This window comes from Gossypium hirsutum, chromosome D04 (genome assembly GCF_007990345.1).
Source record: "Gossypium hirsutum isolate 1008001.06 chromosome D04, Gossypium_hirsutum_v2.1, whole genome shotgun sequence".
Classification (NCBI taxonomy): domain Eukaryota; kingdom Viridiplantae; phylum Streptophyta; class Magnoliopsida; order Malvales; family Malvaceae; genus Gossypium; species Gossypium hirsutum.
In genome coordinates, this window is record NC_053440.1 from 52277262 (window position 1) to 52349350 (window position 72089).

The window sequence follows — 72089 nt, forward strand, 5'->3', positions numbered from 1 at the left end:
AATGGGTTGGTGGGTGGGTATTGGATTTGGGTTTTGGGGTTTTTATAAAGGTTAGGGATATTGGTTTTTTTATTTGTAGGTAAATAGTTGTCACCATTTAACACATCGTGCCCACGCCACCATCATTATTCGACTTTCGAAAAATTCAAAACCTCCATTATGTTCCTAAAAACATCAAATCAACTAGAGTAAATAAAAATTTATTTATTTATTTACAACCTAAATCTTATTTAAACTCAAAATTAAATAAATGAAAATAAATTTGGGTTGCCTCCCAAAAAGTACTTTTGTTTAACGTTGTTAGCTCAACGACCTGAAAAATTTATTTAATCGGCTTTTCGAGGACTAATTCCTCAACCATATGGACTTGAAAATTTTCATAGAAATGCCTTAATCGCTGTCCGTTGACCTTAAAAATTTTTCTAGATTCTTCGCTTTTAACCTCGACTGCACTATGTGGAAATACATGAGTAATAACAAAAGGTCCTAAACATTTGGTTCAAAGCTTACCTGCAAAGATTCTTAGTGTAGGGTAATAAAGTAATACTTTCTGCGTTACCCCAAATTGTTTATGGGTTATCTTTTGGTCATGGTAAGCTTTGATTTTATCCTTATAAATTTGGGCACTTTCATACGCTTCTTGTCAAATTTCCTCAAGTTCTTGAATATGTAACTTACGATGCTTACCTGTAGCTTCCAACTTTATGTTGCATTGCTTGACTGCCCAAAACGCTTTATGTTCTAGCTCAACAGGAAGATGACACAGTTTACCAAAAATTAGTCGATAAGGAGACATACCTATGGGTCCTTTATAAGTTGTACGGTATGCCCACAGTATATCATTTAGTCACAAACTCCAATCTTTTCTATCTGGCTTAACGGTCTTCTCCAAAATCAACTTGATTTCTTGATTCGACACTTCCACTTGACTGTTTGATTGAGGGTGATAAGCCGTAGTGACTCGTTGCACTATCTCGTATTTTTTCAAAAGTGTGTCGATTACCTTATTACAAAAATGTGTTCCCCGATCGCTGATCAATGCTCGCGATGTGCCAAACCTAGAAAAAATATAACTCTTTAAAAAATTGACTACCGTTTTGGCGTCAGCATGACGAGTGGCTTTTGCTTCTACCCACTTTGACACAATCAATAGCAAGTAAAATATAAACGTTACCGTATGATGAGACAAAAGGTCTCATAAAATCAATGCCCCATATATCAAATATTTCATAGACATGTACAGAGGTTAGAGGCATTTCATTTTTCTGGCTCAAGTTCCCTACTCATTGTCACTTTTCATATGTTTTACAGAACAAATATGCATCTCAAAAAATATGTGGCCAATGTAGTCCACATTCAAGTACTTTATGCGCAATTCGTTTAGGGCCAAAATGTCCATCACATGTGTAAGAATGATAAAAAGATAGAATCAATTTTACCTCAGTTTCTGTAGCACATCGTTAAATTACATGATCGGAACAGTATTTCAAAGGTAGGGGTAGTCCCAAACATAGTATTGCGATTCACGTTTGATTTTATCTTTTTCAGATCGCGATAAGTTAGAAGAGACTATTCTTATAGCAAGGTAATTCACCATGTCTGCGTACAAAGGGAAAACTGTCTGAGTAGCAAGTAGACTTTCATTCGAAAAATCGTCTTTGAGTGGTGTGACATCCTTTGATAGAGGTATTCAGCTCAGATGATTAGCTACCAAATTTTCGCGTCCTTTTTTATCCTTTATTTTGAGATCGAACTCTTGCAAAAGTAATATCCACCTAATAAGTCTTGGTTTTACTTCCTTTTTTCCAATCAGATATTTAAGAGATGCATGATCAGAGAAAGCAATCTTAGTCCCTAATAAATAGGAATGAAATTTTTCCAAAGCAAAGACTATAGCTAGAAACTCTTTTTTAGTAGTTGAGTAATTGCTTTCGGCAGCATCCAAAGTCTTAGACGCATAGGAGATAACGTGTGGTTCTTTCTCAATTCTTTTCCCAATGACTGCTCCTACACTATGGTCAATTGTGTCACACATTATTTTGAAAGGATAATTCCAATTTGGTGGTTGAACGATAGGTGCCGAAATGAGCTTATGTTTGAGCGTGTCAAACGCATCTCTGCATGATTGGTTAAACTCGAACTCCTTGTCCTTCTGTAAGAGATTACAAAGTGGTCGCGCAATTTTTGAAAAGTCTTTAATGAACCGCTTGTAGAAACTTGTATGACCAAAGAAAGAACGAATCTCCCTCACAGTTGTGGGGTATAACAATGAGTTAATGATGTCAATTTTTGCTTTATCGACAGAAATTCCCTCAGTAGAAATGATATGACCTAGGACTAATCCTTTTTCTTCCATAAAATGACATTTCTCATAATTTAGAACAAGATTAAATTCTAAGCATCTTTTCAAAATTTTTACAAGATTTGACAAACACACCTCAAAAGACTCCCTATACACAGGAAAGTCGTCCATGAACACCTTAATTATTTTCTCGACGTAGTCAGAAAATATACTTACCATATACCTCTAAAACGTGGCTGGAGAGTTGCAAAGTCCGAATGACATCTGTCTATAAGCGAACGTGCCAAATGGACACGTAAACATCGTATTCTCTTGATCCTCCGGTGCCACTGGAATTTAAAAAAACCCTGAGCAACTATCAAGACAACAATAATGAAACTTCCCAACTAAACGTTCTAACATCTAGTCAATAAAAGGAAGTGGAAAATGATATTTCTGAGTTAAGGAATTCAACTTCTTGTAATCGATGTAGACTTTCCACCTGTTTTGGACCCGAGTGGGAACCATCTCACCTACTGAATTTTCAATTACGATCACGCTAGTTTTTTTGGTATTACATGGACTAGGCTAACCCAATTACTGTCAGAAATGGGATAGATCATCCCATCATCAAGTAACTTTTGAACCTCTTTCCTTACCACTTCTATCATGGGCGGATTGAGATGCCTTTGAGCCTCTCTTTTGGGAATTGTATTATCTACAACTTGAATTTTGTGCACGCAAGTCGAGGGGCTCAACCCCTTAATGTCATCTATCGTCCATCCAATTACCTCTTTATAATCTCTAAGAACTCGTACCAAGTTTTCCTTTTTTACCTTCAAGAGTTTACTCGAGATTATTACCAGTAAGTTATTTCCTTTGTAGAGAAAAGCATACTTCAAATGGTCTGAAAGTGGTTTGAGTTCCAACTCTGGAGCCTACAAAATAGATGGTACAAGCTTAATCTGTGAAAGAGATAATTCAAAAATTTTACCTGGATTTTTCTGTAATTGCAGTACCTCCGTATGAGCTACTCATTCGCTAACATACTCTTCAAAGGTTATCCACTCTTCTAGTTCCTCTATGGATTCCAGTCTAGACTTCTACAAAGAACAGTTCGTAATTCATCCTCGTCATGATAGTCTAAATGTAATTCAGCTAAAGGATCGATTATATCAATATTAGAAACATTAGAAATCATGATAGGGTGGTCATGGCCTCATAGACATTGAATTTCACCACTTCCCTATTGAACTCCATAGTGAGTATCCCACTTCGTACGTCAATTTTTGTTTGTGCGGTACTCAAGAATGGCCTCCCAAGAAGTATGTCAGACGAATTAGCCGAATTATCATCCTCCATGTCCATAATGTAGAAGTTTGCAGGAAATATTAGCTCGTTTACCTTAACAAGAACGTCCTTCAGTACTCCCTTTGGATGCACTATAGATCTATCTACAAGTTGAATAATTACACCTGTTTCCTTCAAAGGAACCGCGTTAAGTAGTTTATAAATTGACAAAGGCATAACATTAATTGATGCGCCTAAGTCACACATTATTTTTTTTAATATCGATACTACCTATTTTACAAGATATGAAAAAACATACATTGGTCCTTACATTTGGGTGGTTATTTCCTTTGTAGAACGGCAGAGACGTTTTCTCTGACACTTACCTTTTAAAGGCTTAGGAGCTTTTTCTTACTCGTGTACAATTCTTTTAAAAATTTTGCATGTCGTGGAATCTGTTTAATCGCATCGAGAAAAGGTATGTTGATTTTTACCTTTCGAAATGTGTCAAGGATCTCCTTCTCTTCTCGCTCCTTATTGAATTGTACAAGTTTTCCAGGAAACGGAGGTGGTACTGTAAATGATTTTTGTGGTGCTAACTCTACTAGAGCCTCTGTGTCAAGTTTCTCCTTATCTCGACTAGTTTCGTGGGCACAACTCGTTCCAGGCACGAGTTTCAAAACATTCCTGCTCCTTAATGTCATAGCACTTGCATTGTGTCGAAGGTTTGGCTCAGTTTGGGAAGGCAGCTTACCTTAGGACTCTAAACAGCTATCCGTGAGTGCGAGCTTGCTCACTTTCTTATCCAAATCCTGCAAATGCATGTCAGTTTTTTGTTGAAATTTCTCAGTACTATTGGCTAGCCTTTCCACTATGGCTTCCACAGATTACTTTGGGGGTGTTAACTGTTGATTCGGATGCGACCTTTGTTGGTAAAGTTGACTGAACTGAGTATTCGACCCATAACTTAGATTCGGGCGATCTTTCCACACCACATTATACGAGTTCGAGTAGGGGTCATATCGCCTTTAGGGCGGTCCTGAAATGTTCCTAACAATATTTGTTTATTCTGTCGAATCCTCATGTAAAATTGGACATGAGTCAGTCAAATGATCTGGCTTAGAGTAAATTCTGCACAACCGTGCTGGGCCCGTTTTATCTGTAAGAAAAGTGTGAACAACGTTAGTCAGCTTATCAATTTTATCTTCTAAAGATAGAGAACTTATCCCATTAACCCGTCTTGTGGGTTCTTTAGCTGGTCGGAATTGTTGAGAATTAGCAGTCATAGTTGAAATCAACTCTCGTACTCTTTGAGGAGTCATATTGACTAGTGCCCCTCTATTTGTAGCATCTATCATTTTCATTTCCATCGGGAGCAATCCCTCATAGAATTATTACAAGAGTGACTGTTCAGTCAGTCCATGTTGCGGACAACTTGCACACAACTTTTTGTACCACTCTCAGTAATCGTAGAGTGATTCAGTGTCCTTTTGACGGATTCCTACGATGTCCCTCCTAAGTTCGGTCGTTCGAGCTGCAGGGAAGAACCTGTTAATAAAAAAAACATGGCATGTCAGACCATGTGTTGATAGATCTTGGAGGTAAATAAAATAGCCACTCTCTAGCAGAGTCGGCTAATGAGAAAGGAAAAGCATGAAGTTTGATTTGGTCTTCGATTACTCTCTAAAGCTTCATGCTTGTGCATACCATATGAAATTCTTTAAGGTAGGTGTGCAGATTTTCGTTCTGTAATCCATAGAAAGTGGGTAGTAAATGAATCAAACAGGACTTTAACTTGAATAGCGTTTCTCCCGCCGAATAGGTTATACATAAGGGTTGTTGTTCATCCGGTGCCGTTGCGAGTTGGCGTATCGTTTGTTCGGTCATCTCGTTTGGTTTGTCGAACAAGAAAATTTCCTCGATATAAGATATGGTTTCAAATCTGGGATTTCATCGTTTACCACGTTGAATGGCTTCTTTCTGTAGTTGTCGGGCGAATTTTTCAATTTCTGGTTCAAACTCTAGAGTTCTTGGTTCTGATCTGGTCATAAGGTAAACAAACAAAAATTAGAAAAATATCTTCACTCCCCGACAACGACGCCAAAATTTGATGGGCGTCGAAACCACCAAAATTAATTCCTACAAAAATAACTCTAAATAGTAGTAAAGAGTGGTAGCAGGGTCAAGTCCACAGGGATTGGATGTTATAATCAACTTCCGCGTTTAAATTATGATCAGAATTTTTGTCATGTCGAAAGTAGTAGCAAAAGTCATGCCTAAGACTCCAAATGGACCTATAAAGAAAATAAACGAATAAATCAGGGGAGTTTGGAATGTTTAGAAACTAATTAATTGAAACAACAAAAATAAATAATTAAATAGATTGGAAATTAAATTCGGATTTCGTAATCAAAGATAATAAGCCTTAGCCCTAAACTTGATGGATTCTAGATTTTTTTGAATCGATCCTTGAAAATTAATTTTATCCTCTAATCAATAAGCTTGTTATTGCATTTAAGAACGTCCTAACCACCAATTCTTCCTCTCGTAGTTGGTCCTGGTACGACTTGCAAACCAACCCTTGCCGATTATCTAACCGAGATACATGTGTTCCCGATTCAAGATTCCGACAGCCTTGCGCTTTGAAGAACCCAACTCGAATTAACGGCCTCAACCGTGTGGGTCATTTAAACTCAATCACTTCTTCCTTGATTTGTTCTCGGAGATCCGAATACAGCACGACCAACTCGTTCCTCCAACTGTCAGCAAACACAACTCCAACCCAACGTGCACTTTTTGACTTGAAATCGAGTTAACTTTAAGGGATGAGTTGTCAATCCCGATACTTAAGAAAAATGTGAATACCAATTGGAAGAATTTTTTATATGGATTTGAACCTCACAATTCTCGACCAAAAAGAACATCGGCCTAAAGTTAAGATAGAATTTAGTGAAGCATGGATTTAATCATGCTTGTAGGTTATGAAAGGTGATTGGATTTGTATGAAAGATGATGAAAATTGGGAAAGAAAAGGACTTGGAAGGCAATTAAACAAATTTTGGAAAAAAAAACAAGAATTGGAAACAAAGCAATAGAATGTTACGCACCAATTCAATTCCAAATTGAAATCAAAGTGTGAAATTCAAGTGTGTCCATCCTAAGAACATTAAAGCCATATTTATACACATGGTATTTACTAATTTTGGCTTTAACCACTTCAAAATATAATTAAAGTAGAAATAAAATAAAATAAAATAATATTTTTTTTCTATTTTTGGCTTTTACAAAGTCAAAAAAATCTGAAGTGTCCTTGGCTTTCTCCACATTTTTTATTCAGCCTCATTTCATTGATTGTGTTTCAGTTTGGTCCTTTTCTGCTCGTTTTTTACTCTTAGCGTCCCAATTGTATCCCTGACAAGATTAAAACATAAAAGCACTAATTCAGCAGAGATCAATTCAGAAAAAAACCGAATTAAACACAAAATGTCATGCAAATTAACATGTTATCACTCACTAATGGTCCGTTTGTTTACATGTAATAGGTTTTACGGAAAATGTTTTCTGCATTTTCCTGTGTTTGTTTCATAGAAAACAGCTTGGTCAACGAAAAATGACTTACAGGTCAACGGAAAATAAACCTTTTTCCTTGTAAAATGACTTACCCTTTTGAAAAGCGTAAGTCATTTTTCGAAAAAGAGAATTAACTTAAATCAAGTTTAATATTATTATATTGATAATAAATTTTATTTTTATTTTTAAAAATATTTAAAATATTAATATAAAATATTATATTTTTTAATATGATTAAACATATGTATTTAATTATTTATATTTAGTCATATAATAAATTATTAATATAATTAATATAATATATTATTTTAATAAATTATTTAATATTTAAATTTTATTTTAATAGTAAATTTTAAAAATAATAATTTTAAATAATATTATTCACATATTATTGAAAATATAAATATTAATATTTTAATACTAAATATTTATTACAATTATAAATATATTAATAATAAATATTTTGTAGTATAAATGTTAAAATATGTCATGTAACTAAAAAATAATCGTTGCAATGAACCTAAATTTAACAAAATGTTTTTAATATATGTAAAAACAATGTAAAATATAAAATTATAGATATAAAATAAACTCAATTAAACAATGAAAAAATAAAAAAATCTCAAATGTATGTTTGTTTAATTGAAAACGACTTTTATGAAATATTTTTAAAGAACCTGCCAAACAAAAGAAAATATTTTACACAGATTCATCCAAACACCAAAAAATATTAGCCTTTCCAGAAAAGTAAGTCATTTTCCAGAAATCATTTTCCGGAAGCCATTTTCAGTGAAACAAACGGAGCCTAAAAGATAAAAAGAAACTTATGAAAGATTTAACAATAAACTCTACGATACTATGTATAAGAGAATGAATAAAATGAAGGAATAAATTTGATTCTCTTGATTTTAATGCTTGGATATCTCTCTTATGTATTGTAGTATTGTTGAAGAGTAGTTATATCAAGGAACTCTTTTGTAACTGTTTCGAGTCGTTGGAGATGAAATTATAGCTGTTGCAAGGTAAAAAGTTAAGTTGAAAAAGTGTCCCTACAACTTTGGTATTGATACCTACAATGAGGGTATGGGTACCTTGGTTAAAAGCTAATTGTTAGTAATTGTTACAAAGGCCATGTGTAATACCCCTTACCCACATCCGTCGCCGGAATAGGGTTTCGAAGCATTACTGATCAAACAAACATAATTTCAAAACATTTCATACATATTGTCCCTTATTTACAATCAATCCACAAAATGACTAATAATTAGACACCTTAGGTACATGCCGACACAAAAAGGATAAACATCATCACGTTTGAGTTTGGGACTGTTGTTGGATGCTGAATCGGCAATCAAAATTAAGTACCTAACCTGCACACAGAAAACAAAACCGTACTCTGAGTAAAAACCTGGTGGTATTTCTATAATCCGAATATCAAAAAAAAATATAAAATCACAAACATACAATCTAAATATTACAACAACCATATCACATTTCATTTGTTTCACAATATCTCAATTATCATATTGCTATATAAATAGCTTTTCACAATACAATACACATATCATTTAGACAATAATTTTGTTCACTCCATATCCAATTCATGAATACACAATTCATGTGTCTCAATCCAAATTTCAATTCATTGTCCCATTTTCATTTCACATACAATATCATCTAACATCAATCATATTACAATTTCAATTAATTACCCCTATTAACACGACTCGGACTTGGACGAATACGCGGATCCAACCAAACACACCAGTTTGGCACCCAGTGCCTCAGTGAATAATTCGAAGTAATAATTTGACACTCAATGTCTCATCGGCTAAACCGAAGTAAATTGGCACCCAGTGCCTCATCAAATATATCCGAAGTAATAATTTGACACCTAGTGTCTCATCGACTCGAAGTCGAAGAAATCCTTGAACTCTTCCAATCCTATGGCATGCCATCTATATCTGACTCAGGCCGATACAATTAATAGGGTTTCAATTCACTTTTCAAATACAACCAATATTCAATTAAATTCAAATAATCAATATATATTCAATATATATATACCTATTCAATCAATATAAATTCAATAAATTCATCACATACTAAATCAATTCATTTCAATTGCAAAACACAATAATTTTCACCTCAACACTTACCATATACATTAAATTGAATTATAACAATTAATAACTAGCTTCGGAATATAGAAATACAAATAAAAAATTTCCTTTTTCCTTTTTATTCGAGGGTTCCGGTACGACATTAGCTACGGAATTTAAACATTTAAAAATATCAATACAACATAATTCAATTTTATACTGAAAATTTTAATTTTTACTCAATATTTGCCTAAATTCCAATTTAGTCCCTAAACCGAGACTAATTTTATTTCTTCACAATTAATCTTATATTTTCATACAAATTCCACTTTAGACTAAATTCAACTACCTATTTTCACATTAATTCCTAAATTTCAAAATTTTCACAATTTAGTCCCTATTACTCAAATTTTACAATTTATTCTACAATTCAATCTTTTTTTATTTCTAACTTAAAAATCTATCAATTTAATCTCTAATTCTAAAATTATTCAACATAGACAACACTTAAAAACCCAATAATTTCTAAATTTTGACATGGGTCGGGTAGTATTTAATACCGGGATTCCAAAAACATAAAAAATACAAGAAAAAGGAACTAAACTAACTAACCAATTGAGCTTGAAATTTTGAAATCCCTAGCTTTGCCCTTTCTCCTTTTCTTTCCTTTTTCTTTCATTTTCCTTTCTGTTTCGTTTCTATCTTGTTAATTTTACTATTTCTTTTTCTTTTATTTTGTTTTATTATATAGTAATTTATTATATAATATAATATATATACTTAATACTTAAAGGAATTTATTTTATAATATATATAATAAATTCACAAATATCTTACTTATGCAGCCTCATTTAATGCTAATGGCATAATTGCTTCTTTAGTTCCTTTAATTTTTCTTTAATCTATAATTCAACTTTTACCTTATATACAATTTAGCCCTTTTACCTAATTACTCTTAATTCATGCAAATTCACCTAACCAAAACCTAATTAACCACACAACTAACTAGATTTCAGAAATATATTTTCCAACACCCATGACTATCGGGTTGTTACACCATGTGTCGATACTAGTAAGGCATATAGCGATACCTAAATAGCAAGTATCTATACAATGCCACTCTAGTTTATTTTATGGCAACTGGCTCCTAATGTATCGATACCTAAACCCCTAGGATCGATACTTAACCACCAAATTACTTTAAAAGCCATTTAAATCACTTTAAAACAACTTGGAATTGAATCAAAACATTTGGTACAAGATGGAACACATTTAGAACATATTTTTTTAGTATTACAAGGCTTTGAAAGAATACACTGAGATTCTATTTGGCATTACTAGGAATTTATGGAAAATATGAATAAATTGTTGATTATTAATGTCGGGTGGGATTTAAATGAACCTTTAAAGAGTGGAGTTAGATGGGTAAAACATGTTGGGACTACAATTGATCTGAACGAACAATAACACACTACACCAAAACAGGCTTTTAGCGGCGTTTTTTTAGACCTTTAGCGGTGCTTTTAAGCGCCACTAAAAGTATTAGCGGCGCTTTCACAAGCGCCGCAAAAAGTGCCAATACAGAAGACGCCGCTAAATTTTATGTGAAAAACGATGCTAAAGACCATGACCTTTAGCGGCGCATTTGTCACAAACGCCGCTAAAGACCTTTAGCGGCGCGTCTGTCACAAACGCCGCTAAAGACCATGAGCTTTAGCTGCGCTTTTGTCACAAACGCCGCTGAAAGACCATAAACTTTAGCGGCGCTTTTGTCACAAATGCCACTAAAGGTCATGACCTTTAGCGTCGCTTTTATTATAAATGCCGCTAAAGAACAAACCTTTAGCGGCGCTTCTAGCAAAAACGCCACTAAAAACATAACATTTAAAAAAATATTTTAATCAAATAATATTTATTTTTATGATAAATATTATATTTTATTTTATTTTTTAAATTTGAACTTTAAATATACTTTTTAGGATAAATAAAAAATATTATTTAAATTAAATTTTCTATGAAAATTTTAAACTTTAAAATTATATATAAAAATTAATGAATTTAGTTTTAGAATTTAAAATAATAAATTAATAACACAATTAATAATACAACCTGAAACAATATCGACAAAAAAAATGTTGAGGCGGGTAGGATGGTTCGCAGCAAAGGAAGGATGAGTCTATGATGAGTGTGCGAATTGGCTAGTTGGATTTTGCTAGTTTGTTGGCACCTGTAGTGTTTACTAGGCTGAACTATGGGCGATATGTAATGGTATCTTGGTTGTATAGGATAAGAGCTACAGGGAAGATGGTTGATTGCAAAATGCTAAATGATTGAATGGGAACAAATAGTCCATTGGTACTTATGAGAAGTATTCATGAGTTGATTTGTAGGACATGGGAAATTCAATTTCAACATGTTTACCAAAAGCTGATCACTTGGTAAATATTGCAATAATAAGAAGACCATATTTGATCATTTTAGATAATCTGCCAACTAGATTGAGGGCATGGTAGTGGAAGATACAATGGGAATTACCTATAGACACTATTACTTAGAAAATTTGAGTCAAAATTAAGATATCCATTGTCGGTAGTAGTAACTATTCCCCTTGCTAGGAGTGCTTAAAATAGTTTGTAGATAAAAACCTTTGAATGAAATAAATTACAATGATATTTTTGAAAAATATATATTTACAATAATTGAAGTTAAAGTTAAAAATTAGTATAGAAATGATATGGAAAAAAAATCCAAAACAACACAATGGTAGGAGTATTAGAGGTGTCCATGGGCCGGGCCGGGCCCAGAAAAATTTTTGACCCAGCCCAAAATATGGCCTGAAATTTTGTCCAGGCCCGGCCTGGAAAAAATTTTCTAAGCCTGAGCCCGGCCCTGCCCATTTTTTAATAAACACCAAAAAATTATTTTAAAAATAAAAAAATTTATTTTAAAAATATTTTAAAATTAAAAAAATAAAAAAATAAATATTTATTATATAGCCCGGGCCAAAAAAGTGGTGCCCGAGGCCCGGCTCATTTTTTAAACGGGCCTCATTTTTTGCCCAAACTCATATTTCGAGCTTATATTTTTACCCGAATTCTCCCATATTTTAGGTGGGCCATCAATCTGGGCCGGACCGCCCAGCCCATGGACACCTCTAACGAGTATGTAGCTTCAAAGGCTTTTCCAAATTCATGGAAACCTTTTGATAAAAAAGAAAAAAAATCATGGAAACCTAAACCACACAAGCAAGAGAGAGAAGGGAACACAAGAAACAAAGGTCCACGTGTCGAATCCTCAAAATTCTCCCTTCCTAAATTCACAAAAAATTCCCCATTTCCCATTTTCTAACACACTGGATAAGCCTCTCTATCCTCCTCTCCCTTTCCCCTTCTTCAATTTCCAATTTCGAAAACCTCAGATTTCCACTATGATTTAACACCCAATTCCAAAAACCCAACCTTTCCCAAAAAATTTCCCCCTTTTTCTGTACATTTATACAGAGTCAACAATACCCGTACTGATAGATTCAAAACCCAATGGCGGCCGTCAGTTCCCTGTCTTTCCCGGCAATCGGCCAAACTTCCGGCGACAGAAAACTTAATGTCCCATCGGCTCGTTACTTGGCTTCCAATTTCGAAGGATTCCGTTTCCGTACAAGCCTTTTATATCAGTCCGTAGGACTTCGAGCTTCCACTACTGCTTCTCCTTCCGTTTTTTACTGCATGTCTACTGCTACTGGTTAGTTAATTTTCAATGCTGGAGCTTGGCTAAAGGGGATTAAATTATTGAAATAATTCGATTTCTTTTTATTGAGTTTGATTTTCAGATACCCCGACTGTTTCTGAAACGAAGTCGAGCTTTTTAAAAGTGTATAAGCGTCCCATTCCCAGTGTGTACAACACGGTTTTGCAAGAGCTGATTGTGCAGCAACATTTGATGAGGTACAAGAAGACGTATCGATACGATGCCGTTTTCGCCCTTGGTTTCGTTACTGTCTATGATCAGTTGATGGAAGGATACCCGAGTGATGAGGATCGAGATGCCATCTTCCAAGCTTATATTAACGCCTTAAAAGAGGACCCTCAACAGTATAGGTTTGTCTATGGAGTTTACTTGCCTTCATTTACGAATCAATGAATTGCATTGAAGAAAGTATGCTGAAATATAGGGAGTAGATTCTGGAATTTCTTAACTTGTTCATGAAGCACGGATTATATTGCTTTTAAAGTCTGCATTTTTTCGAATTATGTGTTGAAGTGAAGGATAAGAAGGTTACTTTGTAATGTTATCTTTTTCCTGTTTCGTGCCTTTACAGAGCTGATGCGCAGAAATTGGAAGAATGGGCGCGAGCTCAGACTTCTAGTTCGCTAGTCGAGTTTTCATCTAGAGATGGAGAGGTTGAAGCGATACTTAAAGACATTGCAGAAAGAGCTGGTAGTAAAGGGAGTTTCAGTTATAGCCGTTTCTTTGCTATTGGGTTGTTTCGTCTTCTTGAGCTTGCCAATGCAACTGAACCTACGGTGTTGGAAAAGGTAGAATCCTCTTTTCTTTACATCTATTGGTTTATTGTTGGACTAAGTTCCGAATTACTCACACCTCAGCACGAGTTATATCATTGAAGTCTTAACCGAATCACCATTAAACAATTCATGAATGAAACTTGCAATGTTAAAGTATATGCAATGAAAGCACCTATGATTTTAACACATGATATCCGTACAACAGCTCTGTGCAGCCTTAAATATCGACAAACGAAGTGTGGATCGTGATCTTGATGTGTATAGGAATTTGCTTTCCAAGCTGGTTCAAGCTAAAGAGTTGCTCAAGGAGTATGTCGATAGGTAAATTCTCTCCTCCATGTTAAAATTTTTCTAGACCATAGTATTACTCTATTCTTTCGCCTGCTCTGTACTATGCGATGCGATTCAACGTATATATCTGAGGTGGACCATTTACACTGTAAAATGTTGCTAAAGCGAACTTCCTTCAACTCTAAATGTGCTTGGCACATTGTATATTTTCCGAATTATGGATGTACTTGAAACAATGTGGTTCATTGCTTAATGTGTTGCTCTATTTGTTGCCTGAAATGTTTTCGGAATGCAGGGAGAAGAAGAAAAGAGAAGAAAGATCGGAATCACCCAAAGCCAATGAAGCCGTTAAGAAATGTTTGGGCGAATACCAATACCTAAGCCAGTAATTCAATCCATCTACTCTCGATGTGCTTATCATATTTTGTGATACTTCGATCCCGTTTTTGTTGTCTGAGGTAGAAACAGTGACATCCATGGCACAATTTGTGAGCTTGTGTAATGTTTCCTAATTTGGTGGTTAAGATACACATCCTATATTTGTATTTTTTACGATACAGTCTTTACTCTTCCAAAATGTATCTTTCCTTTATAGTCCATCAGCTATTTATGGTTCATAAAAACTTGTCTCTCATGTCACTTAATATTCTTTCATATTAGATTTTCATCATGCAAAAAGTTTCACCATTTAAATTATTTCATTTTTTTTCTTCACTTTTTTTCACAATACCAAGGCTTCTTAACTGATTCTTAGCAATATCTTATTTTTATGCAAGAACATGAATGATATAAAAAATTTAAATAATGAATGGAGGATATATAAATTTAAGGCTTTTTAAAAATTGAAGTTAATTGTATTTATTTTAAAAACTTCTTTTAATGATATCTTTAAAGAGGGTGTTTTTTTTACGCGACTAACCTAAAAATAAATAAATATTTATGAAAATGATTCAAGTTGAAAAACTATGACGGAAATGACTTGAAATCTACCGTGCCGGGCAATGCCGGTACCAAAATCTATCATTGTGTAATCATTATTTTGTGATTGAGTTGAGGATAAAAATTTAATTTTTTTGGTGTCGAACATGATGTAATTTTTCGAGTACTTTTCCTGTTCAAAATTTTTTAATAGTTGTCGCGTGTAAGAGGCTTTCTGTCAGTGTTTTTTGGGGGTCGGTATTTTCGTTGCTGGCATTGGTGTGATTTTTGAAAACCAATTTTGCTGGCGTGCTCTAGTTGCTAGATCCGGTGACCATTTTTAAGAAAAAAAAAGCCAAAGACACTTCACAAAATGAAAAGACTTGGGAAGAAGAGAAAAAGAAATAAATTGAGAAAATGAAAAGACTTAAGAGTAAAGGAAAATGTGATTTCTTTTAAAGGGTGAGTTTTATTAATGTGTTCTTTTAAATTGGGATATGTCCATTAGTTGTTGGACCTGCTTTCCCCTTGAAGCCAGGACAAATACTTTGCCTAACAATTTCGACCATTTAAACGTTCTCGAATTTCCCCTTTTATGGGGGGGGGTCAATATTTAATCTTTTCTTTATTGGAATTTGGAACTTGTTGCATAATTTTGGCCATTTAAACCCTCTTTAATTTCCCCTTTTATTGGGGGGTCAATATTCAATCTTGAATTTGAAAATAGGTCATTATAATTTTTTTTTGGTAAAGTAATAACATACAAAAGACTTAACTACATGAAAAATCTATGGGCCATAGGGGAAAGTGCTAGCACCTCCCTTGGTATCTCGTCAAAAAATCTTCAAACCTTGGTTCATATCAAAGGCCATTTTAGTTAAGTAATCAACAACTTTATTACGGTCTCTAGGCAAATTTGAATGGCCAACGAACCTACATTCAGCAGCAGGTGATGAATATGTCTAATGAGGGCAAAATTCGAGCTTGAGAATGAGGAATCCTGAATGGCTTTAAACACATCCAAGCTATTAGTTTGTATCAATATGCTATCATAGCGCCCTTTTTGAATCAGAGCTAATCCATCAAGAACTCCTCATAGGTCAACATTGAAGATTGAGCATTTGCTCAGATTTCTGTTGTATCACATAATTCACTCCCTTTTTTTCCATTTCTTATGACTCCCCCCACTACAGCATCACCCAAGGCATCTAGACCGCCCCATTAGTGCAAAGACTGATCCAACTTTTTGACATCTCGACTGTTGACCTTTGTTCCTTCAATCTAGAAACATCTTCCCTATGAAAAGAAACAAATTGTTTTACCTAAATATATGAAATCTTAATAATCTCACTTGTGCTCCAAGAGACCCCCTGAAAAAGAAAAAGGTTTTGATTTTTCCAAATACACTAGATTAGTAAACCAAATAGACATGACTAATTTACCTCACCAACAACTGGACTTGTAGGACTCTACAAATTATACTTAATCCACTGAAAAGGGTCTCTTGTAAAAAAAACCTCCTAAAAGAGTCATTTGGAATAATTCGCCTCCAAATTTTTCAAAAGGACTCTACAAATTATACTTAAACATAAAGACTGATGTTATACCCTTAATTTTTCATACTCACTAACTCTTAATTTTATCATTATTTAATGATGATGATGAATATATCGAAAATTAAACAAACAATTTTATTTAATGATAATGATAAATATACAACTTTATCCATATCTCAATTTAAAAGAACAAATTAATAAAATTCATCATTTAAAAGAAATGACATTTTACTTTATTGCTAAGTCTTTTCATTTTCCCAATTTAATTTTCTTCTCTCCCTCTCTTCTCCCAAGTCTTTTTATGTTCTCGAGTGTCTTCGGCTTTTTTTTAAAAATAGTCATCGATTCTGGCAACCAGAGCACGTTGACACTAACACTGACAAATTTTTTTTAAAATATGAATTGGTACTGACAACGTGAATGTCAACATCAAAAAACATTGATAAAAAAATGAATTTTTTTCCAGTGCTAGCCATATACACGCCGACACCTATTAAAAAAATATTTTTAAATAAAAAAATATTTGTATTTTTCAAAAAGTATACCAAATATATATTTAGGGGTGGCAACCATTGCAGTGTCGACACCAAAAAGTTTATTTTTTTAAAACCCTAACCCAACCAGTAAGCAATTATTACACGGTGGTTGACTTTGGTGTTGACCATCGGGGTGTCGATACCGCCCAACACTATAAATCTCAAGTCATTTTCATCATAATTTTTCAACCTGAGTCATTTTCATAAATATTTATTTTTTTGAATTAGTTGGATAAAAAACCTTAAATAGGAACATAAAAGAAAATATAAATGAAAAGTCAAGGAAGTAATCAAGGAAGTAACCAACGGGGCTTTGACCTTAGAAAATAATATATGCATCATCATATTATCAAAGCATTTGAAGAAAATACTGCGAGATTAGATAGGGTGAATTACAACCGATGGTTGTCCATTTAGGTTTAAAGGCTTGTTTAAAAAATAAGAGGATTTAGGTAAAAATATAAGTTCGAAAAATAGGTCTGGACAAAAAATAAAGATCGTTTTCTAAACAAGTTAGGCCCCGAGTAAGATTCTTTTACCCGACTTGGCTCAAATTTGTCTAATTTTTTTCTTGTTGTTGTTTTGCTGCCATTTTACTGTTGTTTTACTGTCATTTTGCTATTATATTGCTACTATTTTATTGTTATTATTTGGATATTGTATAACTCTTGTTTTATTGTTAATTTTGCCATTATTTTAGAGGTATTTGATTATTAAGTTACAACTATGTTAGTGTTATTTAATATAAAAAAAATTTTAATATATTTTCAGTTTGTTGGGAAACATTTATTTTAATATTTTTAGTGTATTTGATGTATTATATTTTTGATTTTTTATATAAAAAATAATATAAAAAATTTTAATACAGGCGGGTCGGATTAGGCTTGAGTTTAGCATTTTTTTATTTAGGCTAGACTTGAGTAAAATTTTAAGTTCATTTTTTAAGTCGAACCCAAATCTAAAACACAGACCTAAAATTTGACATCGACCCGGTCCGACCTATAACCAGATCTAGGGTGAATCAAATTATGCACCTCTTTCATTATTGTCAATACCTAATTGTGATGGAGTTAAAAGTTTATGGAATCTCATTTTATATAAATTATAGGTGAATTCTAATTTAATTTAATTTAATTTAAATTTCTTAGGTATAAGTTGTTTTTAAGAAGTAGTATTTTGTTTTTCTTTGGAATACCAATTCTCTAACTTTTAATCTCTTGTATGAATGTTAAAGGAGGTTTATTGTCTCAGCTCGTGTATACTTAAGGAGTTTGTATGTGGAGTCACGAAGTCCAGTAGGTAGTCTAGAGCAATACATGTGTGTTGTATACATAGAGCTTACCAAGAACGTCAATTCTATGAACAATAGTTATGTATATAAATATTTGATTGCATCTAATAAGACGCGATGAAAAATTACTCAACAATAATTAAAATATTTAATTTTATAATTATTTTAATTAAATGAAATTGAAAATCCATTAAGTATTTGAATTGGAATGATGATGTTAGCATCCTAGCAAAACCACAAATTTTAACTTTTTATAGTGACAACAATTGTCGAAATTAAGCAAAGACCACAAGGAGTGAGAGGAAATAAAGTTTGACTTTTGTAGTTTGCATACGTGTTTAAAATATAGTGGTCTGTTACGAATAGGGTCAAGCAAGGAAAGTTAATTGGTAGCGTGGTGCCTGTCAACAACTCATCTTTTACATGGGTGCTGACGTAGGCGCCACCTAAAAATTCAAATAAAATTATCATTGTTTATTAAACCGGATTGTTAATAGAACCGATTAGGTTATAAATTTTTAGTTTAATTGATTTAATTAAAAACATTAGACTTAAACTAAATTTTTATTCGATTCAATTGTTCTGTATCAATCGATTTAAAGTCATTCAAACTTGATTTAATGGTCCAATCAACTATCCGGATCAAATTCAAACAACATTAAAAATTATATGAATATATGAATAATATAAATTTATATAATAAAAAAATATTTAATTTTCCAAGAATCTGATTTGAGCAAATAATTCAATATTACTAACATAACCCCAATCTATAATTATGATCGTAATGGATTTAATTTTGACAATATTACTAATCAATGTTCCTAAATTATACGCTACAACATATATCGACGTTTATGCTTTATTTCATGTGCATATTGTAAACACATGTATTGTAATACTTAGAGAAACAGGCACGCGTATGAAGGCCGGCACCAAATTCCGTTGACCTTAATCTTGTTTTCCAACTATATATGTATGGTGGTCATCGTTGCTTTTTTCATCTACCATTTCCACTTTTCGCCACCTTCACTTCTTCTCCAAGCCATCTCACACCTTCACGTAAACTTCACCATCCTTTTTTTTTTCCAAGGAAAATCAATGGGGAGAACACCTTGCCGCGACAAAAATGGCCTCAAGAAAGGTCCCTGGACTCCCGAGGAAGATCTTAAGCTTATTAATTATATTCAGATTCATGGCGCCGGACACTGGCGTAAACTCCCCAAGAATGCTGGTATGTATATGTATAAACTTGTTTTCTTTTGTATTTTTAAATATTGTGTTCTTCAGGCTGTGATGATGGGTTTTGTTTAAACTGTTTAGGGCTCCAAAGATGTGGAAAGAGCTGCCGTCTCCGGTGGACGAACTACCTGAGACCTGATATAAAGAGAGGAAGGTTTTCATTTGAAGAAGAAGAGACTATAATTCAACTACACAGTGTTTTAGGAAATAAGTAAGGTTTACACTTTACAGTGTTTTATGATATTGTTATGAGTGATGAAGTTGGAGTTTACAAATTCATTTGTCTGTAAATCAGGTGGTCCGCCATTGCTTGTCGGTTGCCGGGGAGGACTGACAATGAGATCAAGAATTACTGGAATACACATATAAGGAAAAGGCTTGCAAGGAATGGAATCGATCCTGTAACACATGCTCAACGTCTTGATTTGGTTGACTTGTCTTCTTCCATTATTAGCTCATTATTAGGTGTCCAAGCTCTCCTAAATCCTCAACTGTTAAGCTTAGCTAACACCCTCTTGTCGTTAAAACAAGAAAACCCAGAATTACTACTACAATATCTTCAACAAAACCAGCTTCTTCAAACTCCCACGTTAGAACCACGAAGCCAACTTCTTCAAGCTCCCATGACAGACTGTAGCAATCAAAATTCCCAGAAAAGCTATGTATTAGTTTCGCAACCAAATTATGAACATTCTAACCCAAATCCAACGGTTCCATCACTTGTATCTGACAATTCACATTTCCATTCAATGGATGGTAGCCAGAATTTTGGGTTGGATTCAGTGAGGTTCACGCCGATATCAAGTCCAACTCCGTTGCATTCATCATCTACATTCATCAACGGCAGCTACACTACCCATTACGAAATAGAAAGATTCAACAGTTTGCTCAAATATGAAATTCCAGAAAGTTTGAATATTAATGACCTTTTGTAAATATATATACATACACACACATTATTTGTAGCTTAGAGTCTCAGAGTTTTGGCTTGTAAAACTGAAGACACCATCATTATTGGTTTTTTTTTAGATATTTTATTTTGTTTTGTTTTTTTTTTCTCAGTTTTTTGTGGGTTACTGGGTTTGTATTATATATATATACACACATATTATAATTATTTGATTGTATTACTTGTATTTTAAATATAATTTGTTAATTTTCAGCAATGCATGCTCATGAAGATAAGCTAATATTTAATAATATTTGGAGTTATATTTATGCATTACGATATGTAAATTAATATATTAATAATAAATTATTTTATATCACCTTTTTTTTTGGTGAATTACAATAACAAGATAAAATTCGAACAACTAACGTGACTAGCACGACCCGAACCCAGGCCTTTGTAAACTGCAAACTCATAAAATGGAAAAACAGTAAATCAGTCTCAAAAGTTAAAATATCATTTTCAATCCTTTAAAAAATCATAAATTAATAAATGATAAAATTATATTTTAATTTTTTATAAAATTATAATTAAATTTTCGCAATATCATTTTCATAAATAGTAAAAGGACTAGCCAAAGGAGCTGTGTGATTTACAAACATTGTGTAATAATAGATGGTTGGATTAGGTGCAACAAAGTTAAACAAAAAATTAACAACAAATTGGAGAAAGGAAAAAGTCAAAGAAAATTATATCACTTTTATTTCTTCGATTCCAAAGGGTATGCATCCCTATACAACTATGTCTGTCAAGGAAACATTATTGAAAATATTTACATTATATTTATTTATGATCACTTAATAATCAAAGTTTATAGTTATCCCTTTTAATAATATCGTTTTTAAATTTTAATTTTATTTGTCTTATTATTATATTCAATGTTAAATACAAACTAAATGCTTACTTTTATTATTATTTTTTAGAAGTATTCATACAGGCATTTTGTAGAAGTATATCATTCAATTGCTTAAGAAAAGAAGAAGAAAAAGAAGTAAATTGAATGAATTTCTCTATCATCATTATTCTATTTTCTTTATCATCAAGCAAAATACAGAAAATTCTACAGCTTCGAAACTAAATAAAAAGTGCAATCTTGTCTTTACATGCCTCTTTTTTTTTTGTTTTCTTCCTCATCATCTAGCTATAGCAATGAGAAAGCAACTTTCAATAGCTTTGAACGTAAACCCTTTTTCTTTCTCCTTTTGAACCTTTTATCGCCAATGGGAAAAGAAGAAATATGGAGGTTGCTGTTTATTTTGGCCTTTGTTTTTGGTATACGTAGTCGACATTGTTGACTTTTTTCAGCTTTTGCTTTGTTTCTGCATTTCGAGTATATTAATCATGTTTGAGCAAATTTTAAAATGTTTTTATTCAGCATTTAAAAAGGGAAAGGATACCAAAATTAAGTGGTGGAGTGGGGCTGAAATTTAGATATATTTGGATAAGTTTTACTTGTAAGATAACATTTTGCACATGATGTTTAATATGTAGTAGCGGAAGAGGACACGTAATGTAAGAAATTGTAGGACTGCACCGCCATGTCGCAGACACCAGACGCTTGTCCATGTCCAATACTGACTCACACAATCGAGTTTTACCCTCAAGAGGATGGTAAAAAGAGAACCATACATTTTGAGTTTTGGTTCTAACTCCAATATGTCACTCAACATGCAGCATATTCATGGCTTCCCACCATTTCCTTTTATAGTTCTTCACTTTTTGCTGAAAGAGTAAGAATCAATGGCAGAAATGGGCTCCTCACCCTTGTTTGAATTGTAAAAAAGGCAAACGAAATCATTTATCATTCACCCGTTTCTATAATTTTTATTGAAATTAATTTTTAGAAAAAAAATAATCATATAATTTTTAGATTAGAAGTGTTGGGTCGGATCAATTTAGGCTTAAACATGGTATTAAAATATTTTATATTTGTTTAAATTCGATTCAGCTCGAAATATAAATTTAAAATTTTGTTCAAGTCCATTATTATTTGTAAATGACTAACTCAAGTTTATTCTAAGCATGGCCATATTGTTTTTTTAAAAAATATTTATAAAATAATATATATTTCATTTTTTGAATATAGACAACTTAGCATTTTAGATTAATATTTAGTTTACTTCCTGAATTTGTCCAAAAGTACGTAGTTGATACCTAAATTTGTATTTCGTCACACACATTGCCCTAATTTATTAACAACATTAATTTTTTAAGGGTTAACATGTAGTTTGCTCATTGAACTTGTCTAAAAGTACCTAAATTATACTTTTTTAAAATTAATTTATTTTTTTTAAAAAAATTAATTTTTTAATGTGTCCACCACATGTCATGCTAAGAGGTTGCCATGTGTCACTATAGGATTGGCTATTAGTGCCACGTAAGCATAAATTAACGATACTAGTGTGGAGGTACCAACCTAGATGACGAAATATACGTTGAGGTATCAAGTAGGTGTAGAAAAAAGTTCATAGGACAAGTAGGTACCTACTAGGTACTTTTGGACAAGTTCATATGACAAGTTTAATATTAACCTAGTATTTTTTAATCATTTTATTCTATTATTATATATTATTATAGATTTAATTTTTATATGTTATAAATTACATAATATAATATAATATAATACAAACTTAGAAAACACATTGGCTTGAGCCAAACTCGAGCCTTGAATGTTTGAGCCTGAGACCCAATTTTTTATTCAAGCCAATTTTTTTAACCTAATTAACTTAAACCTCCTAATATTCGAACACACCTTTAAGTTTGGACAAATACCCAACAATTAAATAGGTCTAATTTTAACATTTCACTTTATTATTTACCATATTAATCATATTAATTTAATATTAATAATTTATCATTCACCCTTTTCTATAATTTTTGTTGAAATTAATAGAAGAGTTTAATATTATTAATATTTGGACTTGTATTTTTAAATATAAAAAAAGAGTAAATTCTTTAAAATAAAATTTGAGGACTAAATTCTAAATACGAAAAGTGGAATAACTTATAGTATATTTTAATCATAGAATAATTAATGTTTTAGCACATTCCATTTTTATATTTTAAGAAATACTAATGACATATATAAACAACACAAACTATACCTACCAAAGCAACCCAAACCCAAAATATTACAGGTCCAAGCCCACTTAAAAATCCTTAAAATCTCAAACCTCGTAATATTAAAATAAAATTTTGATTAAGATGGTAAAATTAAGATTTTATAGCTGTTTAAGTCTCACAATATATGATATTTTATGGATTATATTAAAAATATAAAAAGTCAAAAGTAGTATCATAATGATATAACTTATTTTTACACACAAAAAAGGTATTTGTTGGACAGTGGATTTACTTTCAAAAGATTTCATTAGTCTGATTATAGTCTGATGCTTATGATTTGAGGTTATGGGTGTATTTATTAAATCGCTATACATTGTATTCTATATCAGATGGAGTAAAATTCATCAAATATATTAGACTTCCAATAATGTGTGCATACCCAGATTGAGCATCAAGGTCCCCTATATTTTTTCTTCATTTAAGTATTAGTTTCATAAAAAGTAGTCACAGATTTGACATCAAAATATCCGTACTTATTTAGAAATATCGACAATTATTCACATACTCGTGTAACTAAACGCAACGTACTTCAATTCAAATGAGAGTTACCAAAGCCCAAGACTTGATGCAACTAGCCACAAATGAAGAAGAAACCTTGGGTCTCTTATTCCAGCCGAACAAGCAAAGGAGGGAGGCCTAGAGTAGTTGAGGGAGCAGGCTAAATTTTTGATCTATCCCCGTTCTAAATTTTTTTTCCCTAATATTTAGGAAAATAAGTCGATTTTAAAAAAATAAATAGAAAACGCTCTTGCAAAGCGAGTTTTCTGAAATTTTTAACACATTTAGTAGTTTTGATTTTTAGTCTCAGATTCGATTTCTTTCTTATTTCATATTGTTTCAAGTTTTTTTTAATTCATATTTTTAATTAATAACTCTTTTATTTATAAAATAAAATAATTATTCCAAATATCATTATTTTTAGTAAATATAAATTTTATGTGTAATATTAATTTTCAATCCATATCGTGAGTGTAGTAACTTTTAGTATTATATATTTTTGTATGTGTATTTGAAATATTTGAAATATAAAAATAATGATATTTGAAATAATTAATTGAAATATTTCACATATAAAAATATTTGAAATATCATACCCACAATGTAGATGAAAAAATAACGATATTTGAAATATTTTACATATAAAAATAATAATGGTATTTGAAATAATTATTTCATTTTATAATATTAGAAATCACCATACCCACAATATAGGTGGAGAAAATAAATATTTGACATATAATTATTATATATAAAGAAAAAATATATAAAAAAATAGTTAATATTTTTTAAAATATATATATTTAACATAACGATGAGTATCAAAAGTATATATTTTTATTATATAATTATTAATTTAATTATATAAATAAAGAAGTTATTAATTTTAAATATTTTTAACATAATGATATATATAAAATCATTATTATTTAACTAACCAAAAGAGCTTATGTGCTAAAAACATTAATTAAAAAATAATAAAAAGTTTGAAACAATATGAAATAAAAAATACAAATATGAGTAGGAGAAGAATTAAATTTGAGACTCGAGTACAAAATTACTAACATTTAACCATTTAACTAAAAGAGTTGATGTGTTAAAAAAGTAAAAAAAAAATCCTAGTAGAACGTGCTTTCAACTGAAAATGCGTCTAACAAGATATGTTTTCTATTCTTCTCTCCAAAATCAGTATATTTCCCTAAATATCACAAAAATCGACCCAAAACCCTAATTTTTTTTTAAAAAAATGGCATATTTCTAAAATTTGACCTCCTAAAAATCCTTAAGAATGTTGGAAAATTTTTACATTAGGTAGGTTCATAGGAAAGAAAGGTGGGTTACAATGAATACTCTCAAGTACCAAGTGCTTTTTTTTAACTAGAACTAGAGAAATGCTAAGCTTGAGATGTATTGAACACTGTTGTTAAGGATATTTAAGCCACAATGTATCCCCAGAACTTAACAAGTTGTCCTGTTACAAGAACAGAACCAGGAACAACACTGCCAAAAAAAAATACCCAACAAGGAGGGAGAAAGAAAGAAAATGAAAAACTCACTTGGTGCATTTTTGAAATCAAAGATATTGAACTTTTTATGTAGACTTGAAAATCCCTCATTCATCTCTTCCTTAGTGATGTAAAAGTGGGGTTTCTTTTGAAATATTCTATATTTTTAGAAAGAGAATTCCAATATAAATAAAAGTTTTTTCTTGTATTATTCAATATCAGGTAATTAATACACTAAGAGTGTCAGAGTAACTTTCAAGTTTCCATGCATTATAAAATTTTCAACTTTGAAGATGCTAACTTTAAGTAATTTGAAGTGAATTCTCTGCTTAAGGTTAGCACGATTTGCTCGATTAAAGTTCATGCTCATGACAATAACATACGTCATTAAAACTAGTTTATATATTTCAGTGATAAATTCACGTACTTAACTATTAATTTATAAATCCATACATAAATAATGTATAAAATATAAATCTAAAATTAAATATTACTCTGTGCATATATCATGATATTTCTTGTACCATTTCAATTTTATAATTAAATTGGTATGCATTTAAGTTAAAAAGGAGTCTTGACTCATACAGAGCGGTGATCAAAACTTTTGTTAGACATTTGTCTAACATGGGTTCAAATTGAGTGACTCTATCCCTCACCCTAATTTTATATAAAAAAAATTTAAAAAGATAACTGCACCTTCATGAATTAGATATAAAAGAAAATCTGAATATACCAAGACCATCAGTGTCATGCCAAGATATGATTGATCAAAACTTTTGTTAGACATTTGTCTAACATGGGTTCAAACTGAGTGACTCCATCCCGTACCCTAATTTTATATAAAAAAAATTTAAAAAGATAACTGCACCTTCATGAATTAGATATAAAAGAAAATCTGAATATACCAAGACCATCAGTGTCATGCCAGGATATGATTAAGGCTTCTGACAAGCTGCATTATACAAATGAGTAATTCTATGGTACAACATGATTAGCAATGCTGTAAAAACATACGCAATATAAATATAGAATACCTGAACTGCCATAATGAATATGTTTAAGCCCACCATGGAGCATCACCAGTTTTGAAATCTATTTCGACCCACGGAACAAACACTACCTTCCCGTCTTCCACACCAACATGAGCCAATGCTAATGACTGTTCCAATCATCACACAATCAATTCATTATTTGCAAAGAATGAGATAAAAACTAAACATAAATTTGGATGTGCAAATTTGTGAGACTAAAGGAGTAAATGCAGGTAATTTGTATTAGGCTCACTAGGGGCAGGTCCTCTTACAACTCTTCCTTGATCATTGTATTGAGTACAATGGCATGGACAAATGAACTTGTTCTCAGCTTGATTCCATGCAACAACACATACAAGGTGAGTGCATACAGCGTTGATACCATATGCTGCAAGTGTTCTGTTTTTTTCCACCACTAGGTAGGTGGGGTTTCCCTGAAGTTTCATAAACAATCACAGTTTTATAGACTTTAGCAATAGGTAGAAAAGCTCAATAAGAAACATCCATTGGTTACCTTAAATCCTTGAGTTAGGTTTCGACTCGAGGGCCATGAGTCTTAAGCCATTTAGCAACAATGACATCGTTTCCAATCTAGTTAGCCGAGGATGTTCATTGTGGGAAAAATATTGAGTTGGTACATCAGAGTACTAAGGAGACCTCCTTGGAAATGTTAGAGGTGTAGAAAATCGATATGAAGCATATTGAGTTATTAGTGGGGCTACCACTTATGGGAGTGGTGGGTTGTGCATCAGACTTTGGGGGAAAAGTGGTGATGCAAATTAAGCAATCTAATCGAGTAAATGCTATAAGTGAGGTACATCTCAAACACTTATCTAATGTTTTACATTATGACTTACTATTGGCTTGGTAAAGATATAGGGGCCCTTTCAAAGTTCTGAAGCGGATAAGCCAAGGGCTACAAACTAGAGTTAGTGACAATCCTCAAGGTGAACCCGGTGTTCAATGTGGGTATGCCAAAGCCTATTTGTAAGGATTAAGGGGATCCCAATCAAGACAAGTCACAATGGGAGCAAGTAAGAGCGGTGGGCTCTTATGATCAAGATGTACAAGAGAGGAATACAATTTGAGTTAGGCAACACTAGAGACATAAGCCAAGGCAAATGTTTCGAGGGGAAAAACTATTCGATAGAGAGACTAGTTGGGAATTAGCCGAGGCATCGAGACCATTCCGAGACAAGTTAAACCAGTGCCATTTCGAGGATACGAAAAAGGGCATTGTGAGAATGGGTGAGCGAAAATATCACAGGCCACGAATCAAAGCCTGTGACAAATGTGTGCGGAATATCCTATGGAGGCCAACTGATCGAATGGGGCTCGTTTAATCTACTTGAACTGGCTTGATTTGTGGAACATATAGAGAAGCCCATCTACTTGAAGCCTTGGTGGCCCAGTGAAACACTCCAGTAAAACTAGAGTTACCAGGGTAATTATTGGGGTTTAAATCCTTTAGGATTCTCATATTGTAGATAGGCAATTAATCTTAGCCGTCGATATAATTCAATCTGTACCATTAGATTTTAGGGAACTCAACTGTAAATAAAAGTTTTCCTACTCATTTGTAATCACCCCTTTGTATTCCCTTATTGAGTTAAAGAATATTTTGAGAGCCTGTACTCAAACGCTTGGTGTGCGCTATTTTTCTTTGTCTTTTGTGTTCATTCATGACTTCTTTCTCTTTCGAGTTTGCTTCCACTTTGCTTTGGTGCCTCAAAGAATTTCTCTTGTGAATTCTTGCTTTTCGAGAGTTAGCCTTTCAAAATACTCATATAAGAGCCAAACTTTTATGAAAGTGTTCAAATAAAAGCTTTTCACCAAGGTTTTTAGACTAGATCGGTGGTCAAATCGCTCAAACCACCGGTCCCTAGTCTAACCGCTTTGTCTAGTTCAATTGAACAAATTAATTAAAAAATCATAAAAATTAAAAATAATAAAATCGGTTCAACCGACTCATATTGGTTCGTGAGTCAATTGGTCCAACCCTTTATTTCAAATTGGTGCCCGATCAACTTTCGATCCAAACGGTCGATTGATCGGTCCGGTCTGATTTTGAAAATAATACTTTTCACGCACTTCACCCCAAAATTGTAGTAAAAGTTAGGTGAATGTTGACGTGTGTAGCGACCTAAAAATTTGGCAATAGGCGCTAGTTGAAATGATTATTGAAAAATTAAAAACAAAGTTTCAAATTTTATTTACAAAAGAGGAGTCGCCACCGATCTTTTTTTTTAGGTGTGATCGGACACCTAATAAATTCTCTTTTTAGAAGAAAAATTTAGTTTTAAATTTTCCTAAAAAAGAGGTAATTTTAGGTCTGCGTGAAAATCCAGAGAAAATTAGGGTTCGGGAGTTGGTTACGCGCGAGGAAGGCATTAGCACCCTCGCGACGCCCAAAATTGGTATCTCGTTAAACGCGCGTTGTCTTAATTTTCAAAAATACATGTTCAATTTAATATTTAATTGTGATCCGATTGAAACTTGAGAAAACTTTTTTTTGTTTTTAAACACGAGAACTTTGAAACACAATAATAATTTTTGAAAACACGAAGATTTTTGAAACACGAAAATTTTTTTGAAAACACGGAATTTTTTTGAAAACAAGGAAATTTTCGATACGTGAGAATTTTTTGACACAAAAAATTTTGAAAACACGAAAATTTCGAAAACATGAATTTTTTTTTAAAACATGAATTTTTTTTAAAAAAAAACACGAGAATTTTTTGAAAACACGAAAACATGAAAATTTTGAAAATACGAAAATTTTTGAAACACGAAATTTTTTTTTAAAACACGGGAATTTTTGAAAACACGAAATTTTTTATTCACGAGAATTTTTGAAACACGGATTTTTTTTAAAGAAAGAAACACGAATATATTTTTGGAAACACGGGAAATTTTATTATTATTATTTTGAAACACGTGAAATTTTGAAGACATGAAAATTTTTGAAACACGATTTTTTTCTTTAAAAAAATACCATATTTAACACGAGTCGATGATATTCACCCCGATATGGCGATGAAACCATCAAATTAGTGTTAAATCAATTCAATTTAATCTTTAATTGGGATCCTAATAAAACACGAGAATTTTTATTAAAATACGAGGAATTTTGAATATTTTCGATTTTTAGAAGGGCGTCCCGTATTTAACATAAGCCATCGATATTCACCCAACATAGCAATGAATTCGATGACTTAAAATTAAATCGGTTTGTTGCCTTATGCATTAAATATTTTTTATTTTTAAAATACAAGTAAAATAAATGTAACAATATTTCTAAAAACTATCTAAAAAATGCTAATTTAATTGAAATAATATAATATTTAAATAAATGGACTAAATTTAAAAAAATGAGAAATTACCAAAAGCCCCCTTTTCCTTTTTTCTTTTTCTTTTTTTTCCTTATTTTTTTTTGCTGGGCGTTGGGCCTAGGCCTGCTGGACAGTCTGCTGGGCCGAATCTGCTGCTGGTCTGCTGGGTCAGCTGCTGTTGGGCTGGGCAGTGGCCTGCTGCTCTACTGGGCTGCACAAAGTGGGCTGCTTCTTTCTTCTTCTTTTTTTCTGCTTCTTTCTTCTTCTTTTTTGCTGCTTTTTTTTTGCTTTGTTTTTTTTTTGGGCTGGCCTGCTACTGCTGGGCCTGTTGGGTAGGTTCGCGGGTTGAATCCGGGTCGGGTCGACCCGATATATTATTTTTTATTTTTTTTCTTTCTTTTTTTCTTTCCCCTTTTTTCTTTTTTTTTCTTTCTTCTCTTCTTCTTCCTTCCCTCTTTCGGCTCTAGCCTCTTTCACTGCCGCTGCCACTTGCGTCGATCTCCTCCGCCCTCGGTGGTTGTGGTTGGGCTCTCCTCTTCCCCTCCTCTCTTCCTTCTCTCTTCTCTTTTCCTTCCTTTTTCTTTTTTTCGAAACTTTCTTCTCTCTTCTTTTTTTTTGATTCGTGGGGGTTTGATTTTGGGGTTTTAAACCCATTTTATAGTTGATATTTGCTTCCTTTTTGCAGGTGGTAGGTGAAGAAGGAGCAGCCACCCATGTTTGTGGCCTGAAAATCTGGGAAGTGGGTGCCCCAAATCACGTAACCTGTCTGAAGGACCAAATCACAAATGCAGCAAAACTTCTGGGGCTAAATGTAATTTTTAGAAAATTTAGGGTTAAAATGAAATTTAATGAAAGTTTAGGGGTCTAAGTGAAATTTAAAGAAAGTTTAATGGTCAAAATGAAATTTAGGAAAAGTTTAGGGGTCAAAATGTAATTTTTATTTTTAAAATTTTTTTTTTGAAATTTTGAAAATTAAACACAAATTCTAGTCGGACAAAAATTTAGTGCTTACAACTGCCCCTCTTTGCTCATCATTGTGAAACAAGGATAGTGCAAAGACTTAAAAGCACTAAATTTTGTTCAATTGTCCAATCTTTATTCTTTACTCGGCATGTGATCCTGAGCTCAACTCATTTCTCGCAATATGAATTGACTCTTTAAAACTAGACATTAAAAATAGAAATTGAAAATAGCTCAGGACGTGAGCCAAGGCTCAACTCACTTCTCGCAATATGAGTTGATTTTTGAAAACAGAATTTACAAAAGGCTCAACTCACCTCTCGCAATATGAGTTGATTTTTTTTGAAAAATAGAAAAAGGCTCAACTCACCTCTCGCAATATGAGTTGGTTTTTGACAAATAGAAATTAAAAGGCTCAACTCACCTCTCGCAATATGAGTTGATTTTTGAAAAACAGAAATTGAAAAGTAGAAATTGAAAATACCTCAGCGTGCCCTGAGGCTCAACTCACCTCTTGCAATATGAGTTGATTTTTTTTTTGAAACACAGAAATTAAAAAAACAGAAATTAAAAACAGAATTTGAAAAGACCTCAGCGTGTGGCCTGAGACTCAACTCACCTCTTGCAATATGAGTTGATTTGAAAAGTAGAATTAGTAAAGCAGAAATTGAAAATACCTCAGCGTGCCTTGAGGCTCAACTCACCTCTCGCAATATAAGTTGATTTTTGAAAAGCATAGATTGAAAAAAACATAAATTGAAAATACCTCAGCATGTGAGCCGAGGCTCAACTCACCTCTTGCAATATGAGTTGATTTTTGAAAAACAAAAATTAAAAGGCTTAACTCACCTCTCGCAATATGAGTTAATTTAAAACATAAACTAAAAATACCTCGGCGTGCCCCGAGGCTCAACTCATTTCTCGCAATATGAGTTGATTTTTGAAAAACAAAAATTAAAAGGCTTAACTCACCTCTCGCAATATGAGTCAATTTAAAACATAAACTAAAAATACCTCGGCGTGCCCCGAGGCTCAACTCACTTCTCGCAATATGAGTTAATTTTTTTTTTAAAATTTAAAAATACCTCAACGTGTCTTGAGGCTCAACTCATTTCTCGCAATATGAGTTGATTTTGAAAAACAAAAATTAAAAGGCTTAACTCACCTCTTGCAATATGAGTCAATTTAAAACATAAACTAAAAATACCTCGGCGTGCCCCGAGGCTCAACTCATTTCTCGCAATATGAGTTGATTTTTTTTTTAAAAATTTAAAAATACCTCCACGTGTCTTGAGGTTCAACTCATTTCTCGCAATATGAGTTGATTTTGAAAAACAAAAATTAAAAGGCTTAACTCACCTCTCGCAATATGAGTCAATTTAAAACATAAACTAAAAATACCTCGGCGTGCCCCGAGGCTCAACTCACTTCTTGCAATATGAGTTGATTTTTTTAAAAAAATTTAAAAATACCTCAACGTGTCTTGAGGCTCAACTCATTTCTCGCAATATGAGTTGATTTTGAAAAACAAAAATTAAAAGGCTTAACTCACCTCTCGCAATATGAGTCAATTTAAAACATAAACTAAAAATACCTCGGCGTGCCCCGAGGCTCAACTCACTTCTCGCAATATGAGTTGATTTTTTTTAAAAAAATTTAAAAATACCTCAACGTGTCTTGAGGCTCAACTCATTTCTCGCAATATGAGTTGATTTTGAAAAACAAAAATTAAAAGGCTTAACTCACCTCTCGCAATATGAGTCAATTTAAAACATAAACTAAAAATACCTCGGCGTGCCCCGAGGCTCAACTCACTTCTCGCAATATGAGTTGATTTTTTTAAAAAAATTTAAAAATACCTCAACGTGTCTTGAGGCTCAACTCATTTCTCGCAATATGAGTTGATTTTGAAAAACAAAAATTAAAAGGCTTAACTCACCTCTTGCAATATGAGTCAATTTAAAACATAAACTAAAAATACCTCGGCGTGCCCCGAGGCTCAACTCATTTCTCGCAATATGAGTTGATTTTTTTTTTAAAAATTTAAAAATACCTCCACGTGTCTTGAGGTTCAACTCATTTCTCGCAATATGAGTTGATTTTGAAAAACAAAAATTAAAAGGCTTAACTCACCTCTCGCAATATGAGTCAATTTAAAACATAAACTAAAAATACCTCGGCGTGCCCCGAGGCTCAACTCACTTCTTGCAATATGAGTTGATTTTTTTAAAAAAATTTAAAAATACCTCAACGTGTCTTGAGGCTCAACTCATTTCTCGCAATATGAGTTGATTTTGAAAAACAAAAATTAAAAGGCTTAACCCACCTCTCGCAATATGAGTCAATTTAAAACATAAACTAAAAATACCTCGGCGTGCCCCGAGGCTCAACTCACTTCTCGCAATATGAGTTGATTTTTTTAAAAAAATTTAAAAATACCTCAACGTGTCTTGAGGCTCAACTCATTTCTCGCAATATGAGTTGATTTTGAAAAACAAAAATTAAAAGGCTTAACTCACCTCTCGCAATATGAGTCAATTTAAAACATAAACTAAAAATACCTTGGGGTGCCCCGAGGCTCAACTCACTTCTCGCAATATGAGTTGATTTTTTTTTAAAAAAAATTTAAAAATACCTCAACGTGTCTTGAGGCTCAACTCATTTCTCGCAATATGAGTTGATTTTCCTTGGAAAGCATGAATATTAAACATCAAAATACCAAAACCAGTCCTTTGGTAGAACTCGGGTATCTTTTCCTTTGATTCAGTGCGACTCTCATTCAAGATTTCTTGCTTTACTGGATTACCTGTATATGCCATGCATAATGTCATCATGATATGCACATGTTTGTCTTAAATGCCTTTATGCCTACATGATTATGCAGTGCTCCTTAAGCATATTGGTCGTATGTCATTTTCGCCATGATTGTTGAGGATCTGCGTTCATTGCTTTGATTCTCGACTCTCTTCAGGCCTCATACCTGTCTTCGAGCTTTACGAGTAATCGACGTTTCTCAGATATCACCCTTTTTGCCCTTGGTTAAACTTTGTTCTTGCTTTGAAGATCTTGCACTTATCAAATTCTTATCCGGGTAATGCTTGACATTTCTTTTGTTTAGAGTATGTCATTTCACTATTTATCATTAAATAAACACATAATGAGATGCATGAAAATGGTCAGGTAGGGACACAAAGGATATCTCATATTCCTTTATTTCAAGTGTGGCAAACAAAGAAAGTTAACCAATGAGAGTAAAAATGTCAAAAAGGAAGAAAAGGTCGTATTCAACGGATACAAATGCTCTAGATATTCAACACATGAACTCTTCCACGTTCCTCAATCAATAATCTTTTCGAGCATGGCTTCTTGCGTAGAAAATTTCGAGCTTTCAGAAGTGCTTCAAATACTGTAGTCTCACTACTTGACGTATCGTTTGACCGCCAGGTTTGTTTCATTAGGACGCCCTCTCGGGTTTTCATCCTAATCTTTTTGTACTAATCAAGACGCCTTTTTCGGGTTTTCGCCTTTTTTTTAAGATGCCCTTTTCGGGTTTTCATCTTAAGCATAATATTTCTTCACTGCATCCGAATTCACCGGATTCGGTAACTCCTTCCCATCCATCTCGGTAAGGATTAAAGCTCCTCCTGAGAATGCCTTTTTTACAACGTATGGTCCTTCCCAATTTGGTGCCCATTTTCCTCGCAGGTCTTTTTGTATTGGGAGAATCTTTCTCAGAACGAGTTCTCATTCATGGAACTCTCTTGGTCGTACCTTCTTGTCATGGGCTGCGATCATTCTCTTTTGGTACATTTGCCCATGACAAATTGCCCTTAGACGTTTTTCTTCAATGAGGTTCAACTGATCATATCGAGCTCGAACCCATTCTGCTTCTTCTAACTTTGATTCCATCAATACTCGCAGTGAGGGGATCTCAACCTCGATAGGTAGCACAGCTTCCATTCCATAGACTAGAGAGAAGGAGTTGCTCCCGTAGATGTTCGCACAGATGTGCGATATGCAAACAAAGCAAATGGAAGTTTCTCGTGCCAATCTTTATATGTCTCAGTCATTTTCCCAATAATCCTCTTAATGTTCTTGTTAGCTGCTTCAACAGCCCCGTTCATCTTTGGGCGATAGGGCGAGGAATTATGATGCTTTATTTGGAACTGCTCGCACACTTCTTTCATCATCTTATTGTTTAGATTCGTGGCATTATCTGAAATGATTCTTTCAGGCAAACCATATCGGCAAATGATTTCCTTTTTCAAAAACTTGCACACTGTAGTCTTCGTCACATTGGCAAACGAAGCGGCTTCAATCCATTTTGTGAAGTAATCGATAACCACAAAAATAAATCGATGTCCATTTGAAGCTTTTGGAGAAATTGGCCCTATGACATCCATGCCTCACATAGAAAAAGGCCACGGAGAAGTCATGACATGAAGGGGTGAAGGGGCTACATGATTTTTATCGCCGTAGACTTGACATTTGTGGCATTTTCTGGCAAAATTGATGCAGTCACTTTCCATTGTCAGCCAATAATAACCGAGTCTCATGATCTTTCTGGCCATATTGAAACCATTGGCATGCGTTCCGCAAATTCCCTCATGGACCTCTTCAAGTATTTTTCTGGCTTCAACATCATCCACACATCTCAAAAGCATCTGATCCTTTCCTCTTTTATACAGGATATCCCCATCAAGAACAAATCCCGCTGCCATTCTTCTAATTGTTCTTTTATCGTTCTCATTCGCTTGTTCGGGATACCTTTGATTCTTGATATATTCTAAGATATCATGGAACTAAGGCCTTCCGTCTACTTCTTTCTCAATGTTACAACAGTGTGCAGGGACCTCGTATATGCTCATTTTGAGGGGCATTATTTCTACTTCTCTACTTGCTTTGAACATTGAAGCCAAAGTGGCTAGGGCATCAGCCAGTTGGTTCTCTTCTCGTGGGAAGTAATGAAAAGTTATTTCTTTGAATTCCTTGATCAATCCAGCCACTAAATCACTGTACTTAATCAATTTTGAGTCCCTCACTTCCCATTCTCCACGGATTTGGTAAATCACTAGGGCTGAGTCCCCATACACCTCTAAGATCTCGATGTTTCGTTCGATAGCTGCACGAAGCCCCATGATACAGGCCTCATATTCTGCGATATTATTGGTACAGGAGAAGTTCAGTCTTGCAGTGAACGGATAATGATTCCCGTCTGGTGATACCAGGATTGCTCCAATTCCATGCCCTAAAGCATTTGACGCACCATCAAAGCACATCTTCCATGACTTCTCTTTTGATGACTCGGATTCTATTTCTGTGATGCACATTAAGTCTTCGTCTGGGAAATCGAATCTTAAAGGCTCATATTCCTCTGTCGTTCGAGTTGCTAAGAAGTCAGCTATTGTGCTCCCTTTTATTGACTTCTGACTTACATAGGCAATGTCATATTCCGAAAGGAGGAGCTGCCATCGTGCCATTCTTCCTGATAGTGCCGGCGATTCCATCATGTATTTTATTGGGTCCAGCTTTGAAATTAGCCATGTCGTGTGATACAACATATATTGTCTGAGTCTCTGAGCTACCCAAACCAGAGCGCAACAATATTTCTCAACGGACGAATATTTTGCCTCATATTCAGTGAACTTTTTGCTGAGGTAGTAGATCGCCTTTTCTTTCTTTCCTGACTCGTCATGTTGTCCCAGTACGCAACCCATTGAACTTTCGAACACTGTCAGATACAAAATTAATGGTCTTCCCGGAGTTGGCGGTACAAGCACTGGAGGACTGGACAAATATTATTTTATCTTATCAAAGGTCACTTGGCATTCCTCTATTTCTTTATGCATCATGTCATGGAATAACGTCACCATAGCCCTCTGATATGTTGCCCCAGCATTCTTTAACCCGAATGGCATCACCTTGTAGCAGAACGTTCCCCACATTGTTATGAAGGTAGTTTTCTCCATATCCTCAGAAGCCATCTTGATCTGATTATACCCCGAGAATCCATCCATGAAAGAAAACAATGAATGTTTTGCTGTGTTGTCCACCAACGTGTCAATATGTGGCAAGGGAAAATTATCTTTTGGGCTTGCTCGATTCAGGTCACGATAATCCACGCACATTCGTACTTTTCCATCTTTCTTTGGTACCGGGACTATGTTAGCCACCCATTCTGGATATTTGGAGGCTTGTAGGAAGCCAGCGTCAAATTGCTTCTTGACTTCCTCTTTTATTTTCAACAGCATTTCGGGCCTCATCCGTCTTAATTTTTGCTGGATGGGCTTGCATTCTGGCTTTAATGGGAGCTTATGGACCACTAAATCTTCATCTAGCCCTGGCATGTCCTGGTATGACCACGCGAAAACATCTTTGTATTCGCGGAGTAAAGTGATCAAACTACGCCTGGTACTTTCTGAAATAGAAGTCCCAATCTTCACTTCTTGTTTCCTCTCTTCAGTGCTCAAATTTATTGTTTCTACAGATTCTTCATGAGGCAGAACCTGTTTATCCTCTTGTTCCACCATTCTTAACAATTCAGGAGACGAGACATAATCTTCAGCATTTTCTTCGGCTTCAAATTCTCCTAAGCAAACAGCCTTCTCAACATCAATTTCAAGATTCGTAACGGGCTTATTCATGTCGTCAATATCTGAGCACCTGAAAGTTGAATGGAAAAGGAAGCTATCGGGGGACATCCAAGTATTGGAAACAACAAACAAAATGTTATGTCATGGCAATGAGGCAAATGTAAGGATAGGCTATGAAATGAGAAAATGATTATGAAATTAGTGATAATGCGAAAAATCATGACAAAATACATCTTCATTGAAATTCATTTAAATGATAAAGAGCGAATGCAAACTCTTACAAAAGAACTCTATTATATCTAAGGACACAATAGAAGGTTGATGTTTGGCATTACTCTGAAGGCTTATAAACTACAAGAAGCTCCTCAGCAATCCAATTGTTCAATATGAAACCAGGAGGGCAAGGGCGTATCCTCGAGACATCTTTACTTGCACCAGCTTCTTTGTCAATGACATTTATACTAGCATTCTGAAAATCCTTTTCAATTAATCCCAGCATGTTTCGTAGATCCTCTTGTCCAGGGTACATCATTCCCGCAGATGTAAATGTTTTTGACAAAGGAGGGTACTCTATTGGTTCCCATTCTGGTTCCCGGCCCAAAGTTCTTGCAATTCTTCTCTCTTGATCCTTCTTCCACTGTCTTCTTCTTTGGCGCATGTCAGGCTGGAACCCCAAACCGTATCGGGCCTTGTGGTGCACTGGCTTTAAAGCCCTCACTATTCCTTGCAGATGTCTCCCTAAACCTCTTCTCGCACGAGCTCCCCTTCCTACGGTCAACTTGACACCCATTCTAGTATTTCTCGACAGTTTTGGCATCGGAATTCTATTTCCCTCAGCGACGAAAGTGGCATTAATGAATTCAAGGGATCGAAAGGAACATTCCACTGCATCCTTGCTTACTTCCAGGTATGGCGCATCAGTAGAGATAGATGCGATGATGTCTTTTTCGCCCTCGACTGTGACCAAACAGCCATCCTTGATGAATTTCACTTTTTGATGGAGGGATGATGGGACTGCTCCAGCAGAATGAATCCAAGGTCTTCCCAAAAGGCAGTTATAAGAGGGTGTAATGTCCATGACTTGGAATTCGACCTCATAGATGTAGGGGCCCACTTCTAAAGGGATTTTGATCTTTCCCATGACTTCACGCCTCGTCCCGTCGAATGCCCTTACCGTGGAATGACAGGGCTTTAAGTAGGACAAATCTATCGGTATTCTGGAAAGTGTAGCCAATGGCATAACATTTAATGCTGACCCATTATCGATGAGTACGTTCGGTATTATGTAGCCCTTGCAGCGGGTCGTGATATGCAGCGCTTTCACCGAACCTCTACCATTTAGCGGTATCTCATCATCACTAAAAGAGATGAAGTTGTCCGCATTCAGATTGTTTACCCACCTATCAAGCTTTTCGACAGATATGTTGTTGGCCACGTAAGCTTGATTTAACACCTTCAATAAAGTATTCCGGTATGGCTCTGAATTTAACAGTAGAGATAGAACTGAGATTCGTGCTGGCTGCTTGCTCAGTTGTTCCACCACACTATATTCGCTGTGCTTAATAAATTTCAAGAATTCTTGAGCTTCTTCCTCATTCACAAGCTTTTTAGTTTCTTGCACGGGTGGAATTTCTTGCTCGACTTCGACCTCGTGCATCACTGCTTTCCCTTTTTGTTTCGAGTCGCTACTTTTCTTTACCGGTTCAACTTCTTTAGAATAGCATCGTCTACTTTGAGTAAAATGACCTACCTCCCCAACATATTCAATTATGGCTTTGGACTTTTCAACTTCCGGTGTAACGATATTAACATCATATCTCTACGGTACTGTTTTGTTGTCCTTATACGGGAAAGGAGATGGTACTTCAATTACCATCTGTGGTTTCAATCGCTCTCTCATCGCGTCGTAATAAATTACCAACGGTCAATCAGCACTATAAGGGGGCCCTGATGATTGGCTATCAGAGACGCATACTTCTCTTTCGTTGGCATTTTCACTCTTGTTAAGGACCTTGATCTCCTTATTATTCATCCGGTCTTGAAGTAACATTTTAAAGTCCTCGCACGACTGAATGTTGTGCGCAACAATCCCATGAAAATTGCAAAAACTTTGACCTTCTTCTCCAAAAACTCTATCAGAGTGACAGAGTAATCCTTTCTTAACTAATACCTCCCAGATTTTCTGCAGAGGCGTCCTTATTTCTGCCACACATCTTCTGACCTTCCATTCATCCTCTTTCCCCACTGTGCTCACATTCCCTTCGGTATGGTTAGGGAACGGGTTCCCCGTGGCGTTACTAGCACTATCAAATCGTAGGATACCCGTGTCAATGAGTCCTTGAACTCTCCTTTTGAAAGCGAGACAGTTCTCAGTAGAGTGCCCTTGGTTCCCTGCGTGGTATGCATAACTAGTGTTTGGATCGTACCACTTTGGATATGGAGGTTTAAGGGGTGCCATGTAATGGGGAGAAATTAGTTGTTTTTCTAAAAGTTTTGGGTACAATTCCCCATACGACACAGGGATGAGGGTAAATTGCGGTCTCTCGAGATTATGCCTTGATGGTCTTGGTTCGTTTCTGGGTTGGCTTTGGGCGGGTACCGTGTTTTGTGGGAAAGTGGTGACGGGTCTTTGGTTGTTCGTGGCGTATACGGGGCAGGACGGATGTGGTGCTTGGTAGTAAGGGGTTTGAGGGGGATAATGGAAATTCGAGGGTGGATAATCTCGAGGTCGGGGTTGATTAGGATATGAATTGGGAATATAACGACTCCCAGTTCCCACCATGAGGGCTTCTGGCTCTTTCTTCCTTAAGGGTGCTACTTTTCTTGAGCCTTCTGATCCTTCCATTCTACCGCTCTTGACGGCATTCTCTATGAGTTCACCGGATATTACAATATCCGCGAAATCTTTCGCGGCACTTCCCACTAATTTGTCATAAAATGGTGCCTTTAAAGTATTGATAAAGAGAACGGTTATCTCCGTTTTTGTTAGTGGGGGTTCCACTTGAGTTGAGACGTCTCTCCATCTCTGCGCATACTGTCTAAAGGTCTCTGATGGCTTTTTCTCCATCATTTGCAAGGTCATACGGTCTGGCACCATATCCGATACATGCTTGTACTGCTCGCAAAATACTGACGCCAAGTCCTTCCAGGATCGAATCTTTTCTCTACTAAGTTGATTGTACCACCGAAGAGCTGACCCTGTTAGACTATCTTGAAAGCAATGTATGAGTAGTTTATCCTCGTTCACATAACCGGTCATCTTTCGACAGAACATAATGAGATGTGCTTTTGGGCACCTTGTCCCATCATACTTCTCAAAGTCAGGCACTTTGAACTTCAGAGGCAAAATTAGATCAGGTACCAAACTGAGTTCCTTGGCACCTAGTGCGGAGAAGACTTCAGTGCCTTCTATTGCTTTGAGTCTTTCCTCTAGACTCCTATATTTTGCGTCATGGTTATCCAATTTCAACTTGGCTACCTCTGTTGGGTCATCCAGATCTGGAACTAGTGGATTAGCAGGACTAGCCCCTGGGTTCGACGCTAACATTCCTTGCCCCAAATTAGTGGGTGGAGCAGGTGGCATAGGTCAATGTTCCAAGCCAGTGGGTTCCTCTTGAGTATACCCTCTTTGTATTGTATATGCGGGCGGTGGAGTGAATCCCGGGGGATAGAATGGATTCTGATCATGGTGAATTCTTGACCGAGGTTCCATAACATCGGAGTTCTGCATGGGTCCCTTTCCTTTGACCAAAGTTGTCATCATCTCCATCATTTTAGCCATCTGATCTCTTTGCTCGAGCGGTTCCTCTCGAGATCTCACCATTAGGTCTCTCGTCTCTTGTTGCGATTTGGCCAGTTGCTCTTGTAATTCCTTTTGAGCCCTTTCCATCCTTTCAATTCTCTTATTGAATTTATTCTCCATTACTCTAGCTTGTCGGCGCGTTTTATACGGATGACGTGGTTCCAGTCTTGAAGTCTGGCAACTGCGAATTGTACGCTTTAATCTCAGCGAACGAGTATGGGATATGCAATGAATGAATTGATGCATGAATGAATGCATGAATGTCAAATGAATGTAAGTTATGAATGAAATGCAAGAAATTGGTGTTGATTTCAAGATAGCCCCATATTTAGGCATTTCATTTATCAACATAGTCTATTACACAAAGTTCTCATTTTTCCAACAGTTACACAAATTTCCTAGCCACATTGCCTTGTTTCTTCACTTGCTCTAAAAACTCTGATATGCTCGATCTTTGGCTCGGAGGGAATTGGCAACTGAGAACTTCGGCTTCATCTGATAATTGAACAACTTGCATAGCCACTTTACGAATTTCATTGATCAAGAAGTCAAGTTGCATTTCTTTTTCTTTGAGAGTTCCTTCATACGCGTGAATGTCCCTATCGTACTGCTCACTCTTTTCTTCTAGAGCCTTCAAGAGGTTATCTAATTGTTGTTGACGAGATTGCAGCATATTTTCTAGATCTCGTGTTTTCCTTTTTAATTCTTGATGTTTAGACTAACTATTCGCCAATTTTGCAGTCACTATTTCATACTTGGCGTTCTTCCTTCTTAACTCTATCACAACGCGCGCAGCCTTTTCCTCTTCTTTCTTTGCTTTTCCCTTCCAAAACTCCATTCCTCCCTTGATATTGCTAATTTCTTCCTTCCATTCTGCTGTCGACTTGCCCAACCCGCTATTCTTTATAGTGTTTCTTAATTTCTTGTTTTCCAAATGAAGGTCCCTTAAGTCGTTTCTCACAATCTCGGATTCTCTTTGTACTTTTTCAGTCCTGGACCTTTCAACCTGAACTTCAATCTTCAGTTGATAGTTTTCTTCTTGAAGGGCACTAAGGTCTCGAGACATCTTGGCCTTTTCTCGTTCGAATTCTTGTCTTGCCATTTCTAGCTCAGACGGCGTTTCCTCTGAGAAAGGATTCTGGATGGTGTAGTTTGTTGATGAGATTTGCTGACTATTTACCCGTTGCTTCCTCCATATGTCGTAATCTTGGGTAAGGGTATCAACATACAAAGCTAATTCCATGAAATGAATTTCCTTCCAATACTTTGCAGTGTCTCGAACTCTCTTCATATATCCTTCACCCGCGAAAGCGAACTCGAACTGTGCTAATCCTCCAGTTGCGGGGAGGAATTGTCGCGAAGAAAATTGCCTTTGGACTAATAGCGGAGCATATCCAACTCCTCCCCATAACCCGAGTAGAGGTACCCAATCTTGGCTTCCACATTTGTATAGCAGAACTGAAGGACGGATCCAGGGTGCTCTCCATTTTATATTCTCGGCGCGAAGATTCTGAAAAACTGATACCCAATGTTGCTCGGTGACTTCCTTCGGCCATTCTTTATTGAGGTAAGCTTCTAGCGGGGAGAATGTTTTAGAAAACATATGGAACGGAGTGCGCTCTACCTTCCAGAAGTGACTCAAAATCCAAACATTGAGCAACTGCGCGCATCCGATAAATTGTCCCTCCCCTTTTCTTCGACAACTACTCAGGGACCTGAAGGTCTCGGCTAGGATGGTCGGGACAGGGTTGATTCCTTGTTTTAACCTTTCGAAGAAATTAACTACTGCAACTTCGAGATGTCCGAGAACTTTTGGGAAAATGACCAAACCGTAAATGGCCAAAGCGAATAGATTTACCCTTTTCAGCATGTTGGGATGGTTCAGAGCCAAATCTCGTAGGGAGGACCATGGAATGCAAATAGTTTCATTCTTCTTCTTTATCTGTTTTTCGGCCCATGCATCAGTCATGTCTGTCAGTCTCACTAACTTTTTCTTGAAGGTCATCGGCTTAGGCTCCTTCACATATATTTTGCCGAATTGTACATTGTCGATGCGGAGTAGAGCAGCATACTCTTCTATGGTTGGAGTCATGTCCTCTTGATTAAAGGTGAAACACTGATAAGCTGGGTCCCAGAACCGAACCATGGCTTGAATCAACTGTTCGTCTACACGGATGGTGATCAGGTGAGCTATATCTCCATACCTCTGAGTGAAAATGTCTCTAGTGTCTGAATCCCACTGATTCCAAATTCGAACCAAATCCTCAAAGTTATTTTGGCGAACATTTACAGTTATATGTTCGGGCAAATTAGCAACACACCCTTCCACTAGACTATCCCCCTTTTCTCTCTGAATTTTTAGAGACCAGTCCCGAACCACGACATTCTTCTCGGTTATTTGTGTAATTGACTCTTCCATCAGAAACCCGTTTTTTTGGCAACCAACTTTTAATCAACATCTTCCTAATATGATGCCTATGATGCATGATGAAAATAAAAGTAAAAACAAACAAACTTGGTTAGTAAACACAACAAATATAAATTGAAAAACAAATTAAACTACCCAATCCAATTATTTTGCATAAACAGTGTAAATGAAAGGCAAAAGGCATTTTCCCCGTGTACTTATTTTAATGACTATAAGCGGACAGAGGTTCGGCATGGCTCTAATTGGATAGCTCGTATGGTTCACTATATGCGGTTTTGGTTCTAGGTGGGTACTCGAATCGTCTGCACTGTCATCTACTAAGATTAGTACAGAGCCTCGGTCATGGCCCATCATAGGCTTACGAGATCAATTCGAGGGTTTACATTTACTTATGCCTATGCGGAGGGACAAGTTAACTCACGAAAGCATAAGTCATATGTAACCCGAAAGTATTCACTAGCCTGTGCGGAGGAACGAGTTAACTCACGAAGGCGTAGCGTTTACTTTCTCTTAACAGGGACGAAGCCCGGGTATAGAGCTCATGTTATGCAAAAAATGCAAGTGCACGGTGTGTGGGGAGAAGCTTGTAAACCTTTAAGTTTTATTTAGAAAAAACTAAACCAAAAATAAAACCTCAAAAATTTAAAGCTGAAAAATAACTTGATAAAACAAGTTAGAATATGTACAACACGATGCAAATGCATGGTTTTTTTTGAAAACAAAAAATTTAAGGATCACGACTAAATGTAATTTGAACAAGAAACTTTGAAAATTTTGACAACGCGAGTTTAATTCGACTCGACTCTCAAAAAGGGTTCCCAGTGGAGTCGCCAACTGTAGCGACCTAAAAATTTGGCAATAGGCGCTAGTTGAAATGATTATTGAAAAATTAAAAACAAAGTTTCAAATTTTATTTACAAAAGAGGAGTCGCCACCGATCTTTTTTTTAGGTGTGATCGGACACCTAATAAATTCTCTTTTTAGAAGAAAAATTTATTTTTAAATTTTCCTAAAAAAGAGGTAATTTTAGGTCTGCGTGAAAATCCAGAGAAAATTAGGGTTCGGGAGTCGGTTACGCGCGAGGAAGGCATTAGCACCCTCGCGACGCCCAAAATTGGTATTTCGTTAAACGCGCGTTGTCTTAATTTTCAAAAATACAAGTTCAATTTAATATTTAATTGTGATCCGATTGAAACTTGAGAAAACTTTTTTTTGTTTTTAAACACGAGAACTTTGAAACACAATAATAATTTTTGAAAACACGAAGATTTTTGAAACACGAAAATTTTTTTAAAAACACGGAATTTTTTTGAAAACAAGGAAATTTTCGATACATGAGAATTTTTTGACACAAATTTTTGAAAACACGAAAATTTCGAAAACATGAATTTTTTTTAAAACATGAATTTTTTTAAAAAAAACACGAGAATTTTTTGAAAACACGAAAACATGAAAATTTTGAAAACACGAAAATTTTTGAAACACGAGAATTTTTTTTAAAACACGAAAACACGAAATTTTTTTTAAAACACGGGAATTTTTGAAAACACGAAATTTTTTTATTCACGAGAATTTTTGAAACACGGATTTTTTTTAAAGAAAGAAACACGAATATATTTTTGGAAACACGGGAAATTTTATTATTATTATTTTGAAACACGTGAAATTTTGAAGACATGAAAATTTTTGAAACACGATTTTTTCTTTAAAAAAATACCGTATTTAACACGAGTCGATGATATTCACCCCGATATGGCGATGAAACCATCGAATTAGTGTTAAATCAATTCAATTTAATCTTTAATCGGGATCCTAATAAAACACGAGAATTTTTATTAAAATACGAGGAATTTTGAATATTTTCGATTTTTAGAAGGGCGTCCCGTATTTAACATAAGCCATCGATATTCACCCAACATAGCAATGAATTCGATGACTTAAAATTAAATCGGTTTGTTGCCTTATGCATTAAATATTTTTTATTTTTAAAATACAAGTAAAATAAATGTAACAATATTTCTAAAACTATCTAAAAAAATGCTAATTTAATTGAAATAATATAATATTTAAATAAATGGACTAAATTTAAAAAAATGAGAAATTACCAAAAGCCCCCTTTTCCTTTTTTCTTTTTCTTTTTTTTCCTTTTTTTTTTGCTGGGCTTTGGGCCTAGGCCTGCTGGACAGTCTGCTGGGCCGAATCTGCTGCTGATCTGCTGGGTCAGCTGCTGTTGGGCTGGGCAGTGGCCTGCTGCGCTACTGGGCTGCACAAAGTGGGCTGCTTCTTTCTTCTTCTTTTTTTCTGCTTCTTTCTTCTTCTTTTTTGCTGCTTTTTTTTGCTTTGTTTTTTTTTGGGCTGGCCTGCTACTGCTGGGCCTGTTGGGTCGGTTCGCGGGTTGAATCCGGGTCGGGTCGACCCGATATATTATTTTTTATTTTTTTCTTTCTTTTTTTCTTTCCCCTTTTTTCTTTTTTTTCTTTCTTCTCTTCTTCTTCCTTCCCTCTTTCGGCTCTAGCCTCTTTCACCGCCGCTGCCACTTGCGTCGATCTCCTCCGCCCTCGGTGGTTGTGGTTGGGCTCTCCTCTTCCCCTCCTCTCTTCCTTCTCTCTTCTCTTTTCCTTCTTTTTTCTTTTTTTCGAAACTTTCTTCTCTCTTCTTTTTTTTTGATTCGTGGGGGTTTGATTTTGGGGTTTTAAACCCATTTTATAGTTGATATTTGCTTCCTTTTTGCAGGTGGTAGGTGAAGAAGGAGCAGCCACCCATGTTTGTGGCCTGAAAATCTGGGAAGTGGGTGCCTCAAATCACGTAACCTGTCTGAAGGACCAAATCACAAATGCAGCAAAACTTCTGGGGCTAAATGCAATTTTTAGAAAATTTAGGGTTAAAATAAAATTTAATGAAAGTTTAGGGGTCTAAGTGAAATTTAAAGAAAGTTTAAGGGTCAAAATGAAATTTAGGAAAAGTTTAGGGGTCAAAATGCAATTTTTATTTTTAAATTTTTTTTTTGAAAATTTGAAAATTAAACACAAATTCTAGTCGGACAAAAATTTAGTGCTTACAACGTGTTTAAAATAAAACACATAAAATAGTTGAATCATATATTACTTGAAAAGAAGGAAAAAAAAAGAAAAAACATAACGACATGTTGATAAAATTTAGCATTCAACGTGTACATCTTTTGTCAATTTGGCTTTTATGATTATTTTTAGTTAAATTTAACCATTCCTTTTAAAAAGAGTCAAATCATTTTTTTAACGAAAATGCTTACTAAAATATTAATTTTTTAATAATGTTGTTGCGGTAACCTAAGTGTCAGCCACGTATATTTCATACTAACATGACACTATTGACTTATATGACATGTGAATAAATAATTTAAAGATTATAAAAATATTTTAAAAAAAGCTCAAAATTAATATATATAAAGTTATAAAAGTTCAAAAAAATAAAAATAGCATGGAGTACATATGGATTGCCATGCTACTATGTCTGAAGATTTAACGTTTTAGTCAATATTTCCTTTTAAAAATAGCTATTTGACTTTTTTTTGAAATGTTGATGGTCAAATTCAACTATTTTTAAAAAATTGAGGGTCAAATTTAGCTCAAAAATAAGAATAATGACCAAATTGACAAAAGCTATAAGCGTTAAGGGAAAAATGTATCATTATGTCAAACATAATTTAAAACTTGATATATGACATTTGAAAAGATTTGGCCCGTATTTGATAATTTAGGTAAAAAAGACCTCTTTGATCATTCTCAATTTCAATATTGAGCAAATTGGTCAATCTAAAAAATTAGAGCAATTTAATCCTTGTAAATGTCAAAAGTAAAATTTTTCATCAATCGTACATATTTTTATTGGTATAATAATAAATTTAGCTCACAACGTTGACACATTCTCTGCAATAAATAATAATTAATAAATAGCGAAAGAAATGAAAAAGCAAAAAAGAGCGTTGGTCTTCTAATAGGTGAAAATATATATAGGACCCTTTGGTTTTTCTTTAGACTTTCTCTTCCACCAATGTAAAGAACAAAAAAAAGTTGGAATCTATTTGTTTTTCCATCGTCAAACAAGAAGATAAAAAGTAAAAGATGCATGGAAAGGCCAAAAAAGAAAATATATTTTGAATAAATGAATAGAAATGGAGGAATCCTCGAAAAACAAACATTGGAACGTTCTTCAAAGGCATATTACCAAGTTTGTAAGCCAAAACCCTGCCCGCATTACCATGCACACACACAAATTGGATTATTTTAACATCTCATAGGATTACGATACTCACTCATGTTATTTAAAAAAAGAAAAGAAAAGAAAAGCAGATTCATTTCTTAAAGAAGAACCCTATGCAATGCTTTGTTGAATGTGAATTACAGCGAGAAAGGTTAAACTAAATAAAAAAGGAGAGTATATTAGCTGAAAGATGCGACACAGTAATTATTTCATGTTAGCTGCAGTTTTAAAAGTTGGTATAAGCTTTTAATTTGCGCATCCAATATATTAACAAAAGATAGCTGCTTCGGATACCATTAGGGATCATTCATATTTAAGGATGAGTTTTTTGGTACCATATTTAAATGCACAGACAAATGATTTGATTTGTATCTTATTAAAAATATAACTCGATGTCTAAGCGTTGGTTTGTTATCATACTTTGAATGATTGCAAAGCAATAAGAAAGAAAAAATAAGAACACACAGGACAGAGGAGAAGAAAATTCATTAATATCGAATTCAAATTATACAAAAAGAGTTTAGACTACATCTGTTTATAGGTTAAAACATTTTATTCTAATCAATGTCAAATAGAAGCAGCCTTATTCTAATCTATATGGATTCCACTTGTGCATACAACAAGAATTTATTTAATAGGAATTTGTGTTACATAACTCTAACTCTAACAACAAAAGTAGCTATCAACTCAAAAAACTCAAATTTTTATTTAATATAAAAAAGGTCTGAGTTTCATAAACATGAATTTTATCAACAATTCAAAATAGTTACCTTGATAATGTCATGCTGATAATACCATATGACATATCAAATAGTGTGATCTATCAAAATGATCACGGTATAATATCATATTAGCATGTAATTAGTATCTAAAAACAATTTCATTAATATTCGTGATTAAATCATTACTTTATGATGAAAAAATATAAAAGCCTTGGAGAATTTTAGTAGGTAATCTTGTAGTTGATATTATTAATTCATAATTTAACACAAAAGTAATTACGAAAAAAAGTAGTGGTAAAAAAAAGAATTTAGAGAAATTATTAGCATTTATTTAGTTATAAGGTGATATATTAGTATTCAAGAACTTTGTAGAAAATTCGTGCATCGATAATATATCAAATATTATAAAAATATACGAAAAAAATAGAAAAGTATTTACCGCCCTTTACATAGTAAATTAGAGATTTTAGCATTGTTGTATAGATTTCTCATCTAATAAGTTAGACAAATTTTATCAGAACAACTGAGATATTTCATGTTTGCTCTGGTGTTGCTACTTTTGCAGTTTTGACTAATTTGCAGGCAATATCTCAATAAATCTGCTCAATAGTGTTCCTCTTTAAGAATTAAAAAGAAAGTACATAAAAAGAGAATTGTGCCATGTGGGTTTCAAGCGCTCAAGGCATGGGTCAAACTAGTTAAAGGGATGGGTATATAATTATAAAAAAAGTAGGAGCATTTTGAGTGTCTTGTTGGAGCTCTATCTCACTTTAAATTGCCATACCTTATTTCATTTTTTGGTCTATCTGCTAAGATGTAATTTGGCATAGCTAAACTCAAACTAAATAATGTTAAGTTATGTCATAAAAAATTCAATTATAAGTTAAAGAACCTTTTCAAATAGACTTTGGAGTTCTCCTATCCATAATTTTCTTTTTAATTTTTTGCACTAAATGTTCAACACAAAAGACATGAAATTAACCCAATGTTTTCCACACGTGTCCTGATAATTAAAGGTTGCTCCCATGGTAGATTACCAAAAGGAGTTATTTAGTGGTAATGTATGGAGCTATATTTGTATTAATAATATATAGGAATGATGGGTGGTGAAACATCAATGTGATTAAAAGAAAGAAATGAGATTGTAACGGTTTGATTAAGTCACGTAAAAAATTAGATAATTGTATTAGTAATTTAGAATTTGTTAAATTAGTTACTGAATATGTCCAAAAGGTAAACTCATGTTTCTTAGTCCAAATCCTGCATGACATGATTAGTGGTGAGCGCTCGATCGAATTGAGTCGAGTTGAATTGGGTGAAAAATTTCGAGTTAATCAAGTTGTCGAGTCTCATTTTATTATCCTAATCTAAATTGATTTTTTTTTTAAAATCGAGTTGAGTAAAATGAAATTCAAGTCGAGTCGAATCGAGTAAAATTGTTTGAGTTATATTAAAAATTAAACATGTCAAATTAAAATCTTATTATAATATAATTAATTTCATGTTAAAGTATATAAATTTGAAACCATATATATTTGAAAACTCTTTCAAAGAAAAATAAGATTAAAAAAATAGGATAATTTAGTATGATAAACTTGAATAATTAATTTACTTATTTAGGTCCCAAAATTATTGTTTTATATTTTTTAATATTTTAACTTTTTTATATAATCTTGAGAAATTTTTGGAATTTCAATATATATTTAATTTTTTTTATATTTTTAAAAATATATAAAATTTGAAATTTTTATAAATATTTTGAATTTTTTTGTAATTTTTGTTGAGAGAGAGATCGGTTTGCTCATTTTCAAAATTGGCAGGGACCGAATGTGTATTTATTCTAATATGTTATTTGAGTTATTCAAATTATTCTAGTTATTGGAATTGTAAAATTTAGCTCAACTCAAAATCGAAACTCGAATTACTAATTCAAGTTTACTCGAAAAAAATAAATAACTTGATTCGATTAACTCAAAATAAAAAAAATCTATTTTTTTATCGAATTAAATTTTACTCATCTCTAAACATAATAACGATGAAATGGTATTTCGTTTTCGCTTTTTCATTTCAGCCGTTCCATTATATAGATGCATAGCTGAAAGATATTTTTCCCTTTTCCTTTTCCTTTTTCTTTTCCTTTTCCTTTTTTTTAAACCTTTAGCTAAGTAGTTTACAGAGTTTAATAGAGGTAATTGCAGCAGTTGCAGCAATATCTAATTTTGAGAAGAATATACCTGGACAGGTAGGGTTCTTTCCATGTTGACAATGAAATGAACTGTATGACATGATGGGCAATTAGCCTTGTTTAAAAACATTTGGACATTTACTGCTTTACCTATATGCAGATAAACAAAGCTATACTAAGTAAAACGCCTCCTCTCCCTCTGATTCACCTCCACTGAGACAAGAGATCCGATGTTTAAGGTGGAATCAATTTGTAAATCCAAATTTTAATTTATGTTGAACAATAGATACTTTGAAGACTTTTTTTTGAAGGAGCTGACCTACCCAAAGTAGCATCATATACCCTACCCCATAATTGACATGTATAAAATAGGTGAGGGGTTTAAATCCAACTAAGGTTGAGATGCTCATGTTGCCTCTTGGTGGGTGGTCGTACATCCACATAGGGTCGAAGCGTTCCTCTTTATAAATCATACACGATTTTCGAGAATTGGGAGACAAGACCTTCCTGTAAGACAATACTTTCTATTATTGAGGAATCAAATCACCATTTCCAAAGATGATACTTCGAAGACTCCTCCTGAAAAAGATCCCTCAACAATTTAATTAATATAAATAGATGTAATATTTAACAAAGTTAAAATCTTTATAATATATTATCATGATTTGGTGAAGGTCAAAAGCCTATAAAAGTTAAGAGAATGTGTGAATGTCGAATTTAATGTCGAATTTGGGCATTCACCAAATAATCTTATCTGATCACTTCCCTTTTAAAGTAAGAGAGATAAGTGTGTATCAGCAAAGTTGAGGATTTCCAAAGTATTCAGACACCATCTTTTGAGAAAGGAACAAAAGAAAAAACTGTTAAAACTGTGTGTGTGCCTCTCTCTCCATGCTGCTTGTTTTATCATCACAGCATCTTGTCATTTAAACGATGTGCATAGATATAGCGGGCCACTGAGCTTTTTTCTAAAATCAATTTGATGGAGTTCGATCTTGAAAACCCATTAACAAACTTCGATGACTTCCATGTTTCTAGTTCTGTTCCCACTTTTATCCCTTCCTTCTTCCTTGTTGAATCTGATCATATGCCCACTGAGACTTACATTAAGACCCTCGAAGCTAGTGATCTTGCTACTAGTATTAGACGAGAAGCTATCTGTTCAATCTCGCAGGTATGGTACCAAGGAACTTAAGTTATTAATGGCGTTCATGCTTATGCATATACCTGCTGAATTTGGTTGTGTTTTTTGGTTTCAGTTTTCACGCAAATTCAGTTCTTTTTTGTCGTATCTTGCTGTCAATTATCTCGACCGTTTCTTATCAAGCCAAGGGTTACCGGTAAGGAAACCTTATATCCATTTAGTTACCAACATTTCTGCAATTGATATAGTACTCTAAAACGGGGTAAAAGAACACTATGAGAATATTTTTGGATTGTATTACGTAACTTCTACTCAAAAGTTGAAGTAAATTAATCTTAGATCAAAGAGTAAACTGATATTCTCCTAAAATTTATCTATTTCTATTATTAAAAATCGGTTTTTGTATACCCATTTGAGATGAACACAACACATCATATGTCATTATTTTAGTTATTTTATCAAACATGTCAATTTTTAATAGAAAGAATCTACTAATGCTGTACCTTTATGCTACTTTTACTCCATAACTGACAAAAGATATGATATTGCAGCAACCTGAGACATGGGTTCTAAGACTTGTTGCAATCTCTTGTGTCTCTTTAGCTGCCAAGATGAACAAATTAGAGTTTGAACTTACCCATTTTCAGGTAAAATTCTATATTATATCATGTTTATCAAGATGTATAAATTGTTTTTATGATCAAATTAATCTTTTCTCTTTTTTTTTGTGTGTGTGTGTGTGTGGAATATAATGTGTAGGGCGATGGAGGTTACATGTTTGAGGCACAAACAATAAAGCGAATGGAATACGTAATATTGGGAGCCTTAAAATGGAGAATGCGTTCGATTACTCCTTTCTCGTTCATATCCTTTTTTATTTCATTGTTCAAGCTCAAAGATCCTCCATTAATGGACGTCCTCAAAGCTCGAGCTGTTGAAATAATTTTGGAAGCCCAAAATGGTAGGTCTACTTCAGTGAAATGCATTTACCTCTAGTACTGTACTTCAAATTTCCCATAAATTTTGATTTTATAACAGATATAAAGCTTTTAGAGTTCAAGCCATCAATAATTGCTGCAACTGCACTTGTCTGTGCTTCCCATGAACTTTTTCCCTCGCAATTCCCCAGCTTTAGAAAAGCAATTTCCTACTGTCCATACGTAAATAAGGTAAACCCCATCCCATTATCTTAGTTGGTACAAAATTTAAACCTACCAACAAAGATTTTAAATTAGAAGATTGAACTATAATAAAAAACCTCATAATTTGGGTGCAGGAAAACATGTTAAACTGCTACAATTCGATAATCGATATGGGTTGGAGGTCTAACAAGGCCGAAGATATGGTTTCTCAGCAATTTTCAAGTTCAGAAAGAGACATGTTGAAGAGAAGAAAAACCAATGATTATGGGAAGAAGCACACGGTCCACCTCTCTCAGGTCCAACACTGTTGATGATAGTGGGTGAGAGGTTTGAATCAATGGGCTGTTTTGAGAGTGAGCCTAGCTACCTCTTTACCTTCAAATAAGAAATGAGATGAAAACCAAAGAGAATTTTGTTTGCTTTGATTATTTTCCTTTCCTTTCTATTTGGTACCAAATAAAAACGAGGACAAAATTGACACTTCGAATTATATGGTTGGATTTTTGTTCATCTTTTTAGAGTTTCTAGCAGAAGAATAATGGTGATGGGTCGTAATTACCGGGGCAAAACGAGAAAGCCGAAAAAATAAAACTTGAAATCCATCCATTATCGGGGTTGCTTGAAATTAAATCCAAACTTTTATGTCTAGAGCATACTCTTTTTGTCACTAGGTCAAGAAGTTGTTGACATGATTTTTATTTAAAAATTCTCTGTTTTGAGAGTGCTTTTTTTTTAATTTATCTTTTTTCTTAAGAGGATTGTTGAGAGTGCTTTTTTTTTTAATTTATCTTTTTTCTTAAGAGGATTGTTAGTAGGGAATAATATTTTATTGTCTAAAAAATTTTAATAAATTATAATTATTGATCAAATAGTTGTGTTAAAAAATATATGAAAAGTTATCTTATAGAGATAACTTTGTGTAAAATTGTAAAACAACACAATTCTCCGAAAATATGTATCATTAAAAGATATATTTCTATGATAGGATATTTTATTCTGTAAATGATTTTTCTATTAATCATTTTTATTGTTCTGCTTAGAATATTAAAGGTTTCGTTGTATCTTGAAAGCAAATTAAAGTTCTATACACCTCAAACCATCTTATTTTACTAATGTTATTTTATTTTCTTGCTTCAATCTTTATTATTTATTTTTTTAACAGTATTTGGTAAATTTATTGATAATGACCAAAATACAGCTTGAGTTGTAAAGCTTAAAAACGGCTTTAATGAAGTCCATGGTTATAACTTCCCAACTCTGATGTTGTATAGGTATTGGATTTAGCTTCCCTAGGTAAAAAATAAATGTTCAAATTTATTCCTTTGGCATGTATCACATTGCTAAATAAATTCTTGCACTTGTTTCGACATGTTATGTAACACCCTCATACCCGATCCGATTGCCGAGTCAAGGCATCAGGATGTCACATTCGTTGCCGAAGCAACTACTGAAAATTTCAAATCATGTTACCTTATTATGTAACACCCCAGATTTTGGGGTTAGAAATTTTGAGTTTTGTGGTTAGGGGCAGTGAGAAGGTTGCGCTATTGTGTTTAGTTGCGCGTTTAAGTGGTAGAATGAGCTTGCTGGTTTGGTGGTTGAGTGAGGGCTAATGTACCTATGGGTTTTTGGGTTCGAGTCCATGTGTGTGTGTTTTGCAGAAGTATTTTTATTTTGTGAATTGTAAGTTTGATTTTGGTGGAATGCGACAATCTATGTGCCTTTTGGAAATTGGTTGTCGATGTTCGATAATACTGTTGAATGGCATGGAAATCTATATATTTGGTGTGTTTCTAAATCCCATCAATCGAGGGTCGATTTAGTGACCGAAAAGCTCGACTTCCAAGCTGATTGGGGGTGGTTTTGTGATCATACCGGTGGCCACACGGGCAGTTCACACGATCGTGTACAGTTAGGAATTAGGGTTCCGGGCAAGTTTTGGTGCCACACGGCCTGGCCACATGGTCGTGTGGCTGATTTGGGGAAATTAGACGATTTTCACACGGCCGTGTCTCCCGGCACATGAGCGTGTATGATTGGGAATTTAGGGATTTAGCAATTTGGTGTCACACGGCCTGGCCACACAGTCGTTGGCTAATTTGGCGATTTAGGGATCCCACACAGACGTGTGAGACTCTCATAGGGCCGTGTTTTCCCTGCACTCTATTTCAGCACAAATGGACAGAAAGTTACACGGCCATGTCCCTAGCTCACACGGGCGTTTTGACCCCCCACTCGACCTAGGCATTTTCACATGGCCAGAGCACACGACCGTGTGGCCCTAAGTCACTTATTTTGGTTCTGTGTATGTTTTGATCTGAAATCGTTTCTGTATGTGCTTCAACGCTTGGCTAGGCTTTAGTGAGGTAAATAAGACTTTGTTACGGGCTTTAGCTTATGTGTTTTTTGTGACTATTGTGTGTGAGATGTCTGATTCTGAACCCGGTTAGCTGGGTGTGTGTGCATGTCTGTTCTGTTTAACTGTCTATCGATGTGTTCATTGTTTCTGTGAAATTGTATGCATACATACACTTGCATAAAGTAAATTTTTGGGTTGGTTGTGAAGAGAAGGGGACTGATTCTGATCTGATATGGCAGTTCTACTGTAACTTATTTGTACAGCAATTTACTGCACTGTACCACATGTACGTCAGCTTTGCTATGTACTATTATTTGATCTGGCAGTTTAAACTGGAACATGTTTGTACAGCGGACTACCGCATTACACTGTACTGCATATGCGCTAGCCTTGCTACGTATTATTATCTGAGTGGCTTAGTCCACATTCTTAGTGTGTAGGGTTGGATGATCCTTTCGAGGTTTTATTTGGTGTGATTGGTTGGATGAGCTTTAACAGCTCTTTTGGGGTATGATCGGGGGACGGAGAGGTGTATAGGCTGGATGGGTGGGTTTTAGTACTTAATTGCATTTACGTGCATCAATTTGGGTGTTCTGTTCGACTGAACAGCACTTGTGTTGAGTATTCTATTCTACTTGGTGTGCTCTGACTGTTACGTGTGTTGGGGTGTTGGTGTTGGTTCCGTGTTTGGTTTCTGTTTCTGCATATATTTGTAAATTTGTTTTGCTATTGAATTGCCATCTGAGTTCCTCTTTTGGAATCTGTTGTTAGTCTCTGGAGTTCTCTTCTGGAATCTATTGTTAGTTATTTTGAACTCTCACTGAGCTCGTGTAGCTCACCCCCTTTAGTGTTTCCCCTTGCAGGTACATTTCTGTTTTCTGTAGCTAGACTCAGTATGCAGAGGTCTTGGTTGAAAATAATTTATCAATTATCTTTTCAATTTTCGTTTTGATTCACCGTCTTGATATACAGGGTTTTATAAAAATTATTATAAAGTTTTGTTTGGAATTTTTCGCACGCAAATTTTATTTTTGTATTAAACTCAACTATAATTTTTCTGAATGAATACTAAACGAATAAATGTTTTCGGTTTGTTGTGACAACTTGTTTTGTAAAATTTTCCATCAATCACTTCAGTGATCAATGTGGCCTCCGAAATTCGGTCTAAACTTCTAGGCCGAGTTTTGGGGCGTTACATATTATTTAATTAATGTAGATCATTAACTAATTTTAGTAATAATTGAATTTACGATATAACTAATTATGAGTTAAATGAGCTCATTAAAAAATCTACAATTGATCAAATGCCAAATTGTAAAGTTTATAAAAAATTTTGAACTGTCGTTGCGACTTTGGGGTTTCCACGTCGTGACATGGCGAACTTGTCATCGTGATGTCGTCTCCATTTCCTACAAGTTCCACGCTTTATTTTTATTTATTTATTTTATATCATTACTTGAACTGTATTTAGATGTCATAACCACTACTTCATTTTACATATCATCCACTTAAATCTATTTCTAATCTTAAATCCTCATAAAAACATGATATTCAATTAAATATAACAAAGTTTATAAAATTAACACAAATATTAAAATTTTACAAATAAGACCATTGGAGGACTTGCACTTGCAAAATTAGTTTACCCACTTTATGTATATTTCATATTTATTTCTAAATTGTGCCAATCAATTTAATTCTTCATAAAATTTTAACAAATAATTCACGTCAATTAACAATTATTCACTTATTATGTTATCAATTCGTTTAAACATACTCATATGTATCAATCATTCCATCACCTACAAACATTTCAAAACATTTCAAATTCATCTACTCTATATATATATTCATATATTTTTCCTCCTCCTCTCCATTCCACACCCTTTATGTATATATTTGTTAGAATCTTTAGCTTTTAGTATATAACATGCTTATATGTAACATTATCTATAATTCTACTATTTACTTATGTGTTCATATCAAAGCTGTCCACTTGAGTCATAATCACTAAATTATTTATATCTTGAGCTACAGAATTCTAAATTAAGATCCGCTTGATGTTTTTGAAACTAGACTCAAATATATTTTTACCATAAAAATTTAAAAATTTATAATTTAGCCAATAAGTACAGTAAAATCTTCAAACTTATCATTGTTCTGCTATTTGACAGCTTCAACCTTTCTTTACTAAAAAGTAATTATCTCTTAGTACGGGGTTTGGATGATGTTTGCGTTTGTTTGTATTAAAAATAGAATCATTAAGAATTTAAAAATATAAATTTAAACCCCTAATTATTTTTTTACAAATTTTTATGATTTTCTAAAGTTAGAATAGGGGAGCCCGAAATCAATTTGAAATTGTCTCACAAAAATTCATATATCTCATAATACAAAATTCTTTTGCTTACACCGTTTCTTCTATGTAAAACTAGACTCAATAGGATTTAATTTCATACTTTAATTGACCTCTAATTAAATTTTTACAATTTTTGGTGAATTTTCAAAGTCAGACTACTATTACTGTCCAAAACTGTTTTAGTAGAAAATGTTGATAACCAAGTTTAAAACACTCTCCTTTCCTTTCTCTACAATATTTCCCATCACTTCCTCTTATTTTCCTTCACTAACATATCAAGAACATAAAACCTTATATAAGAAAACTCTACTTTAATATCATTTTCATGCTTTTTCAATAATATCAAACTTAAAAATATATTGAAATCTTGATGTTCTTACCTTGTCCTATTGACTTCAATCTTTAACTTGATTTTCGCTCTCCTCCAACTTCCATTTTCTTGAATCCAAAGTGATTTTCTTGTTCTCCATAGTCTCCTCATCACTTTTCTCTCTTGGTGATTATGAAAATTTCTTGAAATTCTTGGTGAAAATGGTGGATTTTTGGTGGAAGAACCAAATTGTAAAAACAACAAAGTTTTCTTCTTCTCTCCTCCTCACTCACGTTGGAAAGATGGGAGGATCCTCTCCCTCTCTCTCTCTCTCTCTTTTCATCTTCCTCTTCTTTTATACTAGCTATTTATAATAAAATATTAGTAAAATATCTCATTAAAATATTAATAAAGTAATATTTATCTAATTAAATAATTATAAAATATTATCAAAATATCTCCAACATCATCATTGCCTTCTAAAGTTCTCTCTCTTTCTAATTGACCATTTTGCCCTTCATGATCTTTTAAAATTTCATTCTTGAATCATCACTTAATTTGGTAAAATTGTGATTTAGTCTCTCACAATTCTTCACTTATTCAATTTGGTCCCTGCATGCCAATTCCATATCATAGTAAATTGGATTATTTTCACTTTTGATCCTTCAACTTTTTATTTTTACACTTTGATCCCTAAATTTTGAATATTTACACTTGAGCCAAAAACTTTTCACATATTTACAATTTAGTCCTTACTTTAAATCTATATACTAAAACCTACTTCTTAATTATTATTATTATTATTATTATTATTTTAATACTCCTCAATATTCTCTTTTATCATCTTTATATTATTTTCTCATTTTATCGAGAAATTAATTATACATCATGTCATGCTTCTTGATTTTACTCTCTTTTAATATCTTGCAACTTTCATTTTCTTTGATCTTATACCTTATTTCACTAAAATTTTATCTCATATTATTTACGACCAAGGGGGTTTTAAGGATGTTACATGTTAGGCCAGTAAAAGTAGAGCTTAAGTTTACGGTAAGTGGCCTCCTTGAGAAGAGTCATGCAAATCTTGAAGCAGTTGTAGTTTCAAAGGCCCACTATCACCAATGCACACTATCGAAACCAATTTTTAATTTGAAAAACGGGGATCGACTTTGAAAATGAAAATAGGAGTCGTCACCGATCTTTTATTGGGGTGTGATCAGCTCACCTTAAAATGATTTTGGTCTACAAGATTTGAGAAAATAGGTTCGGGAGTTGGCTACGCACGAGGAATGGTGCTTCGTAACGCCCAAAATTGGTACCGATTTGATTGTTCAATGTTTTATTGTCGAATTTTTGAAAAGATTTAAAAATACGATCCTTGATGAGAAAACTTGGATGAACTAGCTTGGATGATATGACGCACTTATTTCGAAGAAATAAATTATCATACCCAGTGAGTTAGGGTGTTACAATTCTATCTTCGAAATTAAATGTGTTCCTTCTTTATGAAAATCATGAGTTTAAAGAAGATTACTTGATTGTTTAAGTCAATCAAGAAATTAGAATCCAGTGAGTTAGGATTCAATTTCTCGAAATTCTTAAATCTCAAATATTGCCTTTATTTTTGAAAATTGAGACAACAAAATGCCACATCCAGTAAGTTAGGATCCAACATTTTGTAATCTTAAGAGCTTTATTTTAACAATTGTATGGTTTTAATAAAATGGATACTTGATGATATAAATTCATTGAGAAGAATTGAAGCCCAGTAAGTTAGGACACAATTCTCTCGAGAACTCATAAACACCAGGCCCTTTTTAGGAATTTGAAATAAAACGATTGTAATGCTTTAAAGAAATGCAATTTTTGCAAACAATATAATCTGAATAGCAATATATAAAGCAGATGATGAATAACAAACCAAGTTTACAATATGCAACAACCAAACATATAATACATCAACATTAATGATTAAGTATCTAATAAATCAATAATCAATCTCATAAAGATATTTTTGAAAAAAGATATTTAGAAACAATTTAATAATAAATAATTAAACTAAAGCAAGCAAAATAAATAACTTCCTTTAAGAAATAAGATACTTATATGTATGAAACGCGTATAAAATTTTATAAGTTGAAATCTATTATACTTTACATTTATTTATATACACCAACAATTCCATATAAATTATAGATATAGATATAATAGTCACGAGATATCATGTTGAAAATACAATTTGGAACTATATTCTAAAATACATTATTGAGAAATATAAAGTAACACATCAAATTCTTAAAATATATCAAGTGTGATAAAATAAATAATAATGTATCAAATTGGAAAAAATAAAAGTATATATAAAAAATTTTAAACAAAAAAAAATTGTAAATTTAAAACATATTGGTAATAATTTTAAAAGAATAGTGTATCATATCTTAGAAATCATACTATTAATAGGTTTGAAAATAATATTAAGCCAATAGTAAAAATAATGAAAAAAAATATGAACATAATAACAGATTTATCCAAAAAAAAACTTTGAAAGCAAAATAAAATGTGAAGAAAACGTTTTTGAAATTGAAAATAATAATCTATAAATTTTAAAACCAAAGTTTCAAATGAAAATAAAATAATAATAACAAGAAAACAAAATTAAATGATATACAATAGATTCAAAATATTGATATATAATGGTTTTGAAAATATTAAAAAAACAAACTAAAATAATAATTCATTATAATTTAGACTATAATAATAGTTAACTTAAACATTATCAAAATAAATATTATAAAGAATATTAAATAATATAATATAAAAAATAGAATAAAAAAAATAACGTTGAATTTTGAGAAAGAAAACTAAATTAGTATTAAATTAAAATTTTATTTTAAAAAATGAAGGACCAAATCAGCAATTATACGCAAGCTTTGAGATAATCCAAATCAATGGCAGAAACGACACCGTTTGACCATGGACTTAAATGAAAATAAGGTTAAATATGCGATACAAATTAAGTAAAATGGAAAGAAATCCGATTGAAACTAAGCAAAACATAAAAGGCTCTCAGCGCAAATAAACCAATAAGTCAGAATGCGCGGATCCTCCCCGGGTCGGGTCACCGCGCGGGTTGCACGCCTCTAAACGGCGTCGTTTTACAAGCGTTATAAAAGATAGAGAATTTGCTAATCTATTGACTATTTCAGAATAAAAAAAGAAAAGAAAAAGATAAAAAAACATTAAGGGTTTCATTGCCTTCCCAAGCGTCGCTCTCCACCTCGACTCCGATCGTACCAGAGGAGGACGCGAGCTTCGACGGCGCCGATGTCAAGGTAATATCCCCTCCTTTCTTTGTGTTTTATCTCATGCATAAGAATGTAAAAAATAAACGATGAACCCACAAAAGAAATTGAAAGTCGTCTCCGTTTCCTCTTTCTTTTTTTGTTACACAAGATTCATAATAAAAAAACAGAAAAGAAAGAAAAAAACGCAGAAAAAGATGAAAAGAACACCTTCAAAACTCAGTTTTTTGCTTTTTTCTCTATTGATACTGTGTGTTCCCCCCTTACAAATGCTGAAAAATGACTTTATATCGCCAAAAATAAAATGAAAGTTACAAAAGAAAATGTATTTCGCTTCTTCTCTCTTTTTTTTGTTATTTTCTGCTGTTTTTTTGTTCTTTCTATTAGCTGGCCTCTTTGTTTTCTGCTTTGCTATTCCTTTGTTGCAGGTACACGCTCGGATGGGGCGTATGGAGGCGCGGTGACGTGGAGGCTCACGTGGATTTGGCGCGGAGGCGCTACACGCGCGCAGACGCAACATGCGCGAGGAGGAGGCCTGGCTCTGCTGCGGCGACTGAGGCTGTTTCAGAAACTGCTAGGGTTTCTACTTATGCTTTGGGCTCAGAATCGGGTCTAAGTTTAGGTACTAGGTTGAGATTTGGGCCATTGGGCTGGTGTTGGGTTATTGGATATTCAGGCTAGTGGGCTTAGGTAAACGGGGCTAAGTACAATTGGGCCATTTGGGTTTAATATTCTGGGCTAATGTAAATGGACTATTTTGGACTGTTATTAATTTTTTGGACTTTTAATTTTGGCTTGGTTTATTTTATTATTTTTATATTTTTTGTTTATTTATTTCTGATTTGGGCCGGGCAAATTTGGGTTATTACACATGCTTTCTATTTGTACCTTACAATTCCATTTTCAAAAGAAAATGAAGGTTGAGCTGTAGGACGAATTGCTAAGGCAATAATCTTTTCTTGCACATTCTGGTCTTCTTTTGTAACTTTCTTCAACATCTTAAACCCACTTATTACAAGAGTAGTAGATGTCAGAATTTGGCACAAACCCTGCTCCTCAAATTGCCTTTGACAAGGTATTTGTAATTGCATTAGTTTTTTCCTTTCTTGTTTTCGACAGTATAATTTAGATACAACAATTTGGTTAAGCCTTTCTTTTAATAACAATGGTTTGTTTCTGCTCCAACAAAGGCTTTATGGCTTCATGGTTTGTTTGATGACAAAATTGGTTCTCTTAAGATAATGCCTCCATTTGTTACTACCATTAGTATAGATAGGTACTCCTTTTCATAGATGGACAAGTCCGAATGCCTTGGCCCTAATGCCTTCCTAAGATATTATAAGCCACCCTTCTTATGTGAGCACAACTCCTATACCTATAGAATTGGCATCTGTCTACAAAGAAAAGGACTTAGAAAAGGCAGTTAATGCCAAAACTGAAGCTATTACCATAACTTCCTTTAACTATTGAAAGGTAACAATGGCTTCTTCAGTCTAAAGGAAATTGTCTTTCTTTAACATATTAGTCAAAGGTTTATTCATGCTCCTAAAACCTCGATGAATTTCTTATAGTAACCAGTTAAATCAAGGAATCCCTTTAGAGATTTGAGATTTTTAGGAAAAGTACATTAGCTAATAGATTCTATTTTTGAAGAATTAGTGGAAACTCCATTAGCTGAAATGATGTGGCTAACATACCACACAAAGAAACATTTGTTTTCTCTCAACACAAAACATGTTTTTCTTAAAAAGCCCAAACAAAAGAACACAAGAATAAAGAAAAGACATCATTCATCATGGATTGAAATATACCAATAGCACCAAACCACGTCACTTTGAACTCATAATAACTTTGGTGTGTTCGAAATGTGGTCTTTTGATCCGAATCCACAAATTTCAGATCGAATCCGCAATTCGAATTGCCATCCTATATCTCCTTAGCTTCCACTAGTCCAATGTTGCTCCTTTTTACATGATTAACCAATGCTAAGCCAGTGTTTTACATTAACATCACATATTTTCAAAATCTTAGCTACATTTGGTTTTAGAGAACATTTTCTGTTTTATTTTTATTTTCAGAAAATAATTTTTATTTTCTACTTTTTGAAAATTGAAAAATGTGTTTGATAAATGAAAATAAAATTTTGTTTTTAGTAACGAAAATAGTGAAAACACCTTTGGTATATAATTTTTAAAATAGAAATGAAAAATAATTAAATAATTAAATTAAAGTATAATTTATTAAAAATGTATTACAATAATAAAAATAAAATGCAATTAAATAAAAACAGTTTAAAGGTTAAAAAAATAAAAAAGTTGTTTCTAAAAGGATCTAAACAGGGTAAATTTAATGGATAAAATCAAACTTAAAAAAAAATTTGCTAGTTTCCATTTTTTTCCAAAACATGTTTTCATTGTTTGACATTTTTATTAAAAACAATAAAAGCATATTTTTTATTCTCTAATTTTTACATATTTTTATTTTTATTTTCCAACAATCATTTTCAAAAGTTTTAACCAAACATATTTTCTTTATTATTTTCAATTTTCTTACAACCTTTGTTTCCTTAAATTCTCTTTAAACTTGTAAATTGTAAAGTCATGTCGAATGATTTGAAGATTTAATTTTTATAGTGCGAATAATCCAAGTGATAGAGTATTGTTGAATAATATGATTAAAATAATTTATTTTCTTGTTGACTGACTCTCAGCTCAGTTGATATAGATATTATTGTCGAAACAAGTTAACGTAGATTTGAGCGAGTTAAAACGCATATAAATAGTTCTAAGCATTATATAAAGAAATTATTTTCTTTTAAAGTAACTTTTAATTAGTTTAATTTAATTTAAAATAAAATAACTTTTAAATAAATTGACGTCTTTATTAAAAAGTCTTAGAAGATTTTTTTAGCGCAAGTCCTAGAAGAATCGTAAATCTTTATTTATTTTACAATTAATTTAATTTAATAATGGTAAATGTTGAGATTTAATTCACAAAGCCACATGCCTATAGCTGATTATAAATAATATAAGCATAATAATTTATTTGGCTCTCTAACCTTATAAAAGATGTCATTTTAGTCCTCTATTTAATTTTTTTGTCTTTTTTAGTTTTTGAACTTAGGCTTTTTTTTTCAAATCACCCCAAAATATATGAAAAATTAACGTTTTCTTAACTTTGCTGATGTGGCATGCAAGGATGACACGTCAAAATTTAATTAATTTTAAAATAATTAAAAATTCAAAAAAATTATAAAAATACATTTTTTTAAAATTAAAAATATATAAAAATTACAAAAATATATTTTTAGTATTTTTAAATTTTAAAAAATTAATTAAATGTTGACATGCTATTTAAGTGACAATACAATTCCATCTATTTTGGGGTGATTTGACAAAAAAATATAATTCTAAAGGCTGAAAGAGGTGAAAATTAAATAGAAAACTAACGACTTTTTTTATAAAATTGAAGGGCCAAAAAAATCATTATGGTAATAATTAATATGCTGTAATTGCATATTATGTCATCAATTCACACCCCTTAGGTAATCCAACAAATTTTCTTAAATTAAAAAAAAAATCATTTTGTTTGGATTAATAATTGTTAAGTTATATATAATGTTGCTTGAATCGGATCGAATTTTGATTCAAAAAATAATTTTGAAACGATTCGATTAATAAATTCAATTTAAAATTTTTAATAATATCATCAATTCCACTACCCAACATAAAGATTGGTTATATAGAAATTTAAGAGTTGTGTTGGTTGTCGTGTATACTTCTTTCATTTGAATATTGATTAATCATGCTTGTCCTAATCACTGGGTTTCTTTTGTTCATATCTTTAGATGATGTTATAACGATTTGAATCCCATATTTCATTTATTTATATATTGCTAGTTTAATTTTTAATAAATAAAAAATTATAGTTACATGTGTACTCAGAATTTTTATTCTGACCAACAATTTATAGTCTTAAGACTAATATTGTGTTGATCAGTTCCCCCAAAAAACACATCATGAAATTAGAAAATCATGATAAAAATTAGAAAAACATATAATAAATAATTCCAAATTTCCAAAAATAAAATAAGATGAAATCGTTACTCAATCCAAATCTAGAAAGATCATTCCATGTTTTTCCCTTTTCTTGATATCTTATAGATTTCTTCTCATCCCTTTTTGAAAGATATATACAACCTCATACATATTACATCATTTTTGCAGACTAAACAACGGCTAAGATTAGATTCTAAGCCCCAAAAACCTACATCAAGAAGTAGTAGCATACATAAAACTAACTCAGCTAATTCCTGGTTTCACCTCGAACTGAATCATGGGTCATGGATGAAGTGAAGAAAAAGAAAAACTCGTATTCAAGCTGGTTTCTAATTAGATTTCTAGATAACTCTTCCTTAAATTTAATTAGAAGTAAAAGCCGTCGAGCGGATCGTAGGAATCGAAATGACATGAGATTTCTCCATCAAGAAATGGAAACTCGGGTAATTCATAGCTAGCAGGATCCAACGTAACACTTGTATTTATATTACTACTGTCCCAGAAAAATGGTTCATTCCAGAAATTTCCACTACTTGCCTCGTACCCTTCAAGCGAAGCCTTGTTGTTGTTGTTATGATCATATGTAACTGAGTCTTTGCTGGATAAAACTGTGTTATCTTTGGTAATGGTGGAATATTGATCACTCGAAGTTGGTTGTGGGGATGCTGATAGTGAGCTCTCGAGAATTAATGGAGGACTTGTGGGAACATCAATTACAAGATGATGATGATTGTTTAGCTTCTTTTCTTTTTTCTCTACTGCCTTTTCCCTGTTATTTTGTGTTGACACCATTTTTTGGATGGAAACGGGGTCGACTTGGATTTTGAAAATAAAACGAAAAATGGAAGTCGCCACCAATCTTTTTTGATGAGGTGTGATCGGGTCACCTTGTAAAACGGTTGTTTTTAATAAACGATTTAGATTTTATTAAAACAACGATTTTTGTCTACAAAATTCAGAAAAATGGGTTCGGGAGTCGGTTACGCACGAGGAAGGGTTAGCACCCTCAATACGCCCAAAATTGGTACCTAATTGATTTCTTAATGTCTTGGTGTCGAAAATTAAAAAACTCAAAAAGAATTTAAAATACGATCCCTCCTTATATTGTTATTTTAAAATTACTCAAATAAATCAAAATGGAAAATGCTTCCTTATCTCGAAGTAACAAGATGTCACGTCCAGTAAGTTAGGATACAACACATCGTATTTTCGAGAGTAAGCTTGCCTTTATTTTTTGTTTAAACCTCATTTATTTTAATTTCAAAAGGACGTTCGGTTATTTAGGATCAACGCGAGAAGAATCGAAGCTCAGTAAGTTAGGGCACGATTTTTCTCGAATTTTCTAAATACGAAATATTACCTTATTTTGAAAGTTTAAAAAGGATATTCGGCAATTTGGTCGAACGAGAAACCGAAACCCAGCACGTTAGGGCACGTTTTCTCGAATTTCCAAACACGAAACATTGCCTTATTTTGAAGAGTTTTCAAATAAGTAATTATGAAACCGGCTCAAAATATATTCGCTTGGTTTACTTTAAGGGTAATAAAACAATCGATGTTGAGCGAAAATGCGGATTTTGTAAAAAACATGATGCAATAATAAGAAACTAAATCATAATTCTAAGCATGAAACGATAATAAGTGGATTCAAATTGAAAACGAAAAAAATAACACGTGATACACAGAACTACGTGAAACCAATATAACACAAAACAATTTAAAAACCATACGAACAATATACAAAGGTATAGCATATATTAGAATTCAAAATAGTTTATATGTATAAAAAAACGGATAATATATTGGTGATTATTTTAAAAAATATATTGAAACGAATAATATGTAACATAATTTCAAATGAAATAAATTGACTAAACGAACGATATATTTATATGAAAATAATAAATGAAAATAACGTATATACAAAGACCAAAGTAATTAACATAAATAAAATATGCAATAAAAAATAAAATCCTCAAAAGAAAGCCAAGCTATATACGAATAATTTTAAAGAAAATATACACAATAAATTTAAAAAATATTTACATAAAATAATATGAAAGCAACAATGTACATAGAATAGAGTTAATCATAAATTATATGCCTAATAACATAGATATGAGAACATTTCAATGTAATAACATACAAAAAATAAAAAAATAAAAATAAAACAATAATGTTTTTCAAAAGAAGAAGTGGAATTGTCAAAATTATTTGAAATACATATATACAAATAAATAAAGAAAATAAAAAATATTAAATGAACCTTTTTTAAGAAAAAGTGAATTATGGAAAAACTCAATTAAAATAAAATTAAAATAAAAGGGATATTTTATAAATAAAGTAAACCATTGAAATAGAATCGTGGACCAAAACAAAACGCGTATAAACGCTTGAGACTAAAACTGAAAATAAACTAGACCCCCAAACGTGTCGTTTCAGCGCGAATTAAAATGAAAATATGCGCAAGTCCCAGGGATAATTTAAAAGAAATAAAAAAACAAACATGACTTAATTAGACAGTAGTGCAAGGGAGGGGACTAAACGCGCAAATTATCCATTTAGAGAAATCATGCGCATGAACCAAGTCAAAAAAGCTGTCTGTTCCTTCCCCCCAATGCCATTTCCTTTTATTAACCATTAAAACCCTCTTTTTTTGTCAAAAAAACGTTTTAACCTTTATTTTTAAAAAGAAACCCAAAAATGTTTTATGAAATTCCTTATTCTCCCTTACTATCCCTTTTGTCTTCCAGCCGAGGAGGCCACCAATGGTTCACCCAACCGCCGCCGTGACTCCGGTGAGTCTCCCTTCGTCGACGCGAGCACGACGTGGCTCCGGTGAGTCTCCCTCTCTCTCCTAATGTTTCTCTCACGCAAGAAGAAAATGAAAGAATAATAACAAAATCAGAAAAAGAAAGAAACTAAAAAAATCACCTTTAACAATTATTATTGCTTTCTGTCTCTACTTGTATTTGATTTCATATATATTTCCACTATTGTATTCGTAGAAAGGGAACCCCCCTTTTACAAATTTTCCTTTTAGGCTTTATAGCCGAATGTTTCAAAGCAGAGTACAAAAAAAATATTGTTTCTTCCATTCGCTACTGCTCTGTTGCTGCTGTTGTTGTGTCTCGTTTTGCAGGCGGTGTCAGACGCATGGAGGAGAAGGGCATGCGCGGGGTGTGGTGGTGGTAGTGCGCAAGGTGGCCCATGGTTGGCCTAGCGTGCGGCAGCTGGAGGCTTGGGGAAGCAAACTAGGGTTTGCTGAAAATGGGGTTAATCTTGGGCTAGGGTTATGTTTGTTTTGGGTTTAGGGTTAATTTTGGGTAGTTTGGGCCATATGAAATTTGGGCTGCAATTTAGACTTTATTTCATGTATTTGGTTTATGTTTTATTTTTATTTTGTTTTTGTTTTGGCACTGGGCCCGGGCAAAATGGGCTCGTACAGCTGCCCCTCTTTGCTCATTTTCGTGTAACGAGAATAGAGCAAAGACATCAAAAGGGCCAATTTTGCCCGGTCTTGCCGAGTCTTGACTTTTTGGTGCTCATATTCTTCAAGTAGCCTTATTCCAGCCTGCTACGTCTTGTTGCTTCGATCCACTCTACTGCAACTTCAGATACGCCTTGTAGCTTCAATCTACTCTGCTACGACTCCATGGGGATGAGATTTGTGTTTTTAGTCTGCTCCACTACTGCTTAGGGGAATAAGATCTGTAATCTTCACTCTATTCCACTGTTGAGTGCAGGGAGATAGAGTTATCGGCTTCAATGTACTCCACTGTAGTCAGGGAGGTAAAATCCGCCATCGTCGATCTGCTTCACTGCCAAATACAGGAAGGCAAGATCTGCAATCCTCAATCTATTCCACTGCCAAATACAGGGACAAGATCTGCTTTCTTCGATCTACTTCACCACCAGTATGGGAAGACAAGATCTGTATCTTGGATCCACTTCCTATCAATATAGGAAGATAGGACCTGCTATCTTCGATCTACTTCACGCCAATACATGAAGATAAGATCTGCTTTCTGCGATCTACTTCGCCACCAATATGGGAAGACAAGATCTGCATCTTCGATCCACTTCCTACCAATATAGGAAGATAGGATCTGCTACCTTCGATCTACTTCACGCCAATACATGAAGACAAGATCTGCTTTCTGTGATCTACTTCGCCACCAATATGGGAAGACAAGATCTGCATCTTCGATCCACTTCCTACCAATATAGGAAGATAGGATCTGCTACCTTCGATCTACTTCACGCCAATACATGAAGACAAGATCTGCATCTTTGATCCACTTCCTACCAATATAGGAAGATAGGACCTATTTACGCCTAGTGTTTAGGATGACATGATCAGAATGAATCAAATGCTCCTAACTAGATGTGTATGTATTATATTTGTAGAATGTCATGAGAATGATCCATTTTTAATGATTAGGTTGTCATTCCTCATTGTTCATCAAGGTTCTATCACTGATGCCTTCTTGTTCAGCCAGTACCTTTGACAGAAAACCTAAAGAAATAGATGCTATTTAGACTATCATTTATCAAATGTTTCCAACCCTTAGGTTTGGTTAGTTCTAAACAATAGTCCTGTTTCAGGTCCTCGTATTATTTAGAAACTTTCAGAGTAATATGCAGAACTCCTTCTGCATGTGTATTGTCAGTCCATTAATCGTTATTTCAATGAAAAATGCTTGAAAAAGATTATCAAAATGGACAAAATGAAATTTTGTTGAGAGCAAAGCTCTAAACAAACAAATCAAGATAGCAAATTTTGCTGAGATACGAGAGGAATAAGATGAAAAAGATTATCACAACGGATAAGATGAAAATTTGCTGAGAGCAAAGCTCTAAATGAACAAATTAATCAAGATAGCAAATTTTGCTAGAATACAAAACGAGAATAAATTAATCAAAATGATGTATTTTGTCAAAAATACAAAAAATGAATAAAATAGAAATAGGTGCCCCAGATATCGTAGCATGAGCTTCTCTGCCCCAAACTTCTTAAGGACCCTTTTGAACTTGATATGTGTTTAGAAGTCCTAGAAGGCTTTGTTGATGCCCCAAGATGTAGCATCTTTCCTTCTTGTTAATTCGGAGAAGACAAAACTACTTTATGCCTCATCTTTGATCGAAAATTTGAATTGCCCATTCCTGGGTTTTCAATTCAAAACCCCTTTGGTCTCAAGGTGCCCTTTGCGGGTTTTCGCCTTGGCCTCTCCTTTTTCTTTTTTTTTTTAGGCAAAGTACCTCTTCACTGAATCCGAATTCACAGGATTGGGCAAGCTTTTGCCATCCATCCCAGTTAAAATTAATGCCCCTCCTGAAAATGCCTTTTTTACTACATAAGGTCCCTCCCAGTTTGGCATCCACTTTCTTCTGAAGTCTTTTTGTATGGGAAGGATCTTCTTCAGTACCAAGTCCCCTTCATGGAAGTTTCTAGGACGAACTTTCTTATTGTAAGCTCGCATCATTCGTTTCTGGTACATTTGACCATGACGGATAGCTCTTAACCTCCTTTCTTCAATCAAGTTTAGTTGATCATATCGGGATTGGACCCATTCTGCTTCGTCTAACTTTAGTTCTGAAAAAACTCGGAGGGAGGGAATTTCAACCTCAATTGGTAGCACTGCCTCCATTCCATAAACCAAAGAGAATGGTGTTGCCCCGGTAGAAGTCTTGACGGACGTTCGATAAGCATAGAGGGCGAATGGCAACTTCTCGTGCCAATCTCTATAGGTCTCAGTCATTTTCCCCACAATCCTTTTGATATTTTTATTGGCTGCCTCCACCGCACCATTCATCTTTGGACGGTATGGCGATGAGTTGTGGTGCTTGATATTGAATTGACTACAAACCTCTGTTATCGTGCTATTATTCAAATTTAATGCGTTGTCAGATATAATCCTTTCGGGCATTCCATACCGACATATGATTTCCTTCTTTAAAAACTTGCTGACAGCTGTCTTTGTGACACTGGCGTAAGAAGTAGCCTCTACCCACTTAGTAAAGTAGTCAATCACTACAAAAATGAAACGATGTCCGTTTGAAGCCTTTGGTGATATCGGCCCAATGACGTCCATGCCCCACATGGAGAAAGGCCATGGGGAAGTCATGACGTGAAGAGGTGATGGAGGCACAAGAATTTTGTCTCCGTAAATCTGGCATTTATGGCACTTCTTAGCATATTTGATGCAGTCTCCTTCCATGGTAGACCAATAATATCCAAATCTCATGATCTGTCTGGCCATTGTGAAACCGTTAGCGTGTGTTCCACAAATACCATCATGGACTTCTTCCAAGATCTGCTTGGCCTCCACAGCGTCCACACATCTTAACAGCACCTGATCTTTTCCTCTTTTGTACAGGATCTCTCCATCTAAGACGTAATCACTGGCCAGCCTCCTCAACATTCTCTTGTCATTCTCAGTTGCTTGGT

General features: G+C 33.7%; 3 protein-coding genes and 1 pseudogene across 3 annotated transcripts; 3 read left to right on the forward strand and 1 right to left on the reverse strand.

The window, feature by feature from the left end:
- Window positions 1-12441: 12441 nt before the first annotated feature.
- Window positions 12442-14653, forward strand: LOC107898931 (protein THYLAKOID FORMATION1, chloroplastic). The gene is made up of 5 exons (XM_016824503.2): window positions 12442-12981; window positions 13070-13337; window positions 13559-13775; window positions 13969-14084; window positions 14350-14653. The coding sequence occupies exons 1-5, from the start codon at window positions 12780-12782 to the stop codon at window positions 14441-14443; spliced, it is 897 nt and encodes a 298-aa protein (XP_016679992.2). The 5' UTR covers window positions 12442-12779; the 3' UTR covers window positions 14444-14653.
- Window positions 14654-19308: 4655 nt separating this feature from the next.
- LOC107898359 (transcription factor MYB41) lies at window positions 19309-20755 on the forward strand. Its single transcript, XM_016823865.2, has 3 exons — window positions 19309-19589; window positions 19679-19808; window positions 19893-20755. The coding sequence occupies exons 1-3, from the start codon at window positions 19334-19336 to the stop codon at window positions 20530-20532; spliced, it is 1026 nt and encodes a 341-aa protein (XP_016679354.2). The 5' UTR covers window positions 19309-19333; the 3' UTR covers window positions 20533-20755.
- A 5974-nt stretch (window positions 20756-26729) lies between these two features.
- LOC107898094 (cytochrome b6-f complex iron-sulfur subunit, chloroplastic-like) lies at window positions 26730-27917 on the reverse strand (annotated as a pseudogene).
- Window positions 27918-51697: 23780 nt separating this feature from the next.
- On the forward strand, window positions 51698-53758 carry LOC107898930 (putative cyclin-D6-1). Its single transcript, XM_016824502.2, has 6 exons — window positions 51698-52138; window positions 52224-52304; window positions 52660-52755; window positions 52868-53069; window positions 53147-53277; window positions 53385-53758. The coding sequence occupies exons 1-6, from the start codon at window positions 51947-51949 to the stop codon at window positions 53559-53561; spliced, it is 879 nt and encodes a 292-aa protein (XP_016679991.1). The 5' UTR covers window positions 51698-51946; the 3' UTR covers window positions 53562-53758.
- The last annotated feature ends 18331 nt before the right edge of the window (window positions 53759-72089 follow it).

Coding starts and splice junctions, on each gene's coding strand:
- LOC107898931 (XM_016824503.2), top strand. CDS start 12,780: ATGGCGGCCGTCAGTTCCCTGTCTTTCCCGGCAATCGGCCAAACTTCC. Junction 12,982..13,069: donor CTGCATGTCTACTGCTACTG/GTTAGTTAATTT, acceptor TTTGATTTTCAG/ATACCCCGACTGTTTCTGAA. Junction 13,776..13,968: donor AACCTACGGTGTTGGAAAAG/GTAGAATCCTCT, acceptor TCCGTACAACAG/CTCTGTGCAGCCTTAAATAT.
- LOC107898359 (XM_016823865.2), top strand. CDS start 19,334: ATGGTGGTCATCGTTGCTTTTTTCATCTACCATTTCCACTTTTCGCCA. Junction 19,590..19,678: donor TAAACTCCCCAAGAATGCTG/GTATGTATATGT, acceptor TAAACTGTTTAG/GGCTCCAAAGATGTGGAAAG. Junction 19,809..19,892: donor CACAGTGTTTTAGGAAATAA/GTAAGGTTTACA, acceptor TCTGTAAATCAG/GTGGTCCGCCATTGCTTGTC.
- LOC107898930 (XM_016824502.2), top strand. CDS start 51,947: ATGGAGTTCGATCTTGAAAACCCATTAACAAACTTCGATGACTTCCAT. Junction 52,139..52,223: donor CTATCTGTTCAATCTCGCAG/GTATGGTACCAA, acceptor TTTTGGTTTCAG/TTTTCACGCAAATTCAGTTC. Junction 52,756..52,867: donor TTGAACTTACCCATTTTCAG/GTAAAATTCTAT, acceptor TATAATGTGTAG/GGCGATGGAGGTTACATGTT.